This window comes from Scomber scombrus, chromosome 22, assembly GCF_963691925.1.
Source record: "Scomber scombrus chromosome 22, fScoSco1.1, whole genome shotgun sequence".
Lineage (NCBI taxonomy): Eukaryota > Metazoa > Chordata > Actinopteri > Scombriformes > Scombridae > Scomber > Scomber scombrus.
This window is the reverse complement of record NC_084991.1, coordinates 10,957,230-11,029,318: the sequence shown is the minus strand read 5'-3', so window position 1 is coordinate 11,029,318 and position 72,089 is coordinate 10,957,230. Positions and strand designations below refer to the sequence as shown.

Here is a 72,089-nt window from a genome sequence, read left to right as displayed (position 1 = left end):
ACAAGGGGGGAGAGAAATGGGTATCACATGCAACAAAGAGTTGAGACAGAAATCCTCAGTTGGTATGTGGAATTTGTAAAAGCTCTATACCTGATATCCCTCGATGTACTGCTGCAGGCCCGTTCCAGTGTCGACCACTGGCAGCCACCACACCAGGGATTCCGTAGAAGACACCGGCCTGGCATAGACGTCTGTCGGAGACTCTGTAGGTACTGAAAAAGAAAGTTGCTCTACATTTAATGTCACGTCCTTTATTTTTCTAAACCTCAACACCACCACCAACAAAAAATCCTCACCATCTCGTGGGTAGTAGATGACCTTGGTGAGACTGTAGGGTCCATCTCCTTTCACGTTAAAGGCCTTGATCTTCACCTGAAACTCTCGGACCTGAAAGTCCTCCTCAGTGGGAATGAAGTAGGAGTCTCTGTGGACGTAACGCCTCGTCTCCGGGTCTGAGATGGTCTCGTACCACCAGTCGTAAGCATCGTGAGGCTTGAATGCCACAATGTAGCCAAACTTCTTGCCATAGAAATACCACGGCTGCACAGGCTAAGGATCAGGAATAAAGAGAACAGGGGTAAAGGAAGGACTTTACTCAGCTTTTGTTACTGCAGGGATTTGATGAATGCCATGTAAACAACTGAGAGTTTACTTACTGCCCATGTAATGACGATCTCACCATTTCTACCTCCATAACCTTCCACATTTGTGGGTGAAATCGATGGAGCTGGAAAAAAAAAAGTGGTTTTGTTTTCTGTCATATAATTATATGAAAAGCATAAATGCTCTATGTCTCTCCCTACCAGCGTCCCAGGTTTTGATCTTGAGGGAGGGGATGCTGGCCTCTCCAGAGCCATACTCGTTGGTGGCGATGATCCTGAACTGATACTCCATCCAGGGGTAAAGATCTGTCACCTCTGCCTTCTCCACACTCCCATCGAGAAAGATTGGAGCTGAAGGAGACACAAAAGGCACTCAAGTCAAACATGATCAGATCTGTGGAGCTAGCTTGCCCTCTGCAGGCAATAAGCAGTACTTACAGGTGCTGGCATTCCTCCAGTCATCTTCATACAAAGCCCAGTAGTGCCTGGTTTGAATGGTGTAGGAGAGAATAGGGCTGTTATGTTCTGCTCCTTTAGTCCACAACAGCTTCACCCACGTGTCCCCGATCTCCTCCACACGGATCACACCAGGAGGACCGGGAACACCTGGAACAGGGAGGAAAGATGCATGGTTTTACATTCCCAAATAAGTTCCCTTTTAACTGCCAGCCTTGATCAGCAAGTGGGTGCTGGTGCACTCAGCCACACACATCACGCTATCACTCCTCAGGCAAGACATTCTGGGACTCACCGACAACTTTGAGGTCAGCATAGGCAATATCACTGTCCACCACAGTCTGAGCCGTGCAGGTGTAGCGACCCTCATGCCAGATCTGCACATTTTTTATTCTCAGGTTCCCACTGCCGTCGTCACTCTATAACAGGTAGCAAAAAGTAGGAGATAAAATAGGAAGGAGAGGAGAAATGAGGAAAGGACAAAGAGAAATGCGTGGGAGGAAGAAGGAAAACAATGAGTGCACAAGGCAGAGTCATAAAATAGCACATAACTGAGATATCCTTCATTAACTGAAAATTGACTGATCATGAGACACCAGTCAGATAAACCATCATCCTACCATAACACGTTCATAGTGTTGCCACTCGGAATCAAAGTCGATGACTCTGAAGTCTATGGCCCAGATGAAGGCAATGTCCAGCATGGGGTCAAATGAAGCAGAGCAGCTCAGAATCACTTCATCACCAACCTTAACCTCAGTGTCTTCAGGTGGTTCTGTGATGATGGTAGCCTCTAGAAAAGAAAATCACAAATACAATTCAGGGACAGAAAATTCAAGAGATTTCAGAGATTGTTAATTGAAAAAATGTCACCAAAAACAAATGACCTGACCTGTGATGGTGAGATAGCCAGAGCTGTTGGACTTTCCTCTGTCATTCTCGGCAAAGCAGTTATAAATGCCCTCATCATTTTTGGTGGCATTGAGGATCTCCAGACTCCCATCATACAAGATGGAAATGCTACATGTGAACAGAATTAACACAACCAAGCTGCTTGTAAGTGGACTGACTCCTCAGTGACACAGTACATCTGTGACGTGGTCATTTTAAATTTATTGTTGAATATATTGTAAGTTGTTCTGACCGTGAATTGTTAAAGAGCACTTCTTTGCCTTTTGTCCAGGTGTATCTAGGTTTAGGAGCTGCTCTAGGTTTACACTCGATCACCACACGGCCATCTTTAGCCCCAAGTAGCTGTTTCTTCACAGGGTTAAACTCGAATGTTGGTGCACAGGCTGGAAGCAGATTAAATTGTGTGAGTTTAGTCATCATTAACCCCAAATTAATGATACTGTATATTCTAGCTGAAAGGAAAATCATGTTAGTGTACACCAAGATATAATTTGTTCTAATGCCATTTCTAGAGGGCTCACCAATAACTCGCAGCTCAGCGTTGGCATATTTGATGCCCCAGTAGTTCTCAGCAACACACTGGTACATCCCAGAATCATCAAAAGTCAGACTGGAGAACTTCAGCTCCCCTTTCCCATACTGAAAAAAAAGGTTTATTGAGTTTATTACCACATACCCCCGCCTACTGCTTTAATGGTAGCTAACAAGTGCGTTTTTACCATATATCCATCTTTGTACCAGCGGATGAAAGGGAAGGGCTTCCCTGATGCCACACAGCGCATGGTGTGCTCTGAGCCAATGTCAATCTGAGTGTTGTTAATGGTCTCTGCCCACTCTGGAGCAGCTGAGAAGACAAAATGAGCATAAATGTGATGATGCTGATGTCCAGTTGCCCCTTCCCTGTATCACTAAAGGCCTGGAAATTATATGGAGAAAAAAAAGTCTTGCAAAAGTTCTTCATCTCTCAATAATTTTGCATTTTCCTGAGAAAATGTTTTTGTTACCTAGAACTTTGCAAACCATGACTTGGAAGTGCATCAATTATTGAGTTTAAAATGTTGCAAGATCCTTTGCGAGGCTCTGTACAATGAGCAATTACTACAGAGAATTATGATTATCTTAATATCACACTGCTGGCAGATTTTATTGTAAGTAGTAATATCCCTTGTCTCTGTACTTGTTAGTGTAACACCTTACAATCTAATTTTGTTAAGCACACTCAAATGAGCTCACTTACACTCCACATAGAGCCAAGCTTTGTGCCAGTCCTTCCCTTTAGTGTTGATGGCTTCACACTCGTATGCTCCCACGTCTTCATACTGCACATTGTACAGGTGAAGCACAGCTCCTGATTCACTGATCTCATGATTTGGCGGTAGGTCAGTGGCATCCACTTTTCTCCAAACAATATGAGGGATGGGGCTAAATGGACACACAGCAAAAAAATGTAACTGGATTATTGAATGGATTCAGTGAAATAATATAACATAACTAGATGGCGAACCCAAAGCAGAAATGAATGAAAACTTACTTTCCCAAAGCAAAGCACTCCAATGTAATATTAGAAGCTAGCATGGCAGTTGTGTCTGGGAACTTCACCCTGATGTCGGCCGGGTATTTTCTCTCCTCACCTGATGCAAAATATTTTATATACTGAAAATTTTGAATGTCAGCTATTAGATAAATGAGGAGGAAATACACACGTCACTAACCATCGTCGGGTGGTGAGGGGATGAGAGGGATGAACTTAGAGAAGACGCTCTTCCCAGTGATGGGGCTGGAAACGAAGCAAGAGTAATTTCCTGCGTCCTGAGCTTCCACCTTAGATATATACAGGTTCCCCGTCTTCTGAGAGACAAACCGACGATTATCTGTGTGCAGGAACACTGGGAACTCATTGTAGATCCAGCGGTAGGTCACCTCCTCTAAATGAAGATAAAGAAAAACAAAACACGTAGTTGTACCAGAGCTTTTTAAATCCCTACACATTTTGAAATAACAGAAGTCACTAGTCCTTTGCAACAAATTTCTCACAGAAAGGATTCAAATTTCTGCATTGTAATGTTAAACATGATGAAGTGTACATACCTGGCCAGGCTTTTGGAGGGCGGCACAGCAAAACTGCCCCTTGTCCCTCTTTGACATACACAGGGTCTCTTTCCTCCTGGGGAAACTCCTCCACAACTAAACAGCAAAACAGGTGGAAATGTTTAAATATAAGAGCATTTTCTTCACAAAATATATCGTTAAAAGTAAGAAGTGTGACTGTTTATACAACACATTGTAGCCTGCACTGCAAAACTGTGCGTCATCAAATTCAATATTACCTGACACTCAAAGAAATGAACCAGCTTTAGTCATTCAGGGACCTTAAAACCAACAGAGTGGGTGTTTCTTCTTTCAACATAGAGCATTAGAGATATTCTCTGCTAGTTTTATTTCCCAGCAATTTTCAGGAAAAGAACAATAAGAGGGAAGACTAAACTAGGCCTCAGCCCCTTGTAACAAAGGCAGTAATGAGGTATAGCATTGTCAAGTTTCATTCCAAGACCTGTTAAACTAAGTTCAGGCCAGGAGTGAGATGAATAAGTCTTATTTAAAGTCAAATGTAAAATAGTGTCTTCTAGGGAAAATTTGACTGGTAAAAAAATAAATAAATAAAATCAATTGAGAAGACTGATCAAAAAATGCAATGACACCAAGAAAAGATGTCGAAAACCTTGAATACTACCACTGCCCCAGCTGCACTAGCAGATTTGACATGCTCACATCCGAACTTGACCCTGGCCTCCTTGCTGATGACTGTGCCATAGATGTTCCGGGCCACACAGATGTAAGTCCCACTGTGCTTTTTGTGTCTAGGGTTGGTGATAACCAGGTTTCCCCCCACCAGGCTGTAGTGCTCGTCTGGCTGCTCCATCAGTTTGATCTCCCAGTTATCACGGCGCCACCTGCATATGATATTGCACCTCTTGATATAAATTACTTGTGCTGTTCATCCGGTGAATTTGTGTAAATATACAGATGTGATGCAGTGCATTGCAATGTGTAACCTGTATGAAGCTGGTGGGTTGGCCCGTGCCCTGCAGTTCATGGAGATTCTCCCATCAGGTGAGTCCTCAGTATAGACCACATCCACTGGCTCCTCCTCAAAGATGGGGCCGTAACCAGTAGCATCCTCTGACAAATTTAACATTATTAATTACAATTAGCTAACACAAAAATATACCCCACTATTACATACAGTTACCCTGAAACATAATGGCGCATCTGAAGCATGCTTTGTTATAGTTCTGATTGTTTAGAAAACTCAACTCACCTCCATATATTCTGGGCTCACCAAACAGTACTCCCTCTGCAAAGCGGAAACAGCTTGGGTCAGCTAATTGCGTGCATGGTTCACACCAGAATTACTTTACATGACCAAAGCACCTACAGTACTACTGGCATTTTTTTTAAATGATTTTGAAGTACCGGGCGGTATATTTTAAGGAATCTCTGTGTCTCTTACCTGTGAGAGAGATGGAGGAGGAGATGGCCAGTAGCAGTAAAGTAGTCGAAGCCATCACAGTCGTTAGATCAACTCACAGCCTTGTGAGTTAGACGGATTGACAGATCGACACAGACAGGAAGTTGATGGACAGAATATGAACTGGAAAGACAAAGAAAGAGGACAAAAGGAAAGATGAATATGGGTGTTTGAGGCTGAACAGAATCACTGTTTAGCATGATCTTTACAGTGTAACGTATTATCAAACACTTATGTGAAAGATGATACAATAGCCTGACTTTCTAGAGAAACTAACTGGAATATTCTCTATGGATATAAATGATTCAAGATACGAATGACTCAGCAGAACACTGCAAATAGTCAGGCAGAGAGTGTGCACATCCGACAGGAAATGCACAGTGCTCCTGCAGCGAAACACAAGGCTGCACTGTGTGTGCACTCTAACACACTGTAACACCATGACTGTCTGTACACAAAACACAAGGTAGCACTACAGTACCTGAACAAGCTCCTGCTGTGCTGTCACACATGAAGCACATGACTTCTGCAAGATGAAACGTCAGTGCTGAGTGAACAACTGCAGCATTTTAGCTCATCAAGCAGGACATACCAGAGAGGTCAGTTAGAAGAGAACATTGAACAACAGAGAGGGAACGGCTGGGGGAGGAACATGCGAATAAATAGGATGGACCAAAGATTGAAAGAGAGGTGGGGCTTGATCTCTTCCTGTGCACTCATAAGGGTCCTAGTGAAGAAGTCTACATTTTTGAGTCACATTTCACTCCAGAATACAGTGAAGCACAGGAAAAACCTCTGCACTGATCTTATCATGTGAGGGGAATAGGTGGGTCTGGTTTTATCAAATAGGCATGTCAGCAGCTGTGTCCAAAATTGTATGATTTCAGGCCTATAGCAAATAAAAGCTGCATATCTGAGGAAAGAAGTTTCAGGGTTTGTAGGAGTCAGTGTCTCCTACTTGAATCAAATGTGTGAAATCAGGTAGATAAGAGTGAGTACACGGATGTCAGGAGCCCAAATGGTCCAAAATCATTGTATTATACAACAGCACCTGAAATGAAAGCTGCTAAAAATCCATTTACAGTATGTTTATGTGTGTGTGTTTTAATTAATTCATCATCATCGTGACATGCACGCAATAATTCACTAACACCTCTATCACATAATCTGACCGTGCTACCTGTAAAGCTGTTTCATTCACATTTTAGGTTTAAATTTCAGGCATTTGCAAAAAGCACTAATGTAAGAACAGCCTGAATTTCCTTAATCATGTTATGGGAGTGACATAAGTTACAGTTATGGATGCTCTTTCTGCCTCTGTGTTTTGAGCTGTCGTTGTAAAATTAATCAGAGATACGCCAAACTTTCTTTAAAAACCACAGCAAGCAATCAGCTTTAAGCTCAATCTGCAGCAGATAATCTTCCTATAATGTCACAGGCTGTGGAGCTTTGAGCAGGGACAGTAAATCAGGAAGAAATCAAACAGCTTCCCTTCCTTAGGAAAAAAACCAAACACATTTACTGTATGTACCACTCACTGAGAGTTCAAGCTGTCCATTCGCACAGATCTTTACTGAATGAATGTTAGAGGATGGAAGGAAAGGCAGGACAACAAGAGGACACATTGTGGGGGAAGAAAACACTGCCGGACAGCCACCTCCCATGTGTCTCAGTCAGGTGCCATGCCTGAGCCACTGAGAGGGAGAGGAGGAAGAGAAGAGAGAGAGAGGGAGAGAGAGAGCAGATACATACACCCAGACTGCAGTGCTGAGTCCTCTTGTGCACTATTGATGACTCAACACTAATGTCAATACCACTCTACTGCTCTGCTGCATCTATCTTGCATTTGTACAGCCTCATTTCTTCATACTATTTGTCTTTCAGCAAGGGCAAGAACAGTAAATAGTGAGACTTGATGTAAGTGAGTCTATTTAATAAAATAAACACACAAGCTTCATCATTACTTTTATAGAAAGCTTTACACATAGTTGTTGCAGCAATCTGTTTCACCCTTACTCCTGATCAATTGGTCAGAGTGTTTTCATGTGTTTCCCCTGGCAGTAATCCCATCACAGATCCTCTTTGGACAAACCAGCGAAATTTAGGTCAGCACATGTATTAAGCCCAGTGTCTTAGTGACTGCCTGAATAATATTTGCTGTGGTTTTGTGGCTGCAGAAAATCACAATCCAATGAATGATGTTTGAATTCAACAAGAGGAATATCCCAAGAATGTTTAAATCTAGGGTTCACTGTGTTGGAGCTGGAATGATTTAAATGAACTACATTTGAGTTGTTTGAGTGAATGTGCTGTTGCTGGATTTCTGTTCTGGATCAAATGTTGAGATGGAAAAAGCCTTGTAGCCATGTTGAATCTGTTGACATCTAGAGAGGGGTTGGCTAAATTGTTCTAGCAGTTCACATATTTTGCCTTTTCGGTTACAGACCAGACGAGAAAAAAAGTAGTAGGGGGGAGTGTGACGAGCCTAAATGAAGCACATTATTATGTTGGCAATGATGTAATTATGTCTCAGGGTACACTTCAAGTTACCCAAGTGGAAATATGTGAATCTGTATCACTGCAATTTCTTCCATTAGAAATTAAGCCTAGATTTGAACTCAACAGCTGCAGATTTAATAATAGTAGGCCTACAGATCACATAATAGTTTTTGATTAATATGGGAGTTGCCCTCTTTCCCATCAGGGACTGTTAGTTTTTCATCAAGTCGATGCCACCGAGAACCCTGCAGCTTCCTGCGCCCTTGACGCATACAGTATCTGTCACTTTCACCTTGCGCCTCCTCCCTGCATCCACAGAAACACACTTTCTTTTCTTGGCATGTGCGGTTATGACTAAAACTGCAGAGTGGGAAGCTAGACCCTTCTCCTAACATACAATGGTGACTTTGTCGCAGTCCTTCCAAAAACGGAAATCCCCTCAAAGAAACTGCGCAGCGCCCCTTACATCACTTCACCCCTATGACGCCTGATCGGCACCGGTAATTCACTGCTCTGCATTGCGGTACTCCTGTGCCGGTCCATTTCAGCACTATAGGGCTGAACACATGCCCGGTTTATCCTCACTTAAGTTCAGACATAAGAGCTAATTAGATCATGCACATACTCTGATGTGGTCTCGTTCTTACCTTTGCGGCAGAATGGGAAATATCAGTACCCAGTTCGCATGGCACACCTGAACCCGAACCGCATCATCCCACAGCCCACCCGCCGGAGCGTCCCGTTCAACTGAACTTTTCTATTGGAGGAAAACGCGTGACTGGCACCTCTGGGTGGCAGCGCTGATGTAGCTGCGATTGGTCCATGAGACAGGCAGGGAGGGATGTATGCATCATGCCCCTGCGCATCCCAGACAGAGAAATATAAAGCCTTAAATTAAAATTATGGCAAATCGTTTGATGTTCCATTCATCTTTGTCTTTTTCTTTTCTTTTTAGAAACTGTACTTAGCAGAAGGAGGAATCATTTTCATATTAGTGGATTATTTTAACATCTAGTACGACCAATCAAGTACAAGTATTAGGCTACCTCAAATTATTGTACACAAACACACACACAGGATTTAATAGAAATATTAAAATAGTTTAGGCTTTGGTAAACACAGCAGGACTATAAAATAAGAAAGTTGTAAAATTGTCGACATTTTGCTGCCATGTGCTGTGCATCATAAATGACCTATAAGATCAATTATTAATGACAGATTCCACACAGTTACAATACCATGAGATCTATAAAAATGAAATACATGATTTGAACCTTTACAATGTGACTGTTATTAAATAGGTGGTTGAAGGCAGGTTGCAGGAAGGCAGGTGTGTTCTTCAGGAATGAGAAATTAACAGTAAAGCTGTCCCAGTATGAGAATACATGACAGACAGAGACTGACATGCGCACACACCCCAGATGTATGTTAATCTTTTGAGGATTAACTTTTGGAGGTTTATCTCAGTGGATTATTTGCCAGATAGAGAAAATACTCTATCGTTCTCATTTTTGTACACTGGGTGGAGCCACATGCACACATACACTTTTGCATGTTGCACTGCATGCATGAAAGGAAGAAAGAAAAAAAACAACAAACAGCGCTGTACTGAAATCCTGAAACCAACATTTATTTTTCATTTTTTTAAACTTTTAAAATACAAAATATTTTGCAATATCATATTGTAGAGTAAACCATTTGACAGCCTTTCATGCTTCTCATGTAGCTTCAACATTAACCAGAATGTCATATATCATATCATATACTGTATATCCTATGTTCACCAGTCACTAGAACGTTGTTTCCACACTCCAATGTGCCAGTCTGCATATCTGTCTATGCCGGCCATCCTTCTGTATGCTCCCAATTACAGTTTTGTTTTGTGATTTTTTTAACTGCACACTTAAAAAGGATGTGTCATTTTCAGTACGTTTAGTTTAGGACAATGCACATGAGTATGCTTTCCTGTTGTCCTTAACTAGACACAATTTAAATGATACATCCTGTTAAAGCCTGTGCTTTTTATAAAAAATACAGAAAAGGTGCATGAACTGTCAGCGACAGAAACAATACAGGTGTCACAAGAGCTCAGTCACAAGTTAAATAATCTCCTTTGATACCTGATAGCCTAAACATTTGAGCTAGTAAATTCACCTGACAGGTTCAAAAGGAGAAAAAAAGAAATAAAATAAAATTTCACAGCAAATTAAAAAGTGAAAACTGTAAATAGTCTCATCTCACACAATGCCAATTTACCCCCACCTACCCATAATGCAGCAGGGTTGATTGAGGTCAAGCTCTCACCTCCGACCTCCACACATCTATGCTCAATTCAAGCCGTTATTTACAAAAAAAAACCTACAAAAATATCTACATGTGGAAAGCTTGACACATTGCAACCTAAAAACTTGATGCAAGTTATGATAAAACCTAAGACATGGAAATGTTCTTTTTGAAAAAAAAAAAAGTCTTGTATCTCTTGATGAGAGTAGACTGCTCGACACACATCAGAATTATAGACTGTTATCCATGGAAATAGAAAGCGATAGTATACACCACACACGCTTTAACACAGAAGCATGCATGTGCTGCACACACACACACACACACACACACACACACACACACACGCACGCTAGCTCTCATGCACCCAAACATTCACACACAAGCTTCATTCATTTACAGTAATATAAAACTCACTGAGTGCTTGCTGTACACACTTTGCGCTCTGAGTTACAGCAGAACGTGACAACATACACAGATATAAGGTTAAATGCATAAACCAAAGTCACCAGTGTGTATACCACTTGCAGTGAAACAAGCAATATTTTCATTCACATAAACAGATAAATCCACTTGTTTCCACATTCAGTATCATTACGAATATTTCCGACCCCTTCATTTCAGCTCTTTAAGTGCTACCAGTAACAGTAAGTCCCAAAACTGTCTAGACCAGATAGTGAGTCCGGTTTCCATTGGCAGTTACCTGGTGAGTATAGGTTGGCAGTAGTTTAATGCTGCTACAGTGAGCAGCGGCTCCTCCTCAGGATGAATGGGTTTGGAGGAGAGTGTTGGAAATGAATACAAAACACATGTCATCTCATGAGGTATCCAAGCTCTGTCCTCAGGTTTCCTTAATTTCCTTAAATTCTTTAGCTGGATTGCATGATTTGGCGGTCAGTGTTTGTGTACCCTATGGGCTGGTGATAGCTGGGTAATGATTGTCAGCAAGGTCTATAGCTGAAAGTTATTCCTCACAATTGATGCTAATATCAATGGGTGAACAACTGTGAAAAAAAGTCTTTTGAGTTTCCTTTTTTGAGACTTTTCAGCTCCCTGACCTAAAATTAAGACACAATGAGGCTATTTGGAGTCAATAAGTTCATATGGATGTTTTACGAAACTTAGTGACCATATAGCTCACAATAGAGAGTCTTACAGTACTTGAAATGTCCCCTTATGAACACATACTCAAACATCAGCAGAAACCTCAAGAGCTTAAATGTTTAATGTGTTTTTTAATACTCATGTATCCTTTACACTTGTTATCAGAGTAAAGTGGGATAGTATTCTGTATGTACTGTATTCATGGACTATATGAACTACACTGTTTGTCCGGTATATGAAGAGGGATGTAATTCTATGGATTGAAGTCACTGTTCTCTACAAAGGCACTAGAAACCGTGCTGAGAGGTTCTTGATCATAAATATCCAGAAACTATAGTACGTGCCCTGTTCAGGTGCGTTAATTGTATGCAACTGCATCCATTCTCTTTTCTGCCACTATACACTGCAGATAAGTGGAAATGCTATTGGAAACAATGTTGGGGATGGGTTGGGATAGTTCTGGAAGCAGTGACAATACCACGATGATCTAAAAGGAAGGCTTGCACAGGGGCCACAATTTGGGGGCGGAAGCAATTGACAATGACACTGGATCAATCACACCTACACTTGTTTTCAGTTAGTGCTCGGTAACAAGAAGCATAGGCTCGGTGCAAAGAAACAGATAGGGAAGAGAAAAATGCAAGCAAAGATCAAGCATGAGAAACCATGAGGCTAAAAACAGGCCGATTCAAATCATTGTGGGAGTTCTGGCTGGCTGGTGTGATAAAGGAGTGACCGAACGTTGAGTTCAAAGTGTTTCTAGCCGGGTTTCCAATAACTACAAATGGACATCCTTGACCTTAAATAGTCAATATAGCTTTCTTCTTATTCTATTACATATGTACAAACAGTTCATTTGTCTCAAAAAGACATATGCTATCTTCTACTTTGAGTCACACATTTCACAGCAGTGTCCAGAAAGACACTGCTGCTATTTTTTTTTCTATATACCATACGCCATATAACACTTTTGGACCACTGAAAAAGAAAAAAGAAAATGGCATACCCAGTTGCTAGTAGGCGTGCACCATACAGTATACAGTCTGAAAACGCAGCTCACCTCTGCAACAAATAGCAAATCTGACCATGGTACAATGCTTACAATGATTTACTCCATGCAGATGTTTATGAATGTGACTCAATGCAAATTTGCCTGCCTGCGGGTCATGTACTTTGATAAAATATATATTTGGATACATAATGTTTCTTATAGAAATGTTTGCAAAGGATATCGAATGGCACAAACACACATAAACTTAGCCTCACTCTGCTCTGCTCAGTCTGAGTGGTAAAACATCTGGTACATTCCTTCTGCTTTTCTATATTGCTTTCTCTCTTCTTCCCTCTTCTCAGAGTCCTCACATCCCTCATTTTACACCTTCTTTCAGTGGTCATGGGCGATGTGGTGTCCGTCTTAGCCATGTTGAGTGTCTGTGTGTCGATCAGGAAGAGGTCACAGTGTGACAAGAGCTTTTTTGGTGGGCGTGGGGGGGTCCAGGGCAGCGGGTGTGGAGATGAGGGTGTGTCAGCAGTCTTGGTGACAGGTAGCCATGGCGATAGCCACCTAAGTGACAGCCACCATGGTAAAGAAAGGTGTCCATAACAACTGTCACCTTAGCAACTGTCACCACAGAGCTGAGCTCCCATGGTCACAATTGCAAAGGTGACAAGGAGTGGCCATAGCAACCCGTTGCAGCTAGGCCATGGCCCCTTTGTTAGACAAATGAGTTCATGGCGTTAACAGGCGACGGGGCCTCTGAACTCTCGTTTCCTTCATGTGTGTCTTTTTCCTTCTTGCCGCTGTACTGACCGATGAAGGACCCGTCCTCATTGAACTGTCCATCCCCGCCCTCCCCGTAGTCCACCAGGCTGTCATCACTCTCGTCACGGCGCACCGTCCCATTGGACGGCGTCCGGCTACCCTTCAGCGGCTTGTGGTCCTCTGTGTCACTGTAAGGGGTGGAGAAGATTGTTGGAAAGGTTATTCAGAAAATGATTTGTTTGGAGTTTGTTAAACTTCCTCTGCAGTGGTCAGAAACCCTAAAAGGACACTCTTAGTAATCTGGCTTTTCCACTGCACAAGTGTAGCCTGCTTATAGTGTACGTAATTGAATTATGTATTGCTGATTGGTCCGGCTAAGGTGCACAACAAATGCGCTAATAGGGCCTCTGTGACCCTTGCACCATCATCATCCTGATATAAACATATACACAACTGCTCACTATATTAGTGGGTTCTCACAATGCACAATAAGAATAGAAAGCCTAGTACATTATACTTCATGGTACTTGTAAAGTGGAGCAGCTCAGGTACATCTATAGCACATAATTATCTATAGTGTTAGTGCTGTGGTGGTATAGGCTAGTCATTAGATCCAAGGTTAGTAACCACTGCTAAAGGGAAATTTGCAAACGCGTGCTTTTCAGGCCTTTGCAATACTGTACCTGCATTTGAATGCAATTCCTGAAATCACTTCAGTCAATATGCTTTCCATGCATTAATCAAAAATGCAAACAAACAGTCTCATTTTCCTAAGATAAAGTCTGTTACCATCCTTTCTGTATGTTTCATCCATTTAATCCATCCCCCTGTTCTCTACTGTGCAAGCTCTACAGTCCAGATCATACATTTCCACTGTATTTTCAAGCTCAATGCATTTGTATTTAAAAGAAAATGAAGGAAGCCAGAGTAGAGTTAGAAGCAGTTATTTTTTAGCTTTGAATTTTAGTGATAATGTTGTAACTGTGGTTATGGTGGTGACTATATCGAGTATGATGACACAGTAAGTCGGATCAGTTGATGTGCGTTTTTTTTTTACCAGCGCCTTTCATTTCACTTAAGTCAGAAACATAGCAAAGGCAAACCTCTAGTCAGCCTGAGATGTACTAGGTATACACTATAGGTTATAGGAATTGCATGCTTGTTTAACCACATCTCATCTTACCTCTCCATAGACCTAAACGCCCCCCAAAAACAAAGATAAAAATGGAAGGACACATGAAAAACTATTCACGGGCCACAATGGGTGTATTCTTTTTATGCACTTATTGTTTTAGACACGGACAAAACAAAGCATGCATATGGAAACATTTAAAGCACAAAGACATTCACACATTGTGTTAAAAAAAAACCATCACAGCAACATTAAACTTTTAGTCCTCTAAATTCCTGAGAAGCCTTACTCATAATATCTTCGGTATGAGGTCAAAAGATGAAAACAGATTTTTTTTTTTAAGACCAAAAAAACAAAACTATGTCACCTCAATGACATTTGCTTTATGATAGCTTTCAAAATGGTTAATAGCCCACAATTTGTGATTTAGCAGGAGATGAGATTACTTGTTAAAATGGGCAAATTGTTTATTGTAGAAAGCTTTTGTCGATTAGATTGGCCAGTTTGCAGATGAGTTGGTCGTTACATGGGTCAACACGGAGTAGTGTGGATTTTGCCTTGCCTCTATGGATTGTTTGGTAATGGAGTCTGGTGGGGAGAGTGTCTCTGCAGCCTCGTAAAATGTTCTACATACAAACAGTCAAGTCAGACACAATGAGGGGAAATGAAGTAAAAATAAATCTTACACACTATGCTATGCTTCTAGCACAGACATGTTAGGCTTCTGGGAATGTTATGTGTTCTCTCTAACCTGTATTCTCCAAATGTCCCATCATCCTCCTTCATTGGCTGGATCTCTGGGTCTTGGTGAGCATCTTCTTTCTCTTTCACTGTAGATTACAAAAGGTTTTCTTTTTCAAATTTCCATCCATTCATGTGACCAACCTTGATATTTCTGTACATACTGGTACTGATAAGTACTGGTACCTGGATATTTGCCACCCTTGTTCCTCTTGATGAAGCACACTATGAGGAGGACCAAGATGAGGAGAGCTATGGCACACATCAGGCCAATAAACCAGCCCTGGGTGGCAATGTCTACCTGACGGCTAGGTACAGCTGGACACACACACGCACACATGACACACCGAGAAAGAGGTCGGGAGAGAAAGATAAAGACAAGATAAGCATAATGGTTGGTACAAATCTCATTCCATGCTACTTAAAATGATGAAATCTGTATTCTTCATGCTGAGAAACACTGAAAGCAGCAGAGATTAACAGAGGCTGGAGACACTGAAATGTAATTTTTAAATGGGTTAATATACAATGATTGTTTAGGCACAATTAATAACAAAAAGACAGAAAAACAAACAGTAAAATAATGGACCTTTTAGTAATGATTTTTCATGACATGCATCAGACCAACATGATGGCAACTTCCAACTATGTTACTGTGTATTCATGTATGAATGTTACACTGCTGCTCTGATGAGACAGTACAGACGGCGAATGGGGGGAAAAAAACGAGACAAAAAATAAATACAAAGACCATCTATTCTGAGGCATGCCGCCTCACCTGGCACTGTAACCAACACCTCGTCAGTGCTGTGAACCGTTGGGTCAGCTGGGTCTCTAGCTACCACACGCACCCTATAGATCGTCGCCGGCTTTAAACCTTTTATCATATGAGAGTGAGAACCATTTACCAACTCCTTTTTCCAGTCCTCTTTACCTGAAATCAGAGTTGCGAATGGAGAGGAATGAGATCCAGGAGAAAAGAGGTTTTTGGAAAAAAGTAATTATTGATGATCTTTTAACACTAGTTTTGAAGGTTACAAAATAGATCGAGATTTTGTGTCAGCAAAACATTTTACATAGTATATAGTGGTAGTACAATAGTATAGGTGACTGCGAATACAAAGTGAAGCCTTACTGTTTTCTACAATATATTCCACATATACATTCTTATGATGTCCAAAGTATTCCCAATTTATCACCGCACCGTCCTCCGATACAGATGTGTTAACCGTTCCAAATGCGGGCCCTACAGAAGGCGCTGAGCATACGAGAGAAAAAATGTTTTTTTTAAATTCAAAAATGCAAAAATTTACCAATTTTACAAAGCAACCTAATTTCCTTATCTAAAACACCATAATATAAAATAGAAAACCCTTTTAAATATTGCAAAGGAGCAAAATTAAAAATAAATAGATAAATAAATCAAAAATAAATAGGAATAAACATCTCCATGATAACATTGCAGTGTGTAGGATAAAGCTGGTGTCTAAAAATCTACTACAATTAATTCCTTTGAATTTTAGGTTGAATACCCAAATATATAATAAAAAAAGAAAACATTTCACCAGCTACTGTAACTTGAGGTCTTCCAGCAGTCAAATTCAAGTCAGGAATGAAAAAGAACCTCCATGTCTGTTCAACCAGTTAGAGGATAGTAGAATAACATACTGCTGGTCAGAGCCTACATTTTCAAGGATTTGGCTTTTAACTGTTTGCTGTCTCAACCAGCATGACATTTTAAGAACGCCTTCAGGCTATACATTATATGGCTACACAGTTTTTGCTTCATGACAAAAAAAGAAGGTGTAGCATCAGATCCTGCCACAATATAGAAAACACATTGGTTACATACACTGCCACAAAAATGTCCATCTCAAGAAGGATTTACAGCTCAAGTTAGGCAACAGAAATCCAACAGAAACCAACTTTTCTTTTAACTTTTCTTTTGTTGAGATGGACCATTTTTGCAGTACTGATTTCTTAATAGAGAATTAGGGAGATAGTAGGGGACACGGGGAGTGCTTGTACCCTTGTGAAACGGGGGATGCGGAGACTGAGTGATGTGGGAGGTTGTGTGAGGGGGCTCTGTGGGGCCTGAAAGAACATGGACAAAAGTGAGACAACACACATACACAGCGCAATAGACCACATACAGTAGAGCAAGCTGCAGAGCCAGTGTTGAGAAAGGTGCTTCCGACATGCTGGGTTAAAATAGACTGCAAAGCTTCTCAATCCTGAAATTCTATTGACCAACTTCAAGCACTGCAACATGCATATTATTTATTTCAAATCCATTTCCACTTAATTTCGAACACACAATCCATCAGTATAAAGCATCCGCAGATACAAAAGCTATTAGTATTGAACTGAAACAAACACATTCACAAGCATCATGCATGAGGCTTCTAGTGAAAACATGTCCATCTGAAGAAGGTAAAGCACGGCTAATTTTAATATACTAAAATAAAATATATGAAATTATGTTACAGTAAATGCAGCCTATTCTATCAGAATAGGACACAAGCCTGATTGCTTGTGGATGCCATGGAAGTCTGTCAGCTATTTATCCACATGGGAAGTTTTCAGGCATGCTAACTTAGTAACATGCAGGGATAATAAAAGTTGAAAAAAAAGAAGACAAAATCAATGCTAAACTCTGTTTCTAATATCGGATGGTATGAACAACATGCAGGTGCTTCCATTGGCAAACTTGGGTTACCTTTGCCCGCCTCTACAGTGGGCTTAGTACGAGCTTCAGAGAGAAGAAAAAAGAGAAACAGAGATAGAGGGGATATAAGATGTTGAGTGAGGAATGCAGTAAGGCCGCATGGTTGTAATTTTCAGCTCACAGGCATCCCTAATACCTGTCAGGGCGCTGTGATTCTGACCCTTGCACTCCTTATTTGGGGTGATTTAACGCTGCTGATATAAGACTGTGACCTTTTCTTCCTATTTGCCTTTATGGATAAAGCTAAAGTGTAAGTTAATGTACACAGGACTCACTTGTGTCAATGATTGTAAAGCCCTCTTCTGTGATGGAGGGACCAGAGCCTTTGTTTGTCTTTGCACTTAAATAAAACTTGTACAGCATGCTGGAGTTCAGGTTGCTCAGGGTAACAGTGGTCTCATTGGCGAGAAGGTTCATGATCTTGGGCGGTCCCAGTTCATTGGTGCTGTTTACTGCAGAGACTGGGACAAAAGAGAAAAGTGAATGATTAAAATAAAGAAAGAGGTTGATGAGGAAATTAAAAAAGGAGTCGTATGTGGAAAGTGAAAGAAGAAATAGCTGAAGTTTGGAAGAGAGATATCGTGTTTTATGAAAAAACTCATTGTGCTAAACATATAGTTTCTCCTATATGCACAAATACCACAGAAACAACATTGTGAAGAACACAAGAGGCAGTCTGTGAAGCAGCTGGTAAGCCTACCTGGTTGGTATTTTAGTATGTATCCAGAGAGGCGTCCATTGATGCTCAGTGGTGCGCCCCATGACAGAGTGAGGGAGTCCAAACTAGGTTCAACGTTCAGGAAAGCAGGTTGTCCTGGGACTGAAAACAAAACCAGAACCAGCAGTCAACAGTGGGGATGTGTCATACTGGATAGGGCTCCTCCATGTCATTGTTGGGGGTCGTTTAAGTAGATGGGGGTTAGCAGGCTGTGGCTGTGGCATTACAAGGTGGTTGCTGGGTTGTACTGTTGCTGCCTGTTTGCTAAATTGTTTAGGAAGTTTTCTTTGGATTCTCTGAGCGGTTGCTAGGATTTTGTAGGTAGTGGCTAAGGGGATTCTGGGTAGGTCTGAGTGAGTACTGCTGGGGTGTTGTCACAGAAATGGCTTGCATAGGAGAAGCAACCATAGTATTTGTAATGGGCATTAAAAAAGAAGTTTGGTAATCTATTTTACATTTGGGGGTAGTTTTAAAGTTCAGTATGACTCAGTTGTATAATTTAGAGTTCAGTGGGAGTAGACATGTAACTTAATTCATTTATTTTTATTGAAGAAGAAAATCCAGCTTTATTGCAAATGATCTGAAAACCTGTGCCAAAGTTGTAGGAGGATTACTTTGGCAGAAACATGGTGGCAGAATAATTCACTGACATAACATGCAAGATGACAAACTTCCAAGGCAAGAAAATTATCCATTTCTCAAATGCGTGAAGTTATAGGCCTGCAAGACAACTATGTCAAGTCAACTTTTATACACACCTCCCTCAGGTGTCTCAAATTTCTTGTCAGTGCTAGGAGGCCCTTCTGCCTTGCTATTAAGGACTCTGATGCGGATGTTGTAGAGGCTGTACGGCTGGAGGCCTGGCAGACGTCCCTCGCTGCGGTTCCCACTGAACGTCAAAACCTGCTCCTCCTGCTCTGTCTCCTCCGTTTCTGTCTCCAGCAAACCCCGTTCACGACGGTAGTAAACCTGTATGAAACACAGCGAGAGTTAACGTTCATCTGTCTCGTGCAATCATTGTCGGCTTTATTGGGTAAACCTATACGATCTAATGCAATCCAATTCATTCTAATTTTAGAAAAAAGTAGATTTTCAGTTTTTGATGACACTGACAGGTGTTTATTATTGAGGCCAAGTGGGTGGTGGTGCTGTACTGGAGTACATTATACTTTTTTTTTTTTTTTTAAAGGTGTTTTTAGATTTTGACCCATTCATGTATGTAATTGGGGCACGAAAAGTGCGGAAAGTAAAGAGAAAAGTGCAAAGTTCCAGGCAAAAGAACAACATTTTTGAGAAACTCAAGTTCTAGAAAATGTTGTACTACTTGGTTTGTACAAGGATCCTAATTGGAAAATACTGTGTAAATAGTCTTAAGACTGCTTATCTGCCCCTCTTGCATTTGCAGTAATAGCACTACTAAGTGTCCTTCTCATTTATTTTATTTTATTTTATTTACTTAAAAAGAGGAAATTGACATACATGCCATTTTGAGTCTTTGGTTAAGATGTTTTTTTTTCCTAGTGCATTTTGAAGCACACATGTTGACTAGAATACTGTGTACTTAAGATTGGTTAAGTCTGACTTCTACATTTTAGGTTGGCAACAACATTAGCCTTTAGTAAATAGACATGTAGCATGGTTGCAATGTTACTCTGACTTCTGTCTTCACAGTGCAGCAGGAATGAGGGACTATTGGGGAGGAGCTGGATAAAACACTGTGTTTCACTTTGTTTTGTAGATTTTCATACTAGTACATTCGACAGTGACCAAGTAAGCTAGGTCAAGCTTATTTAATGCCACCCTATGAAACAACATTTCCCAAAAACGGGACAAACGTGCAAACATCCTCGAAGAAAATTCAGCAACAACACATTTTTTTCTCTTCCAACAACTGCAATTTAACACATATCCTTCGGCACAGATTTTACAGAATAATCAAAGGCACGGCCTTAATATAGGCATTGCAAAATGGCTGACTCCCCGTCAATTATCCAATGAGGAGTAGACACATAGTTGGCCAACCTCTAAAGAAGCTCTTCCTCCCAACACAGATGCCAAAATAACTCACCAAAATGCCAAAATGTTCACTCATCTTCTAAATTAGATTATTATTGTCATTTTATATAGTTATTTTAATTTCCCTATATTGTTTGACTGTATTTACGGTGTGTATTATATAGCCTTTTTCTTCAAACTTTTATGTTGACATTTCTGTGATGGAGGTGCAACTTCCTGAGAGGCAATGTGTGTTTCTACTGCTCATTGGATGAATGATAAAGAATTGTAATAGAAATAACCATGTGCCAGAACATACCTTGTAACCCTGTAGTTTGCCTCTGACTGAGGTGGGAACTACAGGCTCCCAGTGAACTTCTGCTACCGTGCTGTTGTGAACCATGACCTTCACGCTGTCAGGAGCAGACAAAGGAGCTGCAGAGCAATGAGGAAGAGAAACAGTTCAAGAAACAAGACCTAGCTTCAAGAGTGCTGCCTGACACTATACATTTACCTCTCCCTGACCTACTGCATGTTCATGAAAAACATTTTTGGGTTCAGATTCAATCATTTACCATCTTCTCCAGAGTATCCAATCGTCACTCCAGGCTCTGGTCCATTGCCGTAATCGTTTGAAGCTTGAACCTTGATCTCAAAGGGCACGTAGGTGGGAGTTCCGGTCACGACACACTGGGAAACGTTGGCCACAGTCCTTGAGGACCACTCCTGATCCACACCCTTCTGTCTCCAGTGCACTTTGTACTCCAGACCAGGCCCATTGGCCTGAAATCCTGTAAGTGGCTAAACAGAGTTTCTTTTTAAAATTTTATCGGTTGCTGAAAAGTAAAACTGCAGTATTGTGACTTGGTTGTGGTGAATGTGGTGAAAAAAAAGATCACTCCAGCACAAAAAATTAGGATTAGGGATGTTTTGGAGTATCTTGATCTAATGCTTGAACTTATACTGATGGATGTATTTTGTATAGGCATGAGAGTGCAGTATATTCGATCCAGAGTACAAGGAAGATTGAGAAAATGTGATATATTTTTTAAGTCTAAAATGGCTGCAGGAACAAAAGTAACTATTACATGCAGTCAATGTGCACAACTTCATGTACAAAATGGGACTTGAATTAGGCTACTTGTTAACTCAAACAATCAAATAGGGTTAGGGTTAGGGTTTAGGGTTAGGGTTAGGGTTAGTTGTTAACTCAAACAATCAAATATTGCTTACTGTCCACGAAATGACCAAGTTGTCAGCCTCTGTTCCTTCTCCCTGAACATCTGATGGATTTTCATCAGGAGCTTGGAAAACCAAAGAATCAGGGTTCAGTGTTATGAATATTTGCAGTAAATTTCTACTATAATCTTTTTTTTTTTGGAGGGTGACCATGACCATTACCTGCAGGATTGGTTCTGTATTGGCGTGATGCCTGGCTAGGCTGGCTGAAGCCGACCTGGTTCTCAGCCAGCACTCTGAAGGTGTAGTAGACATACGGGGAGAGGTTGAGCTGTGCTGTGGTGCTTGTACCATCAACCTCTGTCAGGTTGATCCAAACACCTGGCTGGTGTAGCAGATCCTCATATTGGATCAAAAACTCTGAGGAAGATAAGGGAAAAGAGGATTCCAGGTTTAAGACTTTAAGACTGTTGCAGAGTAAACCTAAATCCAAAGAAACCGGGCAGACATTTCGTACTTATGATTTATGTTTGTGGAGAGTGGTTATGCAAACCGCCAATTTCCCTTACAGAATATAACAATTCACCAATTCACAAACTCATTTTAAAATTGTGGAATAATTCATAATGTGTTTCTGACGTCAGCAACTGCAGAAATGTCAAATTTCTAATTTAGAAGCTGTAAAATGGAGCTTTGTTCTTGCCAAACAACTGGGCACCATAGTTAAAACATGGCATACTCTGTGTGGGACTGTTGTTTTCGTCTCCAGGGATCCAGCTGAGCTGAACAGTCCTCTCTGTCTGGTCAGTCAATTCCAGATCAGTCGGAGGGTCAGGTTGCTCTGCAAACAGAAGAAGCAGCTCAGGACCAAAAAAAAAAGAGAACTGCTCGTTTGCTGTCGATCACATCTAGTGCTTACTGATGTGATACGTGACATTCAAGGTTTTGTAGTGTTTTCTTAATTAAATATTTCTACAGTAAAGGAGATTGTACAATAAAAGTACTACTTTGATGCAGACAGAAACTTTTGAGCACAATATTGGCTTATCTTGTCAGTTTTTGATCCATATAAATAACTATTTGCCTGAAGCAAACAGTCAAGTGTGTTTAACATTTTGGTGCATAAATAAAGCAATTAAAGCAAGTTTTTGTTTTTTTTCTTTTTTTAACCTATACACTTACTTAATGACTGTAAAAGTTCTTTGTAACCATTGTGGGCAAATCAGCACTAAATGTTCATCCAGTGATATCTTTTTTCAATAATAGACCTTTATAGTATTAGACTTTTATAGTGTTGTGTTATTTTGTGCTATCAAACATTTTAAAGCAACCCACATCCACCGGGTGCTTTCACTTCTGGATGATTAGACCTCAAGTTAAAGCTGGGCAGTGCCCAAGATGTCTAATTAGGTGGATTAAGTGAAAACACCTGTGTGAGTGTGCAGGGGCTGTGTATTTAACAATGAAATAAAACTCTTAAAATTCCATAAATGAAACTAATATATATGAAATATCTGTACATGAAACAAAACACAACTAGTATCATAGGTAGAATAGAAAAAATAAATATTAGACAAAATAAAAGCTATGGGATCTACAGAGTTAATGGCCGTGTGAAGAAAAATTAAAGTTACAAAATGCTACACTGTGGACAGCGTTTGTTTACCGTAGACAATAGCTGGAGTAGGAGTAGCCTCTGAGACAGCACGAAGCAAGAGTAGAGTACAAGAGGAGGTTAGTATTAGTGACAGAAAAGCAGCAGAAAAAGCAGAAAAGCAGGAAAATTACTCTGGTGATGTGACTTAAAGTTAAAATAGAACTGACGCCTGCTGTGGTCAATCTACAAGAAAATACCAAAAGAGTGTTTTCAATCTGACAATTTAGAATAGAATGAAAGGAGAAAAATGCAGCCAGTGCTGAGTTTGAAACATTAATATATTTGGCTGTAGGTTGAGATAGTTTACCATGTTACACTATTTCTATAAAAGAGCGTCAAAAGGCTAAGTGCACATACACCTTTGCACATAAGGTGTGAACATACCAACAACAGTCAGCATGGCACTGGCTGAGTCCTGGTCCAGGGTGGTGTTCATGATGCAGGTGTAAGTGCCCTCATCCTCCTCTATCACATCCTTGATAATAAGACTGTCTGTGTCCACTTCAAACCTGATAACAGAGTTATCCTCATTATTCCTATCATGTTTTTTAATGTAAATAACAAGTTCATCTCTGATTCAATATATGAGTCAAAGCTCTTGGACATTGTACCTCTCATCATCAGGCAGCTCCCCATTGTCTTTGAGCCAGATCATTGTTGGGATGAGGGATGGGTCGTGTTTGACTTTACACTCAAACTCAGCGCTCATGCCTCTCTGCACCACCTTGTACTCTGGCTGCTTCAGGATTCGGGTGGGTTCTGGAAGAGAAAGTTTATGTTATTAATAAATCCTTTATATGGATAGCCACATGATGGCCTAATGCCTCAAGAAACCTAACATCTCTTTTATGAGCTGAAGCAAATGGGACTGCCAATTGAAGGTTTATTTGATACTAATTTTGTATGAATATAACTTTCAACTATAGTGGTTAGTAATAAATTTTATGCTTTTTAATACATCTACTTATTTAGTATTTGGCAATATCCCCCATTTTAGTACGGTGCTCATGTATCCATTGTTACCCTAACTGGTGAAATAGGTTGTGAAAGGTCCATATCTGACCTTTAACCTCCAGGTAGACATGGTTCTCTTTGATGCCTAAGTTGTTGGTGGCAATGCAGGTGTACTTTCCACTGTTAAGTGGCTGGGCCACATGGATCTCCAAAGTACCATTCTCATGAATCACATATGGGTCATCATTCTTAATGCTGGTCTGAATGTCTTTGAACCTGCATGGAAACCGCAAACAAGACAGTAGTTTTATTTTTTAACAAAGTCGTTATCTGATAACTATTTGTTCAAAATGCAGCATTTAAAAAAACATGGTCCAACATGGTTTTGAAACTCATTTTACAAAAAAAAAATTTATTCAGAGTCATGTCACTCTTACCATGTGATAGTTGGTATTGGTGAGCCAAAGGAGGCACAGTGTAGTAAGGCAGGGCTGTTGGTGATGACCTGGTACACTCTGTTGGGTGGAGTGAGTACTCTTGGTGGCTCAGCTATGAGAAGAAGCACAACAGTATCTTGACCAGTGCTGTCTGGCCTGTATATTCATATACATTTCCAGCTAAACAGATTGCTGGATTAAATAGAAAGTTGAAATGATGCTGGATTGAGCGTGCTCGTAACTTGCCAAACTGCTTTTTATCCACATAGTGAATACCTGTAAAAAAATAAATTGTTAAAGGCCATTTTTAATTGATGTTTTTACTTACCAAGAACATTGACAAAAGCATTAGCCATCAGGTAGCCAAATTCATTGGATGCGTTACACTGGTAGACAGCACTTGACCCTTGCTGCACGTTGCTGAGTATAACAGTGTCATCCTCCACCTTGCGGCTGCGGTCCTCAGGTGCATCTATCGTATGACCAGAGACAGGATGTTTAGTCCAAATGATATTTAAACCATCTATTTTTGTAGTTTGAGGTTTTGAACTGCTCCAGTGGAATTCTGCAGTCAGCAATGAAGTATGTTTTATTTTTTAAAGTATGGTCTTGTTTTACTCACTTTCTATGGAGACTCCATTGACAAACCAGCTAATCTTCGGTTTGGGTTCTCCACCGACTCGACAAGTCAGGATGCCAGTCTCATTTGGAGCGAGGATCAGGTTCCTGGGAGCACTGACCCAGAAAGGGGACGCTGCGGACGACGAACAAGAATGAAGATGAGAAGAGTGAAATTCTTAAGAATGGTACAAAGAAAACTGGTTTTCTTTTAAAGCAAAAAAAGAAAAAGGAACTTTGCTAGCTGTTTGCTACTTGATTTAAGGATGCAGAAATATTTGAATCAATGTAACTGCACTGTAGATTGGGCAAGATACGTTTTTAGGTGTCAGTTTAAGCTGATTCACTAAAAAACCCATTAACCCTTAATCTAATGACTGTGTAATTTTACTATGAACAATCCCACTGTGAATCAACACCCAGGTCTACAGGTTTGAGTCTCAACACATCAGCAGACCAAAACAAGACTGACTAAATTGAAACTGATGGTCAAACTTGAATTAAACTTTAAACTCCAAAATAACATTTTCATGTAATCAAAGAAGCAAATAACTCCATGGCAACACTAGAGTGAAAAAAGCTGATTTGAAGTGCATACCTTTGACAGTAACCTTGATGATGTGGTGTGCAGTGCCCAGTTTATTTTTGGCTGTACAGCGGTAGTCGCCACCATCAGCTTCATTCACATCAGAAATCTTCAGCGTTTTTTGGAAGTTATGGAAAGTTATCCTGCTGCTCGGCAGCTCACCTCCGTCCTTCTGCCAGGTCATCTCTGGAGTGGGCCTGTTGTGAAAACAATTATAACAGGATGTTTTTGTGTGCTATTCCTGCATTTTGCTCTGTGCTATTTTAAGATTTATTGATGAGCTGGCAATTTCTTATTAAGCACATAATGTAATACGAACAAAACACTTCTATGAATATCCTAAGCTAATCTAGCAGTCCTGGGGGCATAACAGCATGCCGTACGTACAAGAAAGCCAGCTTGATTGTATTTAAATCAGCAACTGTAATAGCTAGACCACTGCCAGAAGTTAGATTACACTGTAGGTAATTACTTTTTCCCATAACTTATGAAAACTAAACACAAAGATGTTAACTTACAAGCCCTCAGCGATGCATTCCAGCTCCAGAGTCTCCCCTTTCAGAACCATCTTGGTGCTGGTTGCACCCAGAGGTGTCATGAAACCAGGACGGCGCTCCCCCACTGGGCTGTCTGAACACATGAAGACACAACACCAAATCAGAACTTGAAGGCTGCTGTTGCTACAGTGTTACCCCGTAAGAGTTTAAAAAGTAAAGCCATGAGCTCTGAGGACCAGTCATATTCTATTTAAGGACAGAGTCAAATATAGTCATGAATAAAGTGATCTGAAGTGATCTTAAAGGGAGCAGAGAGGAAGGAAGATGAGTGAGTGGTGACCATACACAATGTAATAGAAAGACCCTTCACTTAATGTATGGTATGAGTAGTATCTAAGAGAAAATACGGAGCAAGTGGAATCTCCCTGAAAGATGTAGCTATCAGTTTGTTGCTATGACAAGGTAGCAGTTCCTCACAGAGAACAACCCCCCCCCCCCAGCCGCACATACAGTACGAACGCACATCACCTATCAGAAGTTCCTTATGGAAGAATGAACATCCTCCACTTCAGAGAGTGGAAGAAGACCAATGCCATCATGCCAAGCGTTGAGGCATGCTTAATATCTGGCCATCTTGGGTAATCATTATGGGTGTGCTTGATGGAGCAGATGATGAATTTGTGATTCAATTATACTGTATATGGATTTATGATTTCAGGGGAGATGCAGTTGACTGACATTTAATGCTATGTGTGATCTTTTTTTATTTTTAGAACATGCTAGTCTATAATATATACATGTAATATTGTATCATGCATTATAGTTGAGCCAGTTTATTTATATGACCCTCTATACTTAACCCTTATTTTAAATACCCTACAAAGAGCTAACCCCTGATGAAAAAAGGGAAACCAGATAATGATTTTATGTTAATATATTCACACCGGGTAGGGGATTGAGGCTGAGTTATAGGTGAGTGTGTATGCCAGGTATGGTTAGGCCAAGGAGTAAAAACAGGGCTGGGTTTACACTGAGGGGACTGAACGGGAATAAACCAGCAGCACTCACCACTATAGAAATCAGTGACATTGTATAAAGCAGCCAGAGTCTCATTCATTGTATCCACTGTAATGTAACAGAAAAGCATAAGCATGCAAGAGAAAACAGGCAAATTCTATCATTTACAATGGCTATTTCTCCAGGTGTATTAAAAATGCATTAGCTTTTTCATTGAAAAATGTGTTTCTGCAAATATTTATTTAAAAAGTAAGTAATGTTATGTTACACTACTGTGACATTGAGATATGGCCATTGTAAAATACTTCTAGAAGCCCAAAAGCTAAGGAAAGGTAGAAAGCAGGAAGAACAGCAACAACAATTAATCTAAGACTAAGACAGTTTTATAAAAGCAATTTAGTTATTTAACTACAAAACATAATCCTGTTTTAAAAACATCTGTGAAATAAAAGTGATTATAAAATGGAAAATGTCAGTTTAGCATTAATCATAAGAAATTACTGAAAGTGTGTTATATTATCTGAAGTGAAAAAATGAATCTAATCAACTGAGGAGTTTCTTATCAACCTGCTGAGTGTCTTGACTTACTTTCCAGCACGGAGACTGAGATGGGCTGTTTCTGCTGGATGGTTTGTGTATGGGGGAAGCGGGCGTAGCAGATGTAGTCACTTCTGGTGTCTTCTGGGAGAACATTGGAGAAGTACAAGTCTCCGTTCAGTGCCTGGGACACTCGTAAATCCAGCGGAAGCTTCTGGAAATCTGAATGATGTGGAGAGAAAGAGGACAGAAATGGAAACCCAAAGAATTGGCGTACAAGCAATTCAAGCAAGTTAGTAGAGCCGTTGGGATTCATTTTATCATCTCCATTATATGCACTCTAACACCCAAAAGGAACAAAATGTGTCTTGTGTTGTCCTATCGGATGGAACATGGGCCCTTTTCTTGAAGATATATACATATAGAAATGACTCACTATTGTCCATCCAAAATATGACGGGTGGGGGCAGCCCAGCAGGGGGTCGGCACTGCAGCACGAGGGAGATCCCCATCTGCACTGTGATGGCCTCATTTCTCTCTTTCGACCACAAGGGGGACCCTGAGAGTCACAAACATCAAACAAAGGCTTTGAAGGCTTCCAAGAACTTAGGATAGTGTGAAAAAACCCCAACTTATTCTCATAAAAGTGAGAAGACAGCAGTTGGAAAGTAGAAACCAGGAGTCAGCGTTTTGTTGTTTTAAGAGTTCAATAACAAAATGAACTTTACAAGTATATTTAACTATGCTGCTGAGTTTGAGGTGTGAAACATTTATTATACTGTAGCTGCAGCTCAATACATTAGGGATAATTTAATTTTTTTATAATGTAAATGAGGTATAATAACAAAAGTCTTACTGGACTGCCTAATGACAATGTTGTTGGATACAGCTGTGCCGTGCTCGTTGTGAGCTGTACACTGGTATGTTCCCTCGTAAGCCTCAGCCTTTTCCCCACTGATGTCAATGACCAGAGTTCCTGAACCAGGCTTCATCAGAACTTTGGAGTCTTTCTCGACATCAAAGTGGCTCCCATTTCGTGTCCATGAAAAGCTAGGATCAAAAAAAGCAAACATTTTTACTGTATTTTCCAGGCTAGAAGCCATGAGGAAATTTACCAGAAAAAAAAAAAAGACAGTATATCGTTAAGAGCCATGCAGACTGATTTGAATCACTGATTTCAGAGCAGGGGGGAGTTTCGACTGATTCTAACTCATCAACTACAACTGTGTCTAATTCACTCTGCCAGGTGTGTTTCTTAGCCGACTGGTCCCCATGACAACAGTCGTGGTGATTCATATTTCCAGAATGCTCCAGGTTAAGTTGCCCTCAAGAACAGATCTATAATTTCACAAAGAGGACAATAAAACTGACAAGAGGTCGGTTTGCTCTTCTTGACTACTAAAACTCTCAGCGAGCCGTCAAGTGATGTTTATCTTCGGCATATTTTCAGCACTTTTGTCTCTCAAGTACATCAGTGAAATATACTGGAATAATATTTAACAGGTGTGAAATCTTGCACAGTTTTGGCCGATCATTGGACATGTTCTGATAAACAAGCTAGACAACAAGTTTGAGATGATATTTCTCACCTGGGATGAGGCTTCCCCTTGGCCTCACAGTTGATGACGATGTTCTCCCGTGGATCAAAGATGTAATCCTTTGGGGACTGTAGCGTTATGGTGGGGGGTTGGGGCACTGGAAAAACATGAATAGAAGCATAGTTCACATACAGTGCAATGTAAACAAAGTGTACTGGAGCTTAGAAATGTCCAAGCAAGGATATGCATGCAACAAGGATTCACAATCGGTCAAACTTGACAATCAAGTGGAACACCATCTGGGGCCGAAACACTCTCAAACAGGGCCCTGATCTAATGACAAACAACTTACCATTTCACGAACCGACACAAGCGCCACTCCAAAACAAGCAAGTCACTTCATGCGTTAACACTGTGTTGAGATAATTGCATGCACATCTAACATTAATCAAACCCACACAAAAACATGTTAAAACAAGTTTTAAGAGCAAAAACTCCACACTAGAGCCAACTTACATCCTTCCAGTACTTTAGCTTTTTGTCCACCATGACACGCCGAACCACAGTAACAGAATATTAAGGAAAGGTGTTAGTTTTTGCAGGGAGTAAACCACAGGATCAGGTGAAATAGTTGCACTTTTCAAGTACTTTGAAGCATTTTATTGAGCCTGCCCAAAGTTTGGCATAGATGAGTTTTTCAACCTTTTAGAGAATACATCATTAGTTTCGGATTTGTCAGGCAGGTGCAATCAATGCCAAAAAAGTAGTTGAAGTTATTCAATTTCACACATGATGTGCGAAATACGGGTAGAGCAAGTTCCTTTCGAAATTATACTGCATGTCATAACTGAAAACCGCAAACTCAATCCCATGCTGAAACATGCAAAGATGAAACATAAGAAAACCACATATTCCCAGTAAACTGCTGCATCCTCCTGCAGCTAGTCTAAAGCCCATCTAGCAGACCATAGGGACTATACTGTTCATCACACCCCACAATATGAAAGCATTGAATAGATCAATTTCAATAGATCAGATTCCATCAGCACAGAGCATGAAGTGTTAACACATTAATCAGAATAATTGGTATAGAACTAATTTAATGTGAAATTCCCTATGATATTGATAAGGACAATACTTACGATCGAGAGGCACTTCCAACGCTGAAGTCATGTGACTGAAGAGTATCAATAGCACAGCTCCGGTGCCCGGCACCCACTTCCTATTCCTGTCCATGTTAGGATGTGTAGCAGTGAAAAATCCTTTTGTCCAGATTTCAGGTGATCAACAGGGCGAAGAAGTCTGGATCCACACTATAGATAGATACAAAGAAGAAAAGGGTCACTCAAATACTGTGTTTTGATTTAATTTCATTGATTTATGTAGACCACATGGTCACAAAAAAGGTTCTTCACATATTTCACAGTAATAACATGAGAAGTGTACACAAACTTGGCAGTACAGACAAAGATCTCAAATAGTGTATATCTTATATATAACAGATTAGACCATAAAAAAGAAGGATATAAGTACACAGACACAAATATTTAATCTGGACCACAATGGAGAGTTTACTTTGTTGCATTTTTCTACAAAGTTTGCTGACATTATCGCAGTTAAACATCCAAACTACAGTACGTAAATCATAGATCACAAGTTGTTTGTCTGTTGGATAGCTCTTCATCCTGCCAGCACAGACAGTTTGGCAGGAGGAGAAGTCAAAACAAAGTTGATTTCAGTCCTTGTAACTTAAACAACTTAAGGCTTGTGCACTTGTCTGTCCAGGTTATTATTGACCTTCTCTCAAAGATACAGCAGCTGTATAACTGCACACTGCCGTATAGACTTCATCTTGCTTTATTACGTTATCCTAGGTTTTATAAGCATGGGAGCTGTCAACATCCATGTCCTTATTGTTCATTGTAAGGTTCTTATTTTCTAGAAAGAATGTCCAGGCAGTCCTTGTGGAGTCATTTGGTGCGGGCTGAGTTCACGTCATCTCTCCCAAGCTAAAGTAACCACTGATTACAAGGGCATCCCACGTGTTAGCCTGTAAACATATGCCATGTGAATGCACTCGGCTGGAACAATCACAACTCCGCCGAGCACTCATCTGCACACAAACTGGCACATGCATGCACAAACACACACTGTATTAGTGGAAAGAAGCATCCTTGTTATCAGTGTGTCATATGGGTCAAGTTCTACATGAGTGCATACTGTAGTCCGCAACAAGGGATCACAGATTGATGCGTACAGCTGTCACAAACACAAAACACACAGCCATGTTGGCATTACTGGGCTTTTGTAAACTGCACCATGGGGAGCAAGAATATGTGTGTTTAATTTTATGTCCTTCATCTTGCAGGGTGTGTATATTTTTCATGGATTGACTGAATCAAAATAGCCAAAGGATGACAGTGACTCCTGCCAGTAGCCTGAAATGAATTTCGAGGTGAGGCAGTATGCTGCTCTCAGGTAAATGACACAGAGCCACGTGCACATACACAGTGCTGCACGCACACACATATGCAAGGAGCCGCGGTTTTCAGAGGCTACTGAAGGTCAAATCATCAAGCTCACTGCTCGATTCAGAGCATGTCTACTCTGCTGGAGAGAAAGCGTCTGATGACATAGGGAAAGTATGGTCATGAACACACACGCAGAAAGTAGCGTCAGATTTTATCCAGCTGAGCTCGGCATAGTGAGTAAGCTAATACAACCCCAGGACACAGCTAATTACGCCGACACGTCCTATTGGATATCTCTCTCACTAGCTCGAGAGGGAAGACAACAGAGAGAGAAAAAGAGAGCAGCACAACTGAATGCAGGGCATCCATGCTGAATCGTCTTATCTCATTGTGAAAATTGCAATGTGATATTATGCAAATGTAATAGCCCATCTTCAGATTAATTAGAGTAATGCTCCATGCTGCTACAGCAGAATGCCCACCCCCACCCCATATTAAGCTCTGCTGGACCTCAGGCTATTTTCTCCCAGAGAGAGAGACGGTGACACCTGGTAAGGCTGCTTATAAGTGGGACTTTTGTTTAAAAGGTAATGAGTGACAAAAAAAAAAAAGGAGATGAATGATGGAAACCGAAAAGAACGAGCAGAAATAAAGAAGACATTCAGGACAGGATAGATTCTATCACCCTAAACAAAGATGAGTACAAAACAACTAACTTGTAAAAACGAATGTAGGCAGCATGGAAATATAACATTTGTAATCTAATTTGTCATCTGGTTTTGATCCTTGTCTGTTAAGTCGGAGCTGGGTCACAGCTCCAGAGAGGCAGAGAGAGATTAACTGCCCTGGCGTTAAAAATGAAAAGGGATTTTTTTTTTTAAATCAGTAGACAACACATATGACTCCCCAAAGTACAGTCCCACACATAAAACAGACACACACATTCATAAAACTAGCTGCTGTGTGCAAAATGTCAACCTCTCCATATTTCAGCAACTAGAATGTCACTGAGCGCTATGTGGCATAAATTGCTTAAACATTCACGTTAGAAATTATCACTGCCTTTGGATTGCAGGTTTGCATGATCATCATGCATCATTTAACTGAACTTTTAAACTTTTTTTTTAATGAAGAGGAAAATCAATCTTTCATACCTGTTTGTAGCACAAATACTGAATATGTTGTGTTTCTGAAGTCTGAGGGAATTAGTTTAGTTTAAGGCTATGCTGCGAGGCTGTACTGTGCAGTGTGGTGGAAGACATTTCTCTGGCAGCAATATTATCCAAAGAGATGCTCTCACAGAAAAACAGATACACACACAGCCTAACATTCATCCTAAAGCTTAAAGGGCAAAAATCACTTCCCGTTGCTCATATTCTCACAGGCCACAGACAAAAATCCACATAAGAGGATGATGATAATGATGACAAAGTGGACTCAAAAGAAGGAGGAGGAGTGGGATGAGTTTGGTTTGTGGGCAGGTCATTTCTCATCCTCTTCCTTCCCTCTCCTCTCTGACTCAGGGGTCAGTGCCCCGAGGTCAAAGAGTCACCCTCGGGCCCTGCAACTCTGTCTTGATCAGTCTATCCTTGTCTGTGTCTTTCTTTCATTTCCTCTCTTCCTCTGTATCACTCATCATAATGTGTCATTGTGCCTTCTTGAACAGAGCACACAAGGCCTGTGCTGCCCGGACATCAAACTGAGCATGCTAATATAGGTGAGCAGTTTCCTAATGTTTTGTCCACCCCATTAACATAAATAAGGGGGGCAAAAATATTAAGAACACCTTTCAATGTAATGCACTCCAGTCCACCACCAATAAACCTCAATATATTTAAAAAAAAAAAAAAAAAAAAAAAACATAAAGTAGAATTATCACCTTTCTGACAATATCACAAAACAAGTCAAATGTATAAGCTTCGTAAATGTAGAATTTATGGCAGAGCTGTTGTGTTGGATTGCAGTAGATTGCACAGGTGTACCTAATAAAGATCTGGTGAGTGTATAAGCACCTATTAAAATTGATAACAGCAAGGTTTCTGAATAAATCAGCTGTATGAGTGGACTGAACTGAGTACTTGAAACATAATGGGCCAATTAAACTAAATGACTGTGGATTTCAATTCAAACAATGTATGAGACATAACTGAATTTATGATAAGTGATCCTGTGGTCACAAAAGATGCTTTATTAAACAAGTTGGGATTACTTTTGTCAGTTATTTAGACTTATTTGATGGAGGCTTGCTACACCTTTCTGGTATGATGGAGTTTAGCACAGGAATCACTTGTCTCCTATGGGTTGTCTTTGATTTGCTAAATTCATCATCCTCACTTTAATCAATTTTATTACTTGTATTATTGGTTTCTAACTTTATGTACACAGCTGTTCTCTGCATTTGCAATTAAGAAAACATCCTTTATAACCATGGCCTTAAACAACTCACTCTTTTAAAGCAACACAACTCAACTTTTATTGGATGGTGGTTTGTCACATAATTTTAAATCCCTGCAAATGCCACTCAGTTATTTTGTTCAGTATCTTTGAACAAGATTTTGAATTTTATTCTCACTGAAACATACCTGAATTAAAGCATTCAACATGTATTCATTCAGTTGTAGTCTGGAAATTACTCGTATTAAGTCAACTAATTTAAGTCAATTATGAAGCAGTGGTTACAACTTCTCAAAGGTGAGGATGTCTTACTTTTTTCATTTAATACCTTTTGTAAACAGAAAATCATTGCTTTCATGTTTGTGGGTTCTCTTTAACATTTCTCAGCAACAACAAAAAATGACATGAGGCCTGCTGCTGACACAAACCCCAACAGTGTTTTCGCCTCTCAGTTTGCAAACCCTGCAGCAACTTGCTAAGTTGGTCACTCCACAGCCTTCAGTCACACTGAAAGACACTGAGGGATGACAGCCTGACTAGACAGATGAGGCAGGAAGTGAAGCGAGGAAGGACAAGCGTTAGAGGGTGGGATGAAAACATCATCATCTGCAGTCACATCAAATCACAGTGACAGAGATATTTCTGAGACAATAGACTGAGTTGGACCGCTTTCAGCTTCTGGATTACAGTGCATGCATGTTTTCTAAGTAAACAGATAGAATCTGAGTCTCCCGCAGTAACTGAACATTTACACATAGACGCCTTGTGTGTTTATTACATTACATTTATAGTCATTTGTTTGAACAGTCACAACAAACTGAATAGATGACACTGAACTGCAGTGGCCCTCTTACAATCTGCATGTCTCCAGTAATCAGGTCACTAGAATAGAGGCTCTGAGCCATGAGAGTTCTCACAAATAAAGCGGGTAAGGAAAAGGAACTGCAGTCAAAATGTGAAGCCACTGTAACTGCTGACATTTGAGAAAACAGACTTTTCCACTGGGTTATCTGAACAACTAAAACTGTGACTAGAATAAGCTAAAACAGACCTGAAGCTAGGCAGAAAAATCAAAAACTTCAATAACCCTGCTTCTGAATCAACAGTGGGAAAGAAAAAGGACAGACATATCCTCTTATAAAAAAACAAAAACATCATCTTACATCAACAAGGTCATACACAGGCCTTTGCTTATGACACTGAACAGAGCCATTGTGCAACCAATGCCTGAGGAGAGAACTTAACCTTGTTGTCTAACAGTATTCTGAAAACCAACCTTGCAATAATGTGTGAGAAATAGGTGCTTGTTGAAGTATGAAAGGGAATATCCCTAGCTAACATAAGCCTTTGTTACTGCCTTGGCATTGATTCTACAGTGTCTGAACTCATCTGGAGGGATGAACACCATTCTTCCAAAAGATATTCCTTCATTTGGTGTTTTGATGGTGGAGAATAGCGCTGTCCAACACAGTGGTCAAAAATCTCCCGTAGGTGAACACTTTGGTTGAGATCATGTGACTGTGAAGGCCATAGCATATGACTCACATTGTTTTCATATACTCATCAAACCATTCAGTGACCCCTTGTTCCCTATGGATGGGGCATTGTCATCCTGGAAGAGACCACTCCCATTAGGATAGAAATGTTTCATCACAAGACAAAGGTCATCAGTCTGAACAACTTTGTACTGATTTGCAGTGACCCTTCCCTCTAAGGGGATAAGTGGACCCAAACTATGCCAGGCCTGAACTGCTTCTTCCTTTAATTTCTCGTCTGAACATTTTCAGTAAACTACTTTTTGGGCCTTTCAGGGGCAGTAAAAACAATTTGTGAACACAACATTGACATACTTTTGGATTGTAATGGCAAAAATGTTAGCAAACAGTTGACTATTTATGCACTTAACAGATATGTAGCAACAGTAACATTCATTTTGCAAAATGTTTCTGGCTATTTGATTATAAATCCAATATTCATTCTCGTTTTAGCTTTGTTTTTAGTGTGCATTAACTTCTAAGGGAAATATCTTGCTCTTTAGCATTTTCACAAGATTTCACACAGCATTTAAGAGCCAGGTTTGGGGGCTGAACACAAAAAAGCCACTTATAGTGTCTGCAGAGAAGAAACGCAAAATGAAAACCATTGTCAGCGAATATCAGACACAATACCAGTTCTGTGTAAACCTCTGAATAAAGGGCTTACTCCTGATAGAAAACTTCAACCTGCTCTCTGTCTCTGTCAATTTGATAACTTTATTGGCGTGGCTGCTCTGTCTCTTTTTCCTCTCTTTTTTTCCTTCTTGACAAACCCCATCAAGTTGTGAACAAAGCCCATTGTAAGATGAGAAAAAGGCTCTACTTCTTTGGGGCAATGCCTTGACTGCACTTTTTGATAATAAAGGAAAACAAGGGGTCGCATTGCCTTACTAATCCGTTTTGAGAAATGGGGCACTATTCATGCTTTTTTCATATCTTTTTACACAGTTAAGTATTATTTACTAAAGCGCATATGCTCCAGACAATAGTAGGATAATGTTGCACTTTTATTACCTTGGAAGATATGATGGATAGGAATAAAGCATTCACTCTCAAGCTAAAGTGAAGCTACATGGTGTAATACTGGTCAAGCTGTATTTTCAGTTTAACAAATACTAAGAAACATAGAGGTGAGTTGTAGACTAAATCAAAATGCTGACAAAGAATCCTCCATGAATCAGTTTGTACATTTGATTCCACTATCTAAGGAAGATATTGTATGCTATCCCACTTTACCTGCCCTGTTTTCTTTGTCAGGATTGGAACAAATGACCACTGTTTCATTTTGGAGAGCCTTGCAATTTCACTGCTGACTTCATCGGAAGCTGTCCGCTAGATTGGAAGTGATTGTAAGAGAAGATTTCCCTACACTAACACCACTTCTTTGCAGTGAAAAGACAGAACTGGCAGGCTCTTTGTCTCCAATAGCCCCCAAACCAGATTACACACAGCCATCTAATCAAAACAAACTATCTCAGCCTCTTTTGCACGTGCACACACTCAGGGCTTTTCTTTTTTGGGGTCAGTTATTCTAGCACCATCCACAGAATCCCCCACTGCCTGCTTTTCTCTGAGGCTTTGTGAAGTGCTGATGGTCAGCATGCGCCAGGCCATGTCTCCACCCACTCCGCACCTCGCCAAACCCCCATGGGAGCTATTGTCCTTCCGTGCTGTTTACCACCGGGGTAGCAATGAAACGGCATGGGTGTTCTAGGGCCCAAGGTTATACATCCAGCATTAAAGGATTTGGCCACAATTCCACTCTGTAGATCTTTACTCAATATGAGCTGTGCAGTAATGGTGGATAAGCACATGTAAACACATGCTGTATGAAACATGGAAAAATGGATGCTACTCCACTTATCTAGGTTTACATGCAGCCCACACTCCACTCACTCTGTATCACAGGATGTAAACAGCTACTGTGGGAAAGTATTTAAAGTAGGAGACGGCCTGATCATGTACAATACTTGTGTATTTGTGGTAATGCTATTAATGAGTGAAATCCAATGCTCAGCTATGAATCAAAACTTACATTATACATGTCCGAACTCCCATTAACACCATGTGTCAATAAATCGTATAAATCAATTAGTCTTTGCAATTACTCCACTCGGCTTTTTTATGTGACTATGTTATGCAGCACATGACATGACATGTCACACAAAAATGAGACTTAAACCATAAAAGAATGTGTATGTCTTTGTCTCTTGAGGTTGATTTAAAATTCTTATTTAACAACAAATGCTTATTCTCCATTCAGACTAGTTTTCTGCTGGCACCCAACCACCTCAAAATTTAACCCCACTGTAATGAATTCCCATGCATCTCACAGCTCCCTCAAATACCTGATATGAATAGGTTGACTCTGACCAAAAAAAGTCTCTTACTGAAATTTCCTGTTTCCTTTTTTCTATTAAGGGAATGTGAGTAGTCCTCGCTTTTCATGAACTGCTTTGCCCTAGGCACATTTAGAGTGATCCTCTCTTAAAAAGTGAGAAAATGGGAAGGGTAGACAGAGTCACTCCCACAGGTCTGAAAGGTCTGTTAACACAAACCTCTGTATTCATCTTCTTAAAAATATAAATTAATACCTATTTTGACAAAATGATACAAAATAAATATTAAAAAAATTGGCATTTGGCAAAATAAGGATTATGTTGAAATATGTGTAATGAACACCCAATTATTTTAAGTGATCTTTCCACGTAAAATACTGCATATTGTCGTTTAATGAACCGAGAGTACTGATTAAACTGCAATATTTGTGAAGACATAATTACTTAAAAACAAAGCTCATCCATGTGTAACTCATTAAAAAACATTTCTGATAGCTGCCATTACAATTCGTTTCATCTGACATCCAATTATAGTGCTTTGATATTTGGACAATTGCACACATTTTGCCAGGCTTATGGACCAGTCTGTTGGCTGCCAGCGGCTTGGTTGGTTGTTGGGTGTGTGCCCATGTGCACATAAGTGCGTATGTGTGTAAGCGTGAGTGTTTGTGAGTGCGTGTCTCGCCTGTCAAAGGTCATCTCATCAAATGCTGTGGGCTCAGCCGGAGCAGAAGGCCACGTGGCTCAATCCATAAGGAAGTGTGTGTGTGTTAGTGTGTGTGCGTGCGTGCGTGCGTGCGTGTGTGTGTGTATTTCTCTCTTTAAATATGCTTGCGTCATTGTCCTTCTCCTTCTCCCCTCATTTCCTGTCATCACTATCCAATAAAGGCAAAAAATTCCCACATGCATTGTTTTAAAAAGAAAATGTTGCAGGAATTTTGCTATGTAAAAAATAGCATTGCATAATGTTCAGCAGCCTGGGCTAAACATTAGAACAAGCAACTGGGTCGATTACAGTGAGTATCGACTGCATTTCTGATCAGAAACCAGCTGCTTACCTGAGTGTGAAAAAGTGTGCTTGAAAAGAGCCATGCAACGAGCATTCATGTTGAATAAAAAGCAGCTAAAATCAATAGTCAGTCACATTGTAATACAGTGTGACAAAGTGACATTGCATGGCCACATAAATCCAACTGGACTTGTAAACTGGCCAAGTCTCATTGGTATTCCTGGGAGCTATTGCTAGGTAACGGGTATTGATGAGCAGATACATGCACGTGGCCTTGGTACGTGACTCTGGGTTTAATTATGACTTGACTGACTGTGTGAGTATATGTGCATGAGTGTGTTTTTGTGTCCTTCAGGGAAAGATTGCTATACCTTTTCATAGCTGATAGCCATATATGTCTTTACCAATTTACCAGGCACGCAAACACACATAAACAAAGTCATTAACACTTCCATTATCTTTTCCTCTCTCATTAACAACTACTAGTCGGACACATGATATATAGGACTGCAAATCAGTGCTTCTATAACAAAACTCAAACCTCATTACTGGCCTCAAAATAGAACGTAGTGTACAGAATTTACAGTATCCTGAGCCTTTAGTAGATGAAAGCTCACTAAGAGTCGTAAGTGGTTGTCTAGGGAGAATATACAGTACATGCACAGTAAATTTAAGAGCAAACTGGCCACTAGTTGTTGATAGAAATGGATGATCAGACATGGCCAAACCGATGGATGGACTGACCGATAACACCATAAGAGCTAGTGGAGCAGATATGGGGACATAATAATGTTGACAGGAGAGAAAGGGGCAGGAGGTGAGGTGGACGGTGTTATAATGGTGCACCAAGCTGGCATGCCCCCCCTATTTTTCCATCCTCCATCCATCTGTTCATCATGATTACTCACAGAGAGGGATGGAGAAACTGTAGGAGGGCAGAGAGGACAGGAGAGGAGATCCATCATCACAACCAAACACTAACACTAACCGCATTAAAAATTAAAAATAAAAACTTTTCCATCATATCTTTTAAGTAAAGAAAACTGCTGTAATAATGATTCACTGTTAAAATTATGTATCAGTGCAATACTGTGGAGTACTCTCATGGGACTATTCAGGTAACAATGATAGTAATGGGAAGAGGAAACATTGTAGTGGTGTGTTATGTAACACTGTGCTGCAGCACCCTTCTCACTTGCTCTACTTACCATAGCTCCCTACTGACAAATATGTTTTATGGGCTTTCCACAAGCCAAATGCACCATGCTGTATACTACTCCTTTTATCTGTGTTCATTGACACAAGCTGTGTGTGCTGCTGCTGTACTAAAGTTGTACCAAATCTAAAGCTGTATCATTTACAGCAACGGGGAAGCTCCCTGTGTATTTTATTATTTGTATCCCAAAATATATATTTTTTATATATATATATGTATATACATATATAATCTTTTTTTTTGTCATTCTCTACCTCTAAACTCATATTTTTTCTATAAATGCCCATTACATTTGAAAAAAAGCTGCACTGCATTGTTCACCTAGGTGTATAAGATGGTATCGGAGCACTTTCTTGTGGTGTGTGTTCACATCAGCAGCAGGTGATGCCAGTACATGTAGCTCTCATATCCCCAATCATATTCAAACAAACTCCTCTGTACAAACACAACCTAGGAAATCATATTGTGCTCTCATATTTCTGTGTGGGTATATTGTTACTGTCAGTGTTTTTTATGTAGGCTTAAGGGGTTTTGTCTATATATTTCATTGTGTTTCACAAATGGCTTTTAGCAGGACATTTTAGCAGCACATTGGATTAGTCTTTCAAACCACAAGCCTGACCTGTCAACTTATGACATGTCCCATTTTCCAGCATCTAAATGTCTTCACATCTACTCACTAATATGCATCATTCATTTTCTGCTTCAGGGAATTGTACTTATTTTATCATCCACACAGCAAACCACAAAACAAACCGATCTTAATAGGCACCTGCTACAAGCACTGAGTTACTGACCTTGGTTTGTTGATTTACTACCTGGTGAGCATGCGAGCTGCAAATATCAAGTGGGCACAGTCAAGACTGCAGGTTATACATCAGTCACTGCTAGCTGTAAGGAATGCCTCAATACTCAGCACTTTTCATCCATGTTAACTGACCTTCTTATTTACAGCCATGGTGTTTGAAAAACTGATCAAATGCCTTTCCAAACACAAGTCCTGTCTGACAATTGACACAGATATATACAGTAGGGCTGTGATAATAACCACAGCATTCACTTTTTTTTTAATGCCAAAAGCAACCAGATTGATATATGTTTGAGAAACACTGGAGAAACATTGGAGAGACATTGGCATTGCTTTGGCTTGCTCCAGGCAGACCTCAGCATTGTGCCACAGGAACAACTGTGCAGGGGGACGCCAAAAGCAGTGCCTGAGGAAGCTGAAGTGTGGAAAACAAGCCAGCATCCAAGCTAAGCTAAAGGCGAACCCCAGTAGACCAGCTCCCCTATCAATGTTCCTCCCCAACATCCGCTGCATCAACAATGAAGTAAACTACCTGCAACTGCTTCTGACCTCCTGGAGAGAAATGACAAACTGCTTTGCCCTCATCTTCGCCGAGACAAGAGTATCTCGGATTCTGCTATCCAGCTGGCTGGGCTGCCCACTCTCCTGTCGGACAGGATTGCCTCATTGTCTGGTGAGACCTGAGGCGGTGGCCTGTGTGTTTATATTACCAAGGACAGGTGTACAAACGTGGAGATCATTTCTGCACACTGCTCAGCATTAGCAAAGGTTCTAGCAGCCAAATGTAGACCTTTTTATCTATTAAAATAATTTTCTTTTGGACAGAGAGATCCATTGAATCCCCTCAGGATGACACTGAATACCTGTATACAAAAGACCACACAGCCAGACATGCTATGTGACCAAAACCTACAGCAGGAGGTTGGGGTGATAGAGGGAGAGACAGATCAACACATCCATTAATAGCAATTTATGAAAAGCAAAACCAGCTGCAGTGGTATTATGAGTGATTAAGAGCCTGACAGATAAATAGGCCAACTTATTCACTGGTACAGCATTAGAGCAATGGCCATACCCAGAGCCAATTACAATTAGCTAAGGGGCTACCACCATGAAGACAAAGTGGACTAACATGAGCAATTTTTACCTACCTGTGAGAATTAAATCTCAGCTTTGTCCTGCTACCGTACAGTCTGTCTCTCCAGAAGATGGTTCAAACCTGCAACAGAGTGAAGGATATCATGCATCACCACACATGTTTATGAATGAGACTAAAACACTATGTAATTATGATACTAAACTGATGCATAGTCCATCAAATCGCCTAATCTTATTTCAATCTTAATCTTAAATCTAATTTGATGTATCCCAAACAGTTGTGCTACAACTACTATCATTGCTGTGATATTATGCAATTCTATGGTTCTTAATACAACTTATCTGGCAAAGAAATACTTAAAGTTCCGCACAAAAAATCTCCCTGGTTGACAACAATAATAACATTTTCCAAAACATGTATTCATTATTTTAGAAATTGACTCTTAATGAAATCAGGTAACAAAATAGGCAAAGGGTATAAATTTGGCCCTCAAAGCTAACAGACTTCAATTCATTCATCAGATCTGGCCGGTGTCACACAGAGGCATTACATGAATACAGGGGCACATCCTTCCAGCTCTCCAGGGAATACCCAGTAAATGAGTGTGTCTTGCTGAACACAAGCCTTTCCATCAATAATCAAAATGTCTCCGGTGATTTTTATTACTTTTACCTCCAGCAGGGGACATGCACAAATGAATGGGTATACATCAATACACACACACACACACACAGTGCCCCCCACCTCCTACAAACAGGCTTCCCTCCGTGACCGCGAATGCATTATCATAATCTCCCGAGAGCCTCTCCATTCATCTCACATTAGCAAAACAAATGTGACAGACAAAGAACGCCAGCCCATTTAGACATGAAGCCATTAAAACTGTAGTTAGCTCAGATGAGATAGAGAGTATAGTGAGAGATGCGAGTAGCCATTAATAAGCCGAGGTCGAACTGTTTGACCTCGTCGGATAATGTAAAAAGATGAGTGAGGGGTCTTTTTGTCGAACTTCCTGCGATGACATGGGTGAGTAGCTGCTGGCACAGAGAGAGAGGTAGAGATTGGAGGAACGCCAGCGACCGAACCCAACCCCAAGCCGTGACGCGTTACCATGGAAACAGAGCGATGAAGAGTTAGGGAGCCAAAACGGAGGAAAGAAGGCAGCTATTTGACATTTGTCAGTGTATAAAATCAGCACATTGAAATGTATCCAGATCTGAATCTAATCAGTCTCATGAAATGAAGAGGAGGATTGAAAGGGTAATTGATGTGATCTCAACTGAAACACATCAAGCTGAATTAAATAGAATTGAATAACCTGGACTGGACCGATCTGAATTGAGCAGCACTGATCTGATCTCTGCCGAACTGAAGCAAATTGAACCGAGCCAAACTGAGACCAGAGAGGGCAGACACAGATGAGTGTAAGAGAGGGGAAAAAGAGAGGGAGACGTTAACGAACAGAGACAGGAACGCACCACGACATCAGAAAACCCCGGCAGGAGACGCAGAGTGAGGATGATGGGAGAAAAAGTGAGAGAGTGTGTGTGTGTGTGAGAGAGAGAGAGAGAGAGAGAAAAAAAGACATGAAAAGTGAAAGGGCGAGTGGGAATCAGAAACATGCATTATTAACGGGCAAATTTAAAAGCGCTTTATCATCAGAGCGAAAGGGGTGGGGGGTAGAGGAGACGTAGCAGAGAGACAGAGACACAGCAGAAAGAGAGAGAGAGAGAAAGAGAGAAAAGCTAGACCTGACCCCAAACTCCAGCACATTACCATGGAGACAGGAAAAGAGAGACCACGGATATGAAAACAAAAATGAAATTTTTAATTTAAAATGTTCTATTGCATATTTAACTAAATGGTGCCACCAAAATGATACTTACTTACTTAATAGTATGAAAACCATGCTGAGCCAAGAGCATCAAGACCATTACACATAATAGCAGGGTTGGACAATATGAAGATATAAACAGTGAAACAGAAATTTATATATTTGTAATTCTTTTAAATCCTAAGGTTGCTAAATATCTGCATAACAACAATGTGAATGTGTGACATAAACTCTGAATATCTATACATTCCCTGGCGATAAAGACCAGTGTTCCTCTAAATATCTTCATACCAACTAGAGTACCATCTCAACTGTACTGTAGGTCTGAGTACTAAAGCTGTGTGGACCAAAGCCCAGCGCAATGTCACTTTAATTTACTATCTATCTCTGTTTCAATTAGCTGCCTGAGTTAATAGATTCACTAGGAACCAACATACTGCACCTGAGTGTGTGTGTGTGTGTGTGTGTGTGTGTGTGTGTGTGTGTGTGTGTGTGTGTGTGTGTGTGTGTGTGTGTGTGTGTGTGTGTGTGTGTGTGTGTGTTATGGGATGGAGGGGGCGGGGGTATTTTGCAGACTGATAAAATAACTGACCCCAGGCATGAATAGAAATGTGTGTGTGTGTGTGTGTGTGTGTGTGTGCCTGTTGTAATCCCATTGGCTGAGGGGCTTCAGCAATCAGCGACAGTAGCAGCTGCCAGAAAAAAACACACACTTAGCACACACCCTGACTGCCTTCATCCACTTCTACCTTCCTAATTCTTAGACAATATTAAGACATATGTGGACACATACACAAATTATCTTCAAACATGGCACCACTATCCTCACCCACATAACCTCCTCATAAACAGTATTTTTCTTTTTTCGGTTGAAGCATCATATCTGTCACCCAAGTAAAAATACCAATACAGCAAGGTTATGTGACTCAGACCCCTAATTTATTCATATGACAATTTATTTCCCCGTGTGTCTATTTAGCATTTATATTTCACTTTTTTTAGTCCATAATGTACTTATGTTCCATTTTATATTTTATATTACTGTGTTACATTTCTCACCCGATAAGAATATAACCGCTGTAGGTATTCAGATTCAGATTCCGATTCAGAGATAAATACCTGAAGATAAATGTACTGGGCTAAGAGCCACAAAGAAATGCTGTATATTAAGATATACAAGAGGAAATCCTCCGATGTCACATTGGACCATTAATGACCAACTACAGTCTGCTGATCCATCTGCCTCTTCAGGTTGTGAGTCCTCAGCCGAGGCAGAAAGTGGGAACCAGCTCCGGTTGTTTGTTACCCTGCTCACAGTCAGAGTGTTGTCTAAGTGTCACACTCTCCAAAACCAGAGCCAGGAGGAGTGGGTCACCCACACAAAGAAACTGGTGAACCAGACTTTGGAAGGACTTGCTATAGCTGAGGGCTTCTGCCCAGACATGAAGAGCATGAAGAAAGTCTGCAAAGCCCTGCTTAAAGACCTGGCAAAGAAGTTTTGTAGAAGGCGCCTGCTTTAGTCTGTGATATTACTGCAGGTTCCTGTCATGGACAAAGTCATTGTGCAGTCTGTGCAGGCTCATATCAAAGAGTTCTCTGCTGGACTTGCAAAGAAAGCAGCTTCCAGCAGCTTAAGGAAAGATGTTCTCCAGGATGGTGGCGAGTAACCTTCAGAGAAAACCGTGGTTTTCTCTGCAGTTTTCTCTGCAGTTTTCTCTCGCCACCATCTTCTTAATGATTCTCATCCCCTAAAGAACATTAGCTACTGAAGGTGGAGGAGGCTTGTAGCAGTGCTGCAATTTTTACTGTCTACAGGGCATTTTAATGTGAATGAGTACATACTCAATTTTGTAAATGAGTACAAGATACAGTTATGGAACCAGACTACACTATGTGTGTTTATATAGTGAACCAGCTTGTGAAGGTACTATGGCCAAAACTAGTGTCAACTCAAAATTGCTTTTAAATTATGATGTTTTCCAGCTGTTAACAGCGCAACTGGAGCATAATAACTCTGCATAGAAAAAGCAGGAGTAAGCTTCCATCCAAATGTCTTTGCCCTCATTTCTCTGCCTATTCTCTCTCACTGACAGTGCTGAAGGAAATAAGAAAATGTCTAAACCACCATAAATGAATGTCTATGTATGAATGAGTATGTTTTTGACACATTTGTTTTCCAGCAAGCAGATGCTCTCCAGCTGGTCACTGTAAACTGCAGAAAACCCCCAACAAGAACAACAGCCACATCAACAAATAGAGGAAGTTGAGGGTGTTTACGTTGCCTTTTAATTTGAAGTTGAGAATACTATATTGCATATTTAAAGGCACATAGTTGTGCAGTGTCAAATTGCCCCACGCTCTGACAGTAAGAAGTGTGCCCAGAATGACTCAACTATGAAGAAAAAAAAAAAGAAGAAAAAAAAGCACTGATAGCAGTAGCACCTGCACGGTGATGACTGCTTGTCTGCAGGAGCCTGAAGGTTGTTTGTTCATCAAGTATCAGACATCTGTGTGTGTTAGGATATTTTGGTAGGCCCAGGGGTTATTTATTACACAGTGTGTGTGTTCTATGTCTGCGTACATCTGTCTACATGTTCCTATAGTCACGGATAATGACAAATGACCTCATTAAGATGGTTGCCAGGTTGGGTTTAGTGCACCGTGTCATTCTGTCCTATAGATACAAATCCCTTGGTACACAGAAATTAACATTTGTTTTTGCATTTTCACCGCATCTGTGAGTTAACCAAACAGCACTACAAGACATTAAAAAGCAACCACATGAAAATTGTTTTTGCAATGTGACAACTACAAGGTGTCATTATGCTGCCGTTCTTTAAATCACATTGTTGCTGTTTTGAAGCTTTTCTTCTGTTCTGTTTCTGGACACTAAAGCTGTGAGGAATTAAAATTGGAGATAGATGGTCTATTACTGTGCTTCTACACTGTTAAATCTAGTAGTTTTCACACTTGAATGTTAAACTGTGAAAACAGATTTCAACTTTTTCTGTATCTCCAGAGCTTCAGCTTCAACAAAAGAATAGCCTTGTTATTTTTCTTTTCTCTATGTTTGTGTCAATGCATTTTTCAGACAATCAAATGTAGCAAAAGAAATGAATTTTCCTAACATATAAAGGAACAATTCAGTTTATCTGAAAAATCATCAAAAGCCACTAAATTTCAATTGGAACATGGTTTTATTTGGACACTGACTATAAAATGTCAAAGTAGCAAAAATAGTGTGATTTTAATCGATTTTTATCTTCCAGCTGCTTTTGAAGTCTCTCTTGAACAGTTCAAACCCAGACATTCCCTTGTAGTGTTTGTATATCTGTGTCAGTGTGTGTGTGTGTGTGTGTGTGTGTGTGTGTGTGTGTGTGTGTAGAGACAGAGACGAAGAAGGAAGGTTCGTTACCATGGCTACATGAATGTTTTTTTTTAAATTTGAACAGTCTGTGAACATCCTTCAGATGACAGAGCGAACACACACACACACACACACACACACACACACACACACACCGTTTAGTCCACACAAAAAGGGCAGCCAAAGAGAGCTGAGTTTAATCAGAGAGATTTACTGCCTCTAGAAAGTTAGGTTTTTTCCTTCCCTCGAGAGGTTAAAGGGACAATTCTCCCATCCCCGCTGTTCCCACTCGACACCACACAATGAGCACAATGGAGTCATCAAGAATGTCACACATGCACACGGAGATGGTAAGAGAAAGAAAGATAAATCAAGATTAAGAAACAGTAGGAAGTAGCATTCCTCTGCTGCTGATCCTCTGCTAAGCTTTCTGAATTTGAAGGGGAGCATATTGTAAAAACGTCCAGGTAGGAGAGCTCTCTGGGGACTGGATCCAATCATCAGACTCATTTTGCAGGCCCAAAAGGAGGGAGTGTATGAAAGCGAGAGTGAGGCTGAGAGGCAGGAGAAACATGAAGATGACAGGGACCAGCAGAGGAGTAGGAGGTCCGGAGCTACAGAGGAAGAAACAGACTGCAGAAAGGGAGATGATTTGTGAGATGGCTAAAAAATACGGGCAGTTTGGCATGCATCAGCGCAGATGAAATACTTCTCCTAGGACGCCTGGCTCCATTCAATCAGTCATAGTGAGAGAGAAGCCTGCAATTGAGTTTGATTTCTATGTTAATGCAGGATTTCTGCAGCCTGTGCAGGGGGACGCCACCCAAGGCTATACTGGGGGAACTTGAAAACCTCATTTAACACAAACATGCACTCCTACACACAGACATATAACAAAGACCTGTTCAACTTTACAGAACACAGCCCCATGCTATGCAGCGGTGTTTAAATTTACTTAAGCGCTCTGCAAGAGATAAGATCTGCTGTGGCTAATCTTGCATGCTATTTAAATACAAATGTCATGTTGAAAAAGGTTGTGGATTTAAGATATTTATATATACATATAAGGATGTATTGTAAACCAAATGGATTGCACAATTTTCAATAAATAAACAACCTGAATCTTGCTTTCAAACAAACTGTGAATGGATACCACAACCTATGACCTCTAACCAAACCTCCAATCGACCAATAGGACCAAAGAGAGGTCCAGAGGTGCAGAATCCTTATCTGATGATCATATTTTTGGTTAAGTTTGAATGGATTACAGTCAACCGACATGAAACAGGAATATAATAAATGCTTTATGTGATACTTATTTTTTAACCAGATAAATCTGACAATAAGAGGTGTAAATATCAAAATAATGAAGGTTGAGTTGTATTTAACTGCTATAGTGTCAGTGTCCTAGTATTGTGTGTATGTACTCACTGTCACACTTGCATAGAACTGAGCCATCCTTGATGTTAGTAGTAACACCTGTGCTTTTCCTACTATGACGAGTGTCTGCTGTGAAAAAAGCCTGTATATATCGTGATGTAGATTTTAGATTATGTCATCTCCGCCTTAAGGACGATGATACACCCTCGCCAGTGTTTTACATAAACAATACATCTGATACTGATTTGGGCAGATCCTTCTGTCAAGTAAAATCAAACATCTCCAGAGAAAGATTTTCTACATATTAGGTGTTTTCTTAGAAAGAGCAGAAATACCCATGCAACCTTTTGGTGACCCTTTTAATCATGAAGGATTGTCTCAATCACAGAAGAGTATGAAGCTTAACAGTGCCCAACTGTTGTACCAGAACCTACTATGGAAATCATTATTTCTTATCCAGAAACAAATATTTCAAAAGCATGCCTAGCTAAGAGTGGTTGTGACTATAGCATGAGTCTATAAATAACCAGAGTAAAAAGCAAGTAAAACCTGCCTGGGGTTCAAAAGATTCATATGAACTTAATGCTGGTTTAGCCAACATAATGAAACCCAGCATCTGGCCTCTGGCGTATTGTGCAACATGTAGTAAATAGAGGAAGCTTTCATGCGTAATAATGATGCTGAACAATTCTTTATAAAAAAAAAAAAACAGGCCTGTTAATACTAACATGCTTAAAACATTTTGATGTCGTTGGAAACCAACCTCTGAGTGGACATTGTACTTAATATTTGGTTCTAGTTCTATATTCTTTTTAAAGTATGTAGACCTGAGGTGGCCAACATTGCTAAAAATCAATCAAAGTCTGAGAGGCTGTAACACTCTTCACTATGGAGAGAGTCAGAAGCATGATAATGCCTGGAGCGCTTAACCAGGCAGAACTTGGCCATCGGTGACATGACATGTCAGAGACACGCGGGAAAAATGTCATCCCGCACCCTAGAGACCATCTTATCTGAGGGAACAACACAAAAAGGGAGGCAAGGGAAAGACAAAGATGGAGAGAAACCAATGAGAGTGCAAATGAGAAGAGGGCAAAGAGAAATGGAAATGTGGAAGTGAGAGGGAAGTAGACAAAGGGCCGTTGACAAGAGTGAGCAAACAGTGGAGGGTATAGACCTATAGGATGCCTTGGAGACACCTAATATTGACTGCATATCTTCAGCCTAACACAGAAGAAGAGGATTGAGGCCTCGTAATATTAGTAACAGCAGTGGAGAGGGATTTCTCTGTGTGATCTCATTCATTTAGGACTCCTCAAAAAACCTTGTTCTCATGCTTAAAGCTGTGAGGAGGAGGTGACAGGCAAACACAAAGGCTGTACATTCACAACGGCTTACTATGACAGTGAAGTGCTGATATTACACTTACTACATTCTGTCTGGCAGTGCAGCTGTAACCAAGCGAGATTACTGTAAATGGGATATTGCTTTTTTTCCCCTTTTTCTTAATGGTTTAACAAAGTCACAGCATGAAGAGTGATGGCAGATTGTAGCTTTATTATACTGAAAAAGACTCCACTGCTCGTCTCACAGCAGACAAACAAAGCATCTCACGGCTGTGTAATTGGTTTATCCTCCAGCAACCGTGTGACTCAAGATTCTCTGAAAGAAGATCAAAACTAGGAATGAGTGATGACAGAAGATGACATTACTAAATCTGCTATTTTTAGGCCAAATCAAAGAACATGAGGAACGGACTGAAGATAAACCTCCCTCAGGGTGCGTGTGTGTATGTGAGTATGAATCAGGCTATGTCCTTCTCACAGCATATCAAACATGATATTTCATGTCACTCCCAGCTAAATATATTAACCAAGCTTAGAGGGATGCCTTGATTATCAGCCAAAGTGCACCTTGACAAAGATTAACCCCGATGTGAACAACCATGTGTGGAGCGGCCCTATATTTCAGATACCTCTCTAACTGCTTGGTCTATTCAATCAAGAAAAATGTAGCATGTGTGCATAAATCCTAAACAATCCTTATTAATAAATATGTATCTATATAATATTTTCATATAAATGCACTGAAACTGAGTTGGTTCTGCTGATAAATGTTGGATTCATCAGCCTGGCCAGCAAAGGTGAAAGCCCCTGAATATTTAACTCTGCGCCCTAAAAATTACATTTATATTCAACTAAGTTGCAGGAAACAACACATGCACATGTAGTGATCACATGTACAAAACATTTCCTATCAATGCATTCAATTATTTTTCATTCAATATCTGCTCTCTGTAACTAAAGCATGATGAGGAATACACTGTTAAGGTACCAACTGATACGATGCCTATCGCCATGGTTAAAATTGACAGACTATTGACTTTTTCTACATTTAAGCACTAACCCCAGTCTTAAACTCAACAACATGTGGGATACAGAACACAGACTCCAGTCTCCATTGTCTATGTCCTGTGCTGTGATAAATCAATTAACCCCTTCATCATCCTACCTTGGACTTCTTTGACTTCTAGGATTGAAGTCTTTGTCCTGAAGGCAGTAATTAAGTTACCTCCTAAATGTAATTGAAAGTGCACTTACATACAAATACATTTTGATGTTATCATAACATGTCCCCATCATTTCAGTTGGGACAGCATGAACAGGTTGGGGACCATAAGTTAAAAGTGAGTGTAAAATTGCTAATAAGTGGGTTGATGTGAGGTCTGATAATCTCTGTGTGTCTGTGCACACACACTTAACACAAAGTGACTAATTACACTCCACGCAGCAGTTCCACTAGATTGAATGTGAAAGCTCTAAAACAAGCACTTCAGCAGGATGACTGGACTTGACATTAACAGTCCAATTCTGAAAAAGGACTTGAGGCTAAACTAAGGCAAAACAGTGCAGTAATCTAAATCTAGCCCGGGCTTTCGTGTTGGCTGAATAACCATGCTTATGTGCTTTGGCATTTTTAAGTGCTGTATTTGTTTATGGCCCTGGAGGTCAACTAAACACTTAATGGCTCAATCGCGTGGCTTTTGCCTGTGTGGCTCTTAAATGTGTTAATGCAGCTACATTTTGTGGGCAAACAAAAGAAGATTTAATAAAGCAACAAAAGCCACGTGCAAATGTCCCCGAAGTGAATGATGTGACTGACCATGATTCATGACCTCACCTGAGCAGCAAAATGAGCATGGTTAAGACTTATTTGGATGCTGTCATGGTTCAGTAATGCAGTGATGTCACTGCTTCCTTGCTGTGGTGTGTAGGATCACTGTAGCATGAAATGGACACAAATGCATCTATTATACTGCAGTTCATATGAACGCAATCCTATTTGCTTCCCACCTTTGCCCTGATTTTCATTAAACAAATTCACAAGGAAAAGACATTTGGTGACCTGCAGTCAAATCCAGTGAACGAAACAAATGACAGAATCAGTCGCATCAGTCTGAGAGGCTCATAGAGTCACATGTTTAATGCAAGCGAATATCAATCTCTTGCCATAGTAAATCTTTTCAGATAAAAATGTCTGCTCTCGTGCTAATTGGACACCTTAACTGAGAATCCGCTGAGAAAAGTGTCTGTGTGTGTGTGTCCCAATAACCTCATTACTTGACACCAATCGTGGAATTAAGGAGGCCTCCCTTACATGGCTTTTGGAGCAGGAGAAATCAATATTTTGGGACATGCTTGTACACCTGCCAATTTCTCACCACTCTCTAAATGTTTTTAGAGAGTGGTGAGAAATCAACACCCCCCCCCCCCCCCCCCCCGGTGAGGCAGGCTAAAGATCAAACCCGTGTTTCATACATAAATTCAGACCAACTTAAGGTTATCAATATTAAAATATGTCACCAAGAGACCATAACCCTAAATCTACAAGGATATGTGTCCTTGAACTGGCTCCAAGTATCTCCTGTAGGGCTGCAACTACAAATTACTTTTTGACATTCTGTCAAAAAATCTGAAAAGCTGAACCAGGGGATTTTGGGTATTAGTTAACACATTTTTCCAGCTACTTCCTGATCATGAAATAAAAACGTTACCTTTCCTGCTTTGCTTTAAAAAAAAACAAAAGAAAACATCACCTTTTAAGCCTCAGCACTAGCCTAAAAGACTTATTACGATGACTAGTCAAAAAAATCTTATGACTCCTGATGCGGATGCAAAAATCTCAGCCAACTTAGATAATACTGTGAGGAAATAAATATCACTTAAATAGCCAGGGTCTACAATGGACCTGCCAAAGTAGCAGAACCCAGCAGCTTACTATCACTCAATCTCTCGATGCACACATACACACAGGCTATTCACTGCAACTGGGACTCTCCAGCCGTGTTGGCCAGCGGTGCTGAGCTCATGGCACGCCAGACAGCATGGACCCAGCTAAAAGAGAGACTGCAGCAATCTCTATACAAAGGCTGCTGTCAGCGCTTTGGTGCTTTAAAAACATGCTGTCTGTGCTAATGAGTGTACCTCGCAGCAAAGCAGGGTTTACTTCAGGACAGGCCACAACTCTATCTGTGCAAATGTGCTCTCTATTTTATTTACTGTTCCATTAAATGCCATTCTTCTTTGAGGGATATTATCATTATGGTCTCCGTAGTACTATTAATTCATTGTTCTTTTATAAAAGACACACCTTTTACCTCCCTTTGTGCATTCTGTTTGCAGTTTATACAATTATAGAAAAAAGCACATAAAGCACACGACTGGCTATGGAAATTATTATTCTATTAACATGACTGAACCTGTCTCCTTTTAGCTAGGGGGGAATGTGTGTCTAACAAAAGGCTCATCTGACCACTGGGATTTTGACTAAACAAGATAAACAGAGTTAACCCACTCAACTCCATCCAGCGTACGTTAATGAGTCTGTGAAGGATCACACAGCTGTCTAAAAACAGGGGTGCCGGCTTTCAACTAAACTGATGCCCTCCAGGTCCACAACCCTAATCCCAGGATCAATAATCACAGTGTCAATACAACCCTCATGTGCTGACACTTATGGATCGGTGATACTTGATACACACTATCAATCAGTGTGTTAAAGCGACTGCTCTGCTTTGGGTCTAAGGTGTGAAAAGCCTGTGTTTGAGCAAATGAGTTAATGTGAATGATGCATTTGTTATGTATTGTTTTTGGTTTCATGGGCAAATTTTTTAACAACCATAAACAAATCATTAACCTTATAATTTATTTCTTTATTTATCTATCTATCTACCTATCTGTCTTGTATCCCTCCCCTATTTCTCAGACAAAAAAAGGGCAGTACATCACTAATACATCCCAAATAAGACCCTGCCAAGAGGGGCAAAGCACTCAATAATTCATCACTCACTATAGTATTTTTTGGCCTGGCTTTGATACACCAAAGCAGTGGTGGTGCTTTAAGCAGGAAGATAAGAAATACATTTTTGCATACATATATGTGAGAGGATATCAATTATTCAAGCACGAGCCATCTCTCACGGCTACAAAGCCTAAAGAGAGAGTGCAGTCATTCTTGCTACAGGACGTAGCTTGTAGCACAGCCCCTATGGTGCAAACTAGCTCCAACTGAGCTAGGAGCAGCCTGGTCAGTGTAGAGCTGCAGACTGCAGGGCTTTAGCTGCAGAAACATTTCTCAGAGGCAATAATAATCTTGATTTAAGAGAATTTCACATACAAGAGTGCACAACATAATTCAATGCAACAGCTTGGCAGAACATGGCAAGTGAAACTCAAAGTTGTTTTTTTTTTTTGGGGGGGGGGGGTGGTCAAGAGGATTCAGGTGTGGAATTGCTCATTTGGGGCCAGTTTGCTATCAAAGAATACTCCTTAAAGAAGGAGGTTCTATGGTTGTGATTTATGGCTGTGATACCTGAATGCTGCATCATGTAGGAAGAAAAATATGTCCAAGAATCATCAGCGCGAGAGAGAGAGAGAGACTGCATTACCAAAGAGGAAAAAGGGGAAAGAAAAGAAAAAAATGACCAACTGGACCTTCACCAGTACTGACCGGAAGATACATAACAGTTTAACAAGACTGCAAACTATGATCTAAAAGATGACCAACAGCTCTGACACAAAATTCTTTCATACATGGAAAAAGTATTTCTCCATTGTTGTCAGCCTCCTGGCCACATAGAGGTGTATTATGTTATATTCTTTTTGATGTATAGTCTATTGTAAGGCAGGTACACATCATCCATATCTTCCCTGAAAACAACAGAGATTCTTGATGGAAAGGAAGGTCTGCTAGAAGGTCTGCTAGATAATTGATAGAGTGCATGGTGGGAAGCTAAAAAAAGCATTAGAGTTGCTCCCTGTTACAGCATGTATCCCTCAGTTATCAGAACAGGGAGGGAAATGAGCAAAAATACCAATCAAACACTGGTGTACAGATACATCAATACACATGTACATTGATGGATAGATGATAGAAATAGACAAATAGTTAGCTGGACAGTTAGAGCTCCAAACAGTAGGATGATAACAGTGGATGACAGTATTGACCGTATCACTGCTGACCGAACATGTGGCGGTAAATGTGATCCAGCAGTTACGGGACACTCCCTTGACATCTGATAGCTTGTGTTACCTTGTTTTGTGATTGTGTGTACACAGAGGAAACCAGCGTGGGAAAAGTATGTGATACCTATTTTAGAAAAGTAGCTGCTCTTCCACTTATTAATGGCTCTTTTGTAGAGTGAATATCTTCCAGCTAGTATATCACATAGCCGTAATGGATGAGTGGCTTGAATGAATAAATAACAAAGCGAAGGGGTTCCCTATCCTTCAGAAAGGGCTGAGTGGTACATTGCAGTCATCAATACCAGCGCTGTACGAGGCTGTTTCCTCTTCTTTCTATCAAGTGTAATCTATATTTGATTATACATGTATACTTTACCCAAAAATATTAGGAGAGACATATATGGTGAAATTATACATTGAAATCGTTGAAATATCAGGTACTCCAAAAGCAATATTTCTTAACAAGTCAATAAATAATAGCAGAAACTACAATAAAGTGATATTCGATGCTCGCAGGCAGTGGGTAGCAAGTGAGTGCTGGCTCACATTTAGCTGGGTAAAGGTTAAATGGGCTTTGTGAGTCATGGATCAGAGCAGAGAGTGGAGGAGAGATGGAGTGGGTTGAGGGTCAATACCAGCAGTGTGCATATGGTGGGAAAATGCTGGGAGAACACTGGAGGGGGGGGCCAGTATCTTCATATTTACATGGGATGAAATGTGAAATGTGAACTTCAGCTCATTGTTTTGTTCAACTCATGGTTTTATAGCACGTAAATTTACTGTTTCGATTCACTGCCACTCTTATCGATGTCAACTGTTTGACAAAAAATGCACTGATATACTCACTGTACGCTGCCTTACTAGCATTAATCATATCATTCACACTGAATGTGTGCAGTAGTTCCCGCTCGATTTTACACCGTGATGACGTCACAGATTTTAACATTTCTTTTATGAGTAAATTAGCAACTGCTTGCTTACATGGTAGCTATATCAACCCAATGAGGTGATATTATTTCAGTGTTGGGTTTACTTCTGTGCTGTCTTCAAGTGACCAACAAATGAATTGATACAGTATCTTTTTACTTTTTAAGAATGTGCTTATTTTAGAAATGATAATAATGAATGAAAGAGTTTAACAAGAGTCACACACTTAAGAATTTCCCTCCCTTGCCATGTCCCTTTATGAGATGGGGGAGGAAGGGTGGGGGCATTACAGACGTTTTTCATTGAAACATATGGCTCTCTTGCCAAAACTGTACTTTCTGACTTCAAGCCAAGTCATTAAAACAGTTCAATTATCTGCATGCTAGCGCAAGATGTTAGGAAACAGCTCCATCATTAAGAAATGGGTTATGCGGAATATCTTCATGAAGATGCATCAAAATGAACTAGGAAAAAATAACAGCAGAATTGAGATTAAGATGTGCCATAAGGCTGCACAGTTTACTGGTGATAAATAGTTTATCTACAACCAGATGATATCCGTGAAGATGTGTCAAGAATGTCTGCTTTGATCTAATAAATGATCACAAAATATGTAGTGTTATTTTCTTTTAGCATCTGTGCTGGAGAACAACTTGTAATGATGACCAAAAATAGCAAAAACCATGACAAGATGGTGACTGATGTTCTTACTTGAATACACATATCAGAGTAGAAATCTTGGCCCTACATGTCTCTGTATACATGCCTGGTGTGCCTGATTTCAATCTTGTTGAGTGTGTCACCACTGTGCAGCTTAGTAAGTGAGCAGGGACATCAAGGTTATGTCTTCCGCAAAACAGACCAGAGCAGAGCATCAGAGGAGAGATAGTAACTAATTCGATAGAAAGGCCTGACAACTATCTTTTCCTCCTTTTGATCAGTACCTGCCACAGAGAATCGCTGAGATTTTGTTTCATGCTCTGCTGATATACATTAACATAACAGAAAAAACACTGTTTGTTCAGTAACACATATGAGACATCTATTATGCAGTAGTCTCATATCTTAAACACAACTGTGATGAGCTAAAGTGCTACAACAGCAGCCATGGTTGCATTACGTCAGGGAGCAAAAAGGCAAGGTGGCTCTGATAGGACAATGCAGAATATCCGGCGGCCCAAAAAAAACAGCCAGCTCGACAGTTTTTAAGGGTGAAAGAGACAGAGAGGACAGAGTGGCAGGGTGGGGCATTAACACTGATGTAAAACGCCACTGGCTTTTATGGGACGACATCCAGGAACATCAAATGATGCTGAGTAAGAATAAACAGAAAATGAATTATTCTTACAGTAAGTCACATTCCCCAAAGCCTGTTCTTCATCATCAAGTCTGTTGCCATGAACACATGCTAGGGACATTCAAATTGGTTAATGTAGCCTTCCGTTTACAGCTAAAGGGCAAATTACCATCAAATTTACCTCTTAACTAATAGACCAAAAACTAACATGACTTAAAACAGTGGTTATCAAAGTAGGGTTGTGAGAGGGTTCAAGGTGGTTTCCAGCAAAAAGGGGAGTCATTTATTTTCATTCAAGATCTCATCAGATGGGGGACCCAGAGACAAAATCTTGTCAATTGGGGGCCTGTGGTCTAGTTTGTGTCAGTTTAGGGAAAGTTTGAGAACCACTGAATTAAAGTAGTATTCTACTCCAAAATGAATTCAGTAATTATCTATTCGTTTAATGGATGTTGACAAAATCATAAAAGTTAGATTTCAGATTTATACCGAATAGTTCTGAACATTTAAAGTTAGTCGTTTCCTAATATACTTAAGTAATGCTTAAACATGACTTACATGTCTATTAAAGAAATACCTCGCATGAAAGTTAATAAACAATACTGATAAAATGAGCAGTGTGTGGTATTGATACAGATTAAAAATGCTATTACTATTCTAATAATGCGAGGTCTGAGTTGTTGCATTAGGGTGGTTTCCATACACCCTGCACAGTCTGGAGATGTGGGCGTGCGGGTCAAACGGTGCAAATAAAATTAAACGTTGGAATAAACAAAACATTTTTAACAAGACAGATGTTATATGCATCTCCTTATTGCTTCAAGGCCTGTTAACATGAGGATCTGTCTGTCTAATTGGTTTATCGGTGAACAGACACATTTTTAGCTGATAGATGACTTTTCCACACTGAGGGCCGGCTCTGTTCTCCATCCTCCTCATCCGCTCGCTGGACAGTTTATCTTTTTCTACAAAGGCATTCTTTCAGTACAACCAGAGGGCTCTTATTGAGGGCGGGCCGAACTCAGAAAGGCCTTCTCTCCGGGGTCAGACGAGTAGGACCGAAGACACATGCAGGCTCCATTGAACTGGAGCCGCTTTTCCCACACCGTACACATATTGATGATTAGCAGACGGTCAGTTCAAAGTGTCCCCTAAACAACTAGGGCCAGACAAGTCTTTGAGATTCCTTAAATAGCACAAAAACATCCAAGTCCACCTATGCATGAACAAATCATACCCTCCCTTCCCAAATGATCATGAATGTTGCCAGAATATTGCACCAGAAATGACACCAGTGTTGCCAAAGGGAGCATTGGTGTCCTGTGTAGGTGTGGCATGAATACTGTCTGCTTGGGGCCACTGCAAAAGCTAAAAAAAAACCAATACATAATTACACACTCTACAAATCATGTGTGAAAGCCCTAAGATAAATTTTCCATCAAACTAATCTCTCCTTATGTCTGGGGGTTTAAAAAAAAGAAATCTACCTATGAAAAATGAGCTTAAAGATTACAGTGTTTTATACTTCCATATAAAGTGATGATGTGGTTCTCCAGAGCAGCAAGTACATGAAAAAAAAAAAAAAAAAATCAGTCATAACTGATAGATTCAATTATGCCCTGTAAAAAAAATCTTTAATAATTATTGTTAAGGCTGGTTGGCTCACACCCGACGTGATGCTGGTGCCTTGAACCAATTGGATGTTGGGTGTGATAAGAGGAGCTCTTTAATGGCTCCTTTGACCTAAATCCTCACTAATCATTTTAGAGCTGTGACAAAGATTCTGGTGGATGGGGGTAATATTGTTTTTAAGCCTACTGTACAAAGAATTAAGCTCCCACCACTGGGATTTGAACATTCCTCCTTTGTTTCCCTAATACTGGTAAAAATAGAGGATATATGTGACCATATATCCCCTCAATATGTTGACTTTTTTCTTTCTAATCCAAAGACAGTGAGCTGTGAAGTCCTCTTTTCAAAAAATTCAACCATGACAGTTTCCAAATAATGATATTTAGAATAATATATATAGAAAATATATCCCAGCCAAGACAAAAAATGAAACTGCAATGAAAACAAAACATCTTTTGCCTGCATATGGCTCAGTATATAAAATTAAATCGCCTGTTCAGACAGATATGCTGATTTGTTTTTACACTCAGCAAGTAACAGCTACTACCAGTCTGGCAACTCCTCTGCTTTCACCCACTCTCCCATCTGTTGCCCACCTGATCCACACAAACAACTCATTTGCGGCCTGCAAGCAAGACACAAGCCTACATGTGAAATAAAAAGCCTGATAAGCCATCAACTTACTAACAGAACAGTGGTGAAAGAAGTGAATAAAAGTGAGAATGTAGACCTACTGAGCTTATTTATCATGCGCATGTATACACAAATGAGTATATGCGGTTCAGCAGCATGCTATGTCTCCTTTTATTAATCTCCTGCTCTACTTCAGATGCAGCCCAGCACAGCTGGTGATCGCAGCAGCACAACACTCCTCTCCTCTTCATTCTCCTTCAGTTTATTCCTCTCCACTGCAGATCTAGTTTAGCCCTTCTTTAATGCTCTCTTCTCTTGATTTATAAACCTCAATTAATGACTCCATCAAGACAGTTAAATGAATGACTTTAAACTGTATATATCAATGAGACTATGTTCTGTGTTTAGTGGAGGGCAGGAGCTAATGATTATTTTTATTGTCGATTCATTATTACTTTAAATTGATTTTTTTCCCCTTCTCAAATCATGATAAAAGCTTCCCACCATCTCCTGTGGTCTTGTGTAAACCTCTTTTGCCCGACCAACAGTCCAAACCCCACAGACATTCAGTTTACACTGATATAAACCTGAGAAGAGCAGTAAATCTTCACACTGGAGAACATTTGAAAAGTTGAAACATATGCTATACAGGTTCATGCTCTTTATGCAGCCCCTCAGTTCAGCCTCTGCCTGAAACAGGTTGTTTAAGCTCCTGTCTCTTTAAGACCCCCCCTCCTGAAGAGCCCACCTTGAAAAAATGTACTTGTGTATTGTAAATGTAGAAGTTGATAATGCATTGCTTTACAGTTTTTCAAAACATTAAAGTAGTTGCCATAGCAATTTGCACCTACGCCCGTTTTTATGTGAAGCCTACTTAACCCACAGTTCAAGTAAAATGCTTTGGAATACAATTACATTTAATGCGTTGCTGTATATTTTTTGTTTTAATAAGAAGTACTGTGTTGTTTACTACAGCTTTGTGTAACCTTACACATACCAACAACAATAATTATGATAACAGTAATAATCATCAAAAAAGAGCTCTGGTATCGAATCGGAACTGAAAAAATGTGGATCAGTGTATCTCTAAATTAACGTTCACCATGTTTACCAAAGACATCTGACATTATAACAGATTATAAATGATAGAAAATCACAAAAAAACATGATATGTCCCCTTTAACCAATCAAATTTGTAGAAAACTCCCCAGGAGGTCTTGTGATTCAACTGTTTTGCTGAAGTCATGCCTGCTAAACACTTCTATTCCTCATAGTCCTTCATTGTGCACAAATTGGGTCTTGCCCATCTCCAAGCAATAACATCATTTTCCAAAAAAAGAGTAAAGGGACAAAAACCCATTTGTCTATACAGAAGGCACAGACAACAACAGCATCTGCTCTATGGCTCTGTCAGAAATCAGCCAGCAGCAGCAGAACACTCCAGCTTTAACTCTCCCCCATTTTCCAATTCATCAATCTTTAGCCAGTCATGCTAATTTAATGTGTCCTGCTACCTTAATGAAAACAGCCACCCAAACATGTTCGGCTGTAAGCCAAGGGTGCAGGTTACAGAAGGGGGCGGGGGGTTGTGATTATACCCCTCCAACCCCCCCTCCCACCATCATCACCACAGGGTGCTGACGCTATTAACCCAAAGAAGAACCTATGGTGCTAATTGTATTCATTTGACTGCAGCTTCCACATAGATGTGTGTCGGGGGTTTATAAATCTACACTGAGACAACAATCCTCCCGTTATGACTTCATTAAAATATGCACCTGCATACTTCATTGGTGGTTGCTTATGTACAGAGTGAGCTCAACAACCTCTGGAGACACATTTTTTAAAAGAGCATTGTTTCCATGTAGTGGTGGAGCCTGAAGCAGTGCAGGGCTGAAGAATCTGAACCTTAATTGCAGTGTTGAATGCACTGTTACAAAAACACAAACCATGAGCAATATTATGCAGATGTGCACACAGATGTACTCACAGTATTTCCTTAATATATCAGGGATGCTATGGATTAAAGCCACAACCATTACTCAATTAATTGATCAATCAATTGACAAAAAAAATGATACATTAACCATTTTGGTAATAGATTAATCATTTAGGTCATTCCTTTAAAACAAATGTCCCAAATTTGATGGTTTCAGGTTATAAAATGTGAGTATTTCCTGCTTGTATTACTTAACAGGAAATGTATTTAGGTTTTGGACTGTTTTTGGAGAAAATAAGACATCTGATGACATCACCATAGTATGTAAATTTGAGATTTTTGACTGTTTTAATATTTTATTGAGCAAAATGCTTAATTGATTCTGTGATGACTGTTTGACAACTAATAGATTACAAAACATTACAGATTAATCAATAATGGAAAAAAAAGTTAGCTACAGGCCTACTTAATTAGTTATGTTAAATAAATAAAAGCATCTTACAACAATTTCTTGCATAACGTGATTCCTGCATGGAGGGAACATTTCCACTGTTAAATATTTGCAATGAAAATAACATTGGAATGATTATATATCAGCACTTCTATATATATGCAAAAGGTTTCCTTCCATGTTTTAGAAAGACAAACAACTACTCAATTAAAAAGGTTATATTAAAAATTATTCTTATTAAATGAATGATTAGTGTGTGGTCTTTTCCTGCAAATGGTCTCAATACCCATATGGTCTGAAAGCAATATCATGCGTCTTGTCTTGTCGCAAAATTGTGTCATCAGAATGAGATGCACCTAAACCCGACCATAAGCTCCGTCACCCGACTTGCACCTAATGGGCCGTGGATAAATGGGAGAGCAGGAGAGTGACAATGACATTGCACCTGGCATGAGTAATGGCTCAGTCCTGGCTCTGCAGCGGCAGTCTGGGGGAGTTGTCACATGGAGACGTGACATCTCATGGGAAAGAGATTGCAACAGTGACCATGGTGCCAACAAACACAATACCTGCCATGCCATGACATGTCACCGCATTACATGAGATGGTTAATTCTTAAAAAGTATTCAGCATTTGAGAAAATTACTCCTAATCTTACTAAATGATTAACAGCAGAAACAGATTAAAATAAGTAAAGGTTTTTTGTAAGTATTTGGTCAAATCAAGACATAACATTCACTGTCTTTAAAATGTGGTGTAAATGTAGAACATAGAGGACACAATTCTTACAGATTTTGTAGCACTAATAACATTTACGATGGCTCTGTAACATTCAGTCGTCCCTCTGACAGCAGCTAATTCAGCCCTCGTTAATTTTATTATTTACAAATGAGCTTTTCCCACTGTGACATGTCGACACGTCTCCTGTGAGAAAGGCCTATTCTATTGTGGAGTCTCACTGTTGCAAAGCAATACTATGAAATTCATGCTGAGCACTATCGTTTTTTGATTTGATTTGATGTGATTTATTTCGAACATGTATGAGTAACACAAAAAAAGTAATCTAAGAAACAAAAAAACAAACAAACAAACAAACTAGAAGTTAGAATTGTATGAGATCTTTTTTCTTTTTTCTTTTTTTTCTGTGAAATGTTATGGAAAAAATTGACAGGTGCATCCTAACATAACTGCCTCACCTGAAACATTTTAGAGAGGAAAACATCAAAATCAGAGAGAGCGGTAAGACATCTCCTGTTTCATCTCAGCCTCTCGCTGTGTTCCTGTACGCAATTACAGATACAGTATGAAATGCTGACTAGAACTTTGCAAATGTAGGTTAACAGCCTGATATTAGCATTCTTACGCAGCTACGAGTCCGCACAACACAACAGTGGGTTTCCAGTTCACAGCAAGTCATCACATTTACCAACTAAATGAGAAGACTGCAGAGTTGTTCTACATTATTTAAAAGAAAGACTGACTCAGAATTTAGAAATGGAACATAAACTCATGTAATCTAGAGATGCATGTGTTTGCATGAGGTGTGGCTGAAGGTCACCATGAACACAACACATCACGTCTTTTTGTTTCATATTGTGTTACTATAGATGCTGGCTGTAAATATGATCGCCGCACAAAATTACTGACAGGTTCAACTCCACATTTGCAGATAGTGGGATTCTTATTATCATCACAATGATTCTTCCTACTCACACATTGTTTTGCAGTCAAATGTGATTCCTGCTCACTATAGATACTGCACAAGCCCAACAATAATACCAAGTTTGTGTTATAATGCTTATCAAAAACATTTAATGCTAAAAACACTGCAACATAAAATAATATCATGTTGCCACAATGTAAATTTACCCACAACCCTGCTTGTGATCTGTATATTTCACACACACACACACACACACATTTGAACACACACACTGACAGAATGTGGCCCTACAGTCCATAACATCATATCAAAAATAACCACTGTGTATCCAGTTACTCCACCGCATTCATATCTGCACATACACAGATTACTGCAACTGTGTACTGTATCTTGAATAGGAATGAGACTGATTCCCTTTAAGCTTGGGTTTCATATGTTTTCATCATTGAACCCAACAGATGATGAATCCTTTCCAAATTATTTGGAATATTCCAATGATTGTCTTTGACTGAAGCCCTACATGCATTGTCCTCCCTTCGTAATTTACAGAATTGCTTTTTGATTCCCTCTCTAACCCCCCCCCCCCCCCCCCCTCCCCTACCCCGACTACCCGCTGATCAATAGACACCTGCTGACAATTCACATCTCTAAATCTTAAATCTGAAAAGGAGGCCCTGGGTTTCCTGTCTGAACACTTGAAATGACACGGAGGAGCCGGGCTACAGCTGGCAGCATCACTGGCAGACATCAAATAATCGGCTCAGCGCTGTCTGTGGGCCTGCCTGCAACAATAAGCACAATCCCTGCTGCAGCCACCACTGAATAAAAATCATTCACTACAACAGCACATCAACTCGTTCCTTTCCCTCCCTCTATTGATGGTCGTTCCTCAAGATGCGGCGCATGCAGTGCGGGGAGTGAGTGCACCGGCTGCAATGATTTGCCTTTGATGCTTTTAACCGGAATCCGGATAAAAACACCGCAATCGGCGTCAGGCGCCTCCATATTGCTGTATTATTTGCACCTGGTCATCTTGAATAACCCAGCATCACTTGGATTGCTATGCCAGATGAATATGAACAGACTTGACACATCCACTGCACCATTATTCTCAAGCCACATATGATGATGTAGTAGACAACAGGGGAGGGGGGAATCATCAACCCCCCATCATAAAAAGAAAAAAAAGATTTTAAAGGGATGTCCAAACTCACCGTCTGCTGCAAACCGGCTGCCGTCTCCTCCGCCGACCGGTGTGGGTGTGTGTGCGTGTGTGTTGATGCAGCAGGAAATGATGAGGTGTGTGTCTGAGGGACAGTGCCCGGCCGGTGTGTCCGTCCCCCCACTCAGCCGCTGCAGCAGCAAGCTGTGGTCCTCACGGATCCGCCACTCTCCTCACCAGCTCCCCGCAGCTGTCAAAACCAGCAGCGACCAAAGATCGTCTATTAGGCTTTCGAGAACACGGTTCACTCATCGGTGAAAACAGTGGACGCCGACGCATGCGCCCCTATACCGGCTTGTATCACTGATATTTGGTGTGAAAACTTAAAATTACATCGGTTTGCAGCATTGTTACAGATATTTTATTCCAATGTTGCTGCTGCAGCCATATTGTGATGATGCTACCTCTTGGTGGAGACAAATCTGGTAATGAAAGACAATATTTAGTAAACATTTTGTGAAAGAATTACTTAAATATGACACATGTGCATTCATTTCCTCTTATATTGTGGCAGCTGATAAAAAAACATGATGCAAGGATATGCACCATATTTCTTTAAACATACAAATTTAATCACTCAATGAATAAAACATGTGCTCAATTAATATTAATATGCTTCAGCTAGGTGCATTTACTGGTAATAGATGATTCACTCGTAAATTATGATAAAGATCTATATCATCTTTTTTTTTTTAGAAGTGCCGTGGGCTGCTTTATGGATCAGCCATGCAGTTACTATCATATTTTAAGACTACACAGGGGGGTCCCTATCCTTGTCTGCCATGTTACGTGTGGTAGGCAGAAATCCCATCAGAGTGACGCATCTTTCTATTTCCTCCATCTTTCAGTCGCTGCCGATCCTGGGCAGAAATGGGGGAAAGAATTGCAACTGTAGCGACCCCGCTTTAACTAGCGGCAGCAGCCGGACCTGCAGACAGAGATGTGTGAAATCATTTAAACAATAACCCTGCAGAGAACCATGTGATCGTGCCTGTCATTGTATCAAATGAAACAAACTCTACATATTCAAAATATAGTCACATGTAGCCATGTAAGTGTGTGGACAGCATCATTAAATTAGGTGGTATAGGCCTGTTTTTATAGCTTGTACTTTATGAATTAATAGGCTATGCTCATGAGTTTTTCCTCTAATGGTTTGTGTAAATGTGTTGAGATTATGTTATACTCTCCTGATATTATTAACAATTCAACTATATATTTTGATAAATATGATAATGATAATATGGATGATTGTAGATGTTTTCTAATGTCCAATATGAGACACAGGTGTTTGAACAGAGGACAGGTGGCCTATAGACACACACACACACACACACACACACACACACACACACACACACACACACACACAGCAGCGCTGGTGTCGAATGCCCTAGTGCACTTTACATTATCATTACCAGCACACCAATCCACATCACATTTTGAGCTAAACAGAGCAGGGACCCTTCTTCACACACATGACAGCTGTGTGTGTGTGTGTGTGTGTGTGTGTGTGTGTGTGTGTGTGTGTGTGTGTGTGTGTGTGTGTGTGTGTGTGTGTGTGTGTGTGTGTGTGTGTGTGTGTGTGTGTGTGTGTGTGAACAACGCCCCTCACCCCTCCCACATTATTCAATTCCAATGTGGGACGGACCGAGCATGTCTTCCACACATTAAGACCTTGTCATGAATACAGCAATCATCAATAACAGATGATGTCCAGACTGTTTTCTGTCTCTCTCACCTTGTCAGTAATCACATATTTTTACCACCATTTTTAATGAAAAGTGTAAAGAATCCAACGACTGAGCTGCACTTTAAGGTGGCATGGATTAGTCATCTGGAGCTCACCATAAGGCATGTTCATGTACCGTGTGAAAAAAAGGGTGTACATGTACAGTTTCTTCACATGATAAATCCAGATACTAACACTTGCTCGGCCCGAGGGGCTTTCACAACTGAGTCATGTGCAGTTGCTCCTAATAATGGTGACAAGTCCTGAGGGGAGGCTGGGGCCAAAACAGAGAGTTTTCACGATAGATGATTTAACGTGAGATAAAAATATTTATGTGTGTGCCCCGGACCAAAGTTATGCACCAACTCACAGATTTAAATACATATTTGCTTTTAATGGGTGTGACTCAGAAAAGATGATAGTAAGCCTTTATATTCAAACAACTCAATGTTGACTTAGAGTTTGTGTCCACCATTGTAAGGTCTGTATAGTACAGACAGTGCTCACATTCATGCACAGCTGTTGGACAAATAGGATGTGTGTGTGTTATTGTGTGTGTGCGCAGGTGTGTCCGCCCTGGCGCTAACCGACTGGCAGAGATCTGTGGAGAGCTGCACCAGTGTGTAAACTGCTCTGCCGTTTCTTTTCATCCAGGAGACAGACAGATGTGTTTTTTTACAACGTGACATTACAAACATACCGCTGGAGAGTGGGAAAAAACTCCCATGCACTACAAACATATTATTCCTTTACCTGTGTGTCTACTGTCTTATTTATCAGGTTCTCTAAAATGATCCCCTTTAAATCTGTATGACTTTTTTATTTTAAAAATCATTTACAAGGCAAAATACTCAACATGTTGCAGTATCATTTTACATTTTCAGGGTCCAACACCTTCTCTAAACCCTGTCTTAGGCTCTGTGTACTTCAAAACCAGTTTACACAGACCAGGATATATTATGGTAAGACAATGTCACTTTGAAAGCAACCAGATACCTGATTCCATACCGTTGTTTACACAATAGCCTCCCTAACTTGGTCAGACAGCTACATCTGATGTGATGCAGTTGGGGTCATACTTTTTCCTGTCACTGATGACTACAAGCCTCTTAATACTGCATATCCTGACATGACCCAGGCAAGTAGATGTGAAAGATCAGGGAGGAAAAAAAGGTATAATTCTTCTCAAGCCCTATTGGGTGATTTTGTGCTCTGCAGATGAGATGCATGCAGGCTTCAGTCACTTCTAACCCAAAGGGACGTATTTGTTGGTTGATCTGCATTATTGGAGCTATTCTAAGTCTATACATTATTGTCATTGTCACGAGTTACATGTTATGTAACTCGTGACAACTATGCTGTTTGCGTAAGAGGATGTCACATCCTTGGCAGACGTTAGGCTGATAAACAGTAATGTGCCAACTATGGAGAAAAAGGATGGGGATATTGACAGCTAACTTAAATGTGATCACTTTTCTTCTTTTTTTTTGCCAGCAATTTCAAATCCCACTTGGAACTGTAAACATAAAAGAGGCTGATTGTGTAACACATTTTCTGCCAGATCAGGGACAATTTTAGGCGAACGTGGGCACACATACATTGAGAAGATTGTAAACGAGAAGAGGGAACTATAACGGTTGCTAGGGAACACCATAAGACCAGACAATCCAGTTCTGCTTTGCTTATTTTCCTGAGGAGAAGGAGAAGAGTCAGACAGCTCCTGCCACAACATGGAACTAATAGTGCAGTGGTATGAACTACATATATATATATATATATATATATATATATTTCCTACTCCTTAATGTAAACACAGCCTGACATACTTCAATTTACCTTGGCACTTTGGCCTTTTCACACTGAAGGATGTTGTCAGGATGAACATGGGCAGGGAGTGTTAATCTCACCTTCACCTCATCTGTCTGTCTTGGCTGTGCTTGTCAAAGACACTCACGCTGCGTGACGGGAGACTTCAGTAATATCTCGTGCTGGATTTTCACTGAAACATTAACACCTTTCTTATTCGAAGCTTTCAGATCTGCAGGGGCATGTGGTTAAAGTTTTAAATCTCACCTCAAAATCCAGACCTGCAAAACTCACTTCCAGCTGTGCAACAGAAGACAATGAATTAACAAGAAAGTTTTGAAACTTTTTTTTTGCATGTAGTTTGTTGAATGTAGTCAAATTTAATCAATTAGTTGAATGACAGAAAATTAGTCTGCAACTATTTTTATAACTGAATAATTAGGGCCCGAGCGGCGACTGCAAGTCGCCTGGCGAAAGCCCTATTGAAATTGTAATGTTTATTATTATTATTATTATTATTAGGGCCCGAGCGGCGACTGCAAGTCGCCTGGCGAAAGCCCTATTGAAATTGTAATTATTATTATTATTATTATTATTATTATTATTATTATGATTATTATTATTATTATTATTATTATTATTATTATTATTATTATTATTATTATTATTATTCCGACATTTCGTGCCCCAATTTCGCCCCTTTCCCAAATGCGAAAATGCTTATACTTTTGCATGGACGTCCGGCCTCATCCGAAATTCGATATTTTTGGGTGGTCGCACATGGTCGACGCAGAATGGCGGAATAGCGCCCCCTACAAAGTCCAAAAATGCCCATAGGGAATTTTGCTAACTTTGTCCTATGCTCACAAAATTCGGTACACATATGTATTATACCCACATATGCAAAAAAGCCTCTTGACCTCATGACCTCAACCCAACAGGAAGTCGGCCATTTTGGTTTTGATTTTTACCGCCTAAAATTAACTCCGCCCACAGCGTTCGCCTGATCAAGTTCAAATTAGGTACGCAACATCTCCAGACCTAGCTGAGCTTAAGTTGTGCTCTGCGCATCCGTAGGTCAAAGGGCGTGTCTGCCAGGGCTCAACTAACTTTGGCGTGCTCGCCATGTACATACGAGTGGCTCTCACGCCCACATACTTCATCCAATCAGCTTCAAACTTGCTGGACATGATGATGGCTCCGCCCTGAACGTCCCGATATATTAACTTCCCACGTAACTCATAGTCCGTGTGGCGACGCGGCGACCATCAATTCCTTGCCATGAAAATACGTTTGGCTTTTTGATGGCTTTATTGAACTCGTATCATCATGAAAATTGGTACACAGGTCCAGGGTGCCGACCTCAACGTCTCCATTCGCTCATAGGCAATCTCACTCGTGTCGCCCCCTAGTGGAAACAGGAAGTGCCATATTTTACATCATCATTGTGCGATTTCCACAAAACTTCACATGTGTAATCACTGTCCCACCCTGAACGCAACCGCTTGTGTTTTGTTACACTCTACTGCCCCCTGGTGGATGAACCATCAACCTCTCATAACTCCTTCATGCTTTGTCCAATTCACTCCAAACTTCACATGACTGATGAGTGGCCGCCCTGAACACACCAGACCACACCAGACCATATGTGTAACTACCTGTGACTGCCCCCTACTGGATGAACGAAACATTGCATTTTTGGCCTCCTTCCAGGTTTTTTCTCACTTTCTGCTTCACGCCACAGCCCCGCCATGCCTCAGGCCCCGCGGTGGCATGAGTGAGCGAGGGCCCGCCATCGCCGCTTGAGGCTTTAATTGTAGTAGTTTTTTTAATCATTTTTTAAGCTAAGGTCAAAATATTAAGTGGTTGTGGTTGTAAAATGTGAAGCTTTTCTGTATCATACATGACAAAGATAAGCTTCACATTCTCAATGAATATCTTTGGGCATTTTCTCTATTGTCTGACAGTTTATAGATCAAACAATGAATTGATAATGAAAATAATTAGTTACAAGTTACAGCCCTGATTTGTTAAATGGGGGGATAGCATGATCCAACATGCATCAATAAGTCAACCTGTGCTCACACAAACTCAGAAACTTAAATCTTTACCACACTTTTCTGCATTCAAACTACAGTGTGTCAATTATCCCACCAGTCCCTTAGTAACAATTAAATCATATGCTGTGTACCTGCTGCTCGTTTTAATGCAGTTTCGATTTTATTGCCAGGTTTAAACTTAGATATACTTGTAAGATCTGTCATGATAGCATCAGATTTGACCCACTTAAGAGAACTAAGACTCCTCCAAAGCAAGGCCAAGTGTAAGCAACACAGCCATAAATCAGGCCTTGACAGTTGTGCACCTTCACGTCTTTTAGCCCTCCTACATTACACACAATACCTCGGTGAAGGCATTTTTTTTTTAAAGAAAAAAAAAAAAGCCCATCAATCAGTCAAGCAAGTTGCAAGTTTGACAGTTTGAAAGCAGCAGTGAGGCATCAGTCAAGTGAAATGCTTGTCATGTAATTATATATCATTCTGACATCTGTCATTGTTGGGGAGGTTTTTTTTAGGTATGCCACCGTGCAGCACATTGTTTACGTTGATTGGGGTAACGACAGTGTGACTGGGAGGAATGAATGCTGTGGAATTTCAGTGGATCTTCAATGGGATCAAAACAATAAGGCAGAAAATCGATGTGAGCGATTGGGAAAAAAAGCAATTCATCATCAGGAGACACATTGCATTCCTTTGTAATGACTCCATTATGGGGCTTTAAGTGTGTTTGTGTGTCAAGTATGTGGCAACGGAATGTAGAAGCAGATAAACATAATTAAAATCAAATAACAGGATGAACATTTCTGCAGAATTCCCAAATCAATTATTTTATGCAAGCAAAATGTTAAGGAAATTGCACAAAGGTTAGAGGTCAAGATTTCTGAAAACCAAGTTTTATTATTTTGTGACAATTTTTTTCTCATTGCATGCCACCAAGCAATAAAGAAGGGAGGAATGAAGACAATTGGGATTACTACACTTACAATGTAAAAAGTCTCAGGTTTATTAAGTGCACAACAACAGTAGTGGGGGATGAGGAATTTAGGCGTGGGCAAGGTTAAAGGCAAAAGTTTCACTCAAACTAAAGGGCCACAATTCATTTCTCTGAGCACAACACAATCAAACATGCGCTATACAATGAAGATGATCACATTCCGATTTGTTATCAGAGGAATTAGGTCAGATTTCAGTGTGTTGCTGTATCTGCTTGTACAGAACAGTGAAATAATTCATGAGTATTTCTCTTATCTTAAATTATATCAAGAGCACT

At 40.2% G+C, this 72,089-nt stretch overlaps 3 protein-coding genes across 7 annotated transcripts in view; all 3 read right to left on the bottom strand.

The window, feature by feature from the left end:
• The window catches only part of cntn1b (contactin 1b), an 8,834-nt gene extending 3,215 nt beyond the window's left edge, over positions 1 to 5,619 (bottom strand). Inside the window, exons 1-19 of the mRNA XM_062443530.1 lie at positions 5,482 to 5,619; positions 5,290 to 5,325; positions 5,024 to 5,150; positions 4,740 to 4,921; positions 4,059 to 4,154; positions 3,683 to 3,895; positions 3,502 to 3,601; positions 3,208 to 3,392; positions 2,690 to 2,814; positions 2,492 to 2,609; positions 2,203 to 2,353; positions 1,951 to 2,078; positions 1,679 to 1,851; positions 1,354 to 1,477; positions 1,041 to 1,208; positions 804 to 953; positions 657 to 727; positions 297 to 549; positions 91 to 212 (exon numbers count right to left, since the gene is read on the bottom strand). Of these exons, the coding sequence (XP_062299514.1) occupies positions 91 to 212; positions 297 to 549; positions 657 to 727; positions 804 to 953; positions 1,041 to 1,208; positions 1,354 to 1,477; positions 1,679 to 1,851; positions 1,951 to 2,078; positions 2,203 to 2,353; positions 2,492 to 2,609; positions 2,690 to 2,814; positions 3,208 to 3,392; positions 3,502 to 3,601; positions 3,683 to 3,895; positions 4,059 to 4,154; positions 4,740 to 4,921; positions 5,024 to 5,150; positions 5,290 to 5,325; positions 5,482 to 5,536 (2,577 nt within the window). The 5' untranslated portion in view covers positions 5,537 to 5,619. The remainder of the gene's footprint in view (positions 1 to 90; positions 213 to 296; positions 550 to 656; positions 728 to 803; positions 954 to 1,040; positions 1,209 to 1,353; positions 1,478 to 1,678; positions 1,852 to 1,950; positions 2,079 to 2,202; positions 2,354 to 2,491; positions 2,610 to 2,689; positions 2,815 to 3,207; positions 3,393 to 3,501; positions 3,602 to 3,682; positions 3,896 to 4,058; positions 4,155 to 4,739; positions 4,922 to 5,023; positions 5,151 to 5,289; positions 5,326 to 5,481) is intronic.
• Positions 5,620 to 12,748: 7,129 nt separating this feature from the next.
• nrcama (neuronal cell adhesion molecule a) lies at positions 12,749 to 65,336 on the bottom strand. Of its 5 annotated transcripts, XM_062444038.1 has the most exons (29): positions 65,214 to 65,336; positions 42,405 to 42,472; positions 30,624 to 30,794; positions 29,533 to 29,638; positions 28,800 to 28,993; positions 28,380 to 28,502; positions 27,995 to 28,165; positions 27,454 to 27,514; positions 26,411 to 26,518; positions 25,905 to 26,089; positions 25,311 to 25,442; positions 25,017 to 25,160; positions 24,689 to 24,800; positions 24,361 to 24,527; positions 23,909 to 24,056; positions 23,682 to 23,806; positions 23,307 to 23,336; positions 22,380 to 22,481; positions 21,863 to 22,060; positions 21,695 to 21,765; positions 21,037 to 21,262; positions 20,781 to 20,896; positions 19,225 to 19,435; positions 18,449 to 18,568; positions 18,024 to 18,200; positions 15,207 to 15,338; positions 15,031 to 15,109; positions 14,331 to 14,342; positions 12,749 to 13,335 (listed from the first exon to the last, which is right to left on the bottom strand). In XM_062444038.1, exons 3-29 carry the CDS (start codon positions 30,715 to 30,717, stop codon positions 13,101 to 13,103), a joined length of 3,579 nt encoding a protein of 1,192 aa, XP_062300022.1. In that variant the 5' UTR covers positions 30,718 to 30,794; positions 42,405 to 42,472; positions 65,214 to 65,336; the 3' UTR covers positions 12,749 to 13,100. The 5 variants fall into 5 exon arrangements, with proteins under 5 accessions (XP_062300022.1, XP_062300027.1, XP_062300026.1 ...); XM_062444043.1 differs by lacking the exons at positions 14,331 to 14,342; positions 27,454 to 27,514; positions 42,405 to 42,472; positions 65,214 to 65,336 and adding exons at positions 17,740 to 17,751; positions 29,998 to 30,015 and having other exon boundaries at positions 26,411 to 26,505; positions 27,978 to 28,165; positions 30,624 to 30,666; XM_062444042.1 differs by lacking the exons at positions 14,331 to 14,342; positions 27,454 to 27,514; positions 42,405 to 42,472; positions 65,214 to 65,336 and adding an exon at positions 29,998 to 30,015 and having other exon boundaries at positions 18,015 to 18,200; positions 26,411 to 26,505; positions 27,978 to 28,165; positions 30,624 to 30,666.
• A 3,657-nt stretch (positions 65,337 to 68,993) lies between these two features.
• Positions 68,994 to 72,089, bottom strand: part of pnpla8 (patatin-like phospholipase domain containing 8) — a 13,025-nt gene continuing 9,929 nt past the window's right edge. The window contains exon 12 of the mRNA XM_062443901.1: positions 68,994 to 69,059. The gene's annotated coding sequence lies outside the window, so the exon portion shown is untranslated. The remainder of the gene's footprint in view (positions 69,060 to 72,089) is intronic.

What these genes read in the sequence shown, in the direction of transcription:
- nrcama (XM_062444038.1), bottom strand. Translation starts at nt 30,717, where the DNA reads ATGGACAGGAATAGGAAGTGGGTGCCGGGCACCGGAGCTGTGCTATTG. An exon ending in CCAATACCAACTATCACATG is followed by an intron (nt 24,528 to 24,688) that starts GTAAGAGTGACA and finishes GTTTCCATGCAG; the next exon opens with GTTCAAAGACATTCAGACCA. An exon ending in ACTTGGTCATTTCGTGGACA is followed by an intron (nt 21,263 to 21,694) that starts GTAAGCAATATT and finishes AACTCTGTTTAG; the next exon opens with CCACTTACAGGATTTCAGGC.